Genomic DNA, 55,298 nt, shown 5'->3' with positions numbered 1-55,298 from the left:
GGAAAGGCCCAAACCCAGCCAAGTGCTGGTTCTGGAGGTGCTGGGAGCAGCCAGGGAGGCGGCACCAAATGTACACATCTGAAGGTCTCTTCTGCCCCGGATGAATCCGGGACTCAGGAATTGCTCTGGGCCAGGTGCAGCACCTGGCACTTGGCCTTGTGGGACCTCATGAAGCTGTCAGATGAGGTTGTCTCCCACTTCTCAAGCTTGTCCAGGTTCCTGTGCATGGCCATATCCTGCCATGGTGCCCCTGCCCGTCTCAGCTCCCCCATCCCCTGCAAACGTGCTGAGGGGGAGATTGATCCACTGCCTGTGCCATTGGGGAAGCCACAAAAGAGCCCCAGGGCCAAGGCAGAGCCCTGAGGGACACCCCCCATCTCCAGCCTGCAGCTGCACATGGAGCCACTGCCCACAAGTCCCTGGCTGTGTCCATCTGGCCAATGGCTGGTGCCCAGAGTAGCCCACTCTCCAAAGCCAGGGCTCTGCAGGGGGCACGTCAGGCTGTCAAGTGGGACCATGGCACAGTGGGCACACTGTGGGACTGCGGGAGGGGCCTGGGCACACCAAGGACTAAAAGTGCCCAAGTCCGGGGGCTCCTCCATGCAGTTTCCAGTGGGCTCCGCTGTGGATGGGGCGCTGGGTGTGGCCCTTTGTGACACAGGGCCCTTGATGATGCTGGACATGACGGTGCCCACAGACCATTGTGACATCAGAGGGCCCTTGATGATGCAGGACATGATGGTGCCCACAGACCTTTGTGACATCAGAGGGCCCTTGATGATGCAGGACATGATGGTGCCCACAGACCATTGTGACATCAGAGAGCCCTTGATGATGCAGGACATGATGGTGCCCACAGACCATTGTGACATCAGAGGGCCCTTGATGATGTGGGACATGACAGTGCCCACAGACCATTGTGACATCAGAGGGCCCTTGATGATGCGGGACATGACGGTGCCCACAGACCATTGTGACATCAGAGAGCCCTTGATGATGCAGGACATGACGGTGCCCACAGACCATTGTGACATCAGAGGGCCCCACCATAGCTGGGGGTATATAAGGGGTGCAGAGCCCTGGGTTGCCCAGTCCCGTGAGAGCCACTCTTGCAGAAGGAAGCGGCTCCCGGGATCTGTCCATGCTACAGGACTGCAGAGATGGAAGTGAACAAGATAAACCTCAACTGCTTCCCATCACCCAGCCCCCTGCCCAGCTGGGGGCAAGACCAGGCCCTCAGCGGGCACCTGGTGGGGGCAGTGGGTGCCTCAGCCTGGCCACAGTCAGGCACTGAGGAGGAGGAGAGGCCCTTTGTCATCATGGAAGACGAGAACAAACCTGACACAGATGACAAGTGGGGAGACACTGGGGCTCGAGAGTATCGCCTTTGGGAAGGAGCGACAGGCTGTGAATTGTACCAGTTGGTACAAGTAATGGCAGCGAAGGCAGCGTCGCCACGCAGAGCTGGGAGTCCCCAAGAGTTGCACCAGTGGGAGGGGGCTGTGAGGGCGGCCTGGGGAGACAGGGCACAGCAAGAGCTGTACCAGCTGGCTCAGAGAGAGAGTGAGGACTGGACCTCAGCTGGGGATGATGAAGATTGGGAATACTACCCCCAGACTGAGCATTCCCAAGAATATCAAGGTGAGGCAGAGCCAGAGCTGTCCCAAGGAGAGGTCAGAAGCTCTTCCGAGTGGGAAGACTGTAGCGAGCCAGAGCTCAAAGCCCTCCAAGACGTTTCCACAGAGGAAGACAACAGCAGCGGCGCAGACCTCACCCAGGACAGCCATGAAAGCATGAGCAACTTTAGCTTCAGGCCCACTCCCTTCCTGAGGGAGGACTATAAGGACGACTGGGACGAAGTCAGCGTCCTCGAGCCGTATGAAGCAGAAGGCAGCGCCCAAAGGCTGTCAGCTCCTGAGGCAGACGAGCTACCAGTGCCCCTCCCTCTGGAGGCCTGGGTTGAGAGCCAGGCACCGGAGTCTCTGTGCACCTCGCTTCCCTCCCTGTACAGCGAAGCCTCCGAGGGCCAGCAGGGCTCCGAGGCAGGGCTGCAGAGCCCGGAGCCTGCCCCGCTCAGCCCTCTCGAGGCCTCAGCTCCCCAGCCGGGAGCGCAGGCCCCCAGGCAGCAGCCGGCTGTCCTCAGCAAGCGGCCCGGCCACCTCAGGCGGGCGCTGCGGGCGCTGCGGGCGCTGTTCCGCTGCCGCTGCCTGGCGCCGCAGCCGCAGGAGTAGCGCCCGCGCCTGCCCAGCCCGGGGCTGCAGATGGCGGCCGGCCCGGGGCCCAGGGAGCCCTGGACATGGCCCTGCAGCCTCGGCTGCCCCGGCAGCCCTGGAGCGGCCCAGGGGCATCTCCTCAACACCCACAGTCACCACAGTGGCCAGCCCCACACAGCACGCGTGGGACACGACTGGAGCCAGGGCGCTCAGCAGTGAATCCCACAGAGTGATCAAGGTGGGAAGAGACCCTGACGGTCACCCAGGGCCACTGGCAGTGTGGCAGCACCACCATCGCCGCAAAACCACGTCCCCAAGGGCCACATCTGCTCAACTCTTCAACGCCTCAGAGACAGTGACTCCTCCGCCTCCCTGGGCAGCTTCTTCCAATGCCCCTCTGTCAGAGAAAAATTGCTTCAGATATTGAATCGGAACCTCCCCTGGAAATCAATGGCCATTTCCTCTCACCCTGAAAGGACTCCATGCTGGTCTTTTGGGATTGTATCCCTGAAGAATGGCACAGATGAGAGGTGTTGCTCCATGGATGTGACTGCAGGACTTGGACTCATACCATTATTCCCATTTAAGAAATAGTTTAAGAGTTTAATAAATAGTAGTAGTAAAAAAAAAAAATAGGAATAAGAAGATGAAGAAGAAGTAGTAGTAGTAGATAAGAGGAAGACAAAGGAACAGGATAAAAGTTTAATAAGAATGAGAATAGGAATAAGAAGATGAAGATGAAAAATAGTAATTAATATAAGAATATTAAAACATAAGAATTGTAGTAAGCATAAGAAGCGAATAAGATTAATTAGAATGAGAATAAGAAGAATACTATAAAGAAGATGAAGAAAAAGAAAGAAGAGTAGTAGCATTTAAGAAGAAGGGGAAGAAGAAAGAAGGGAAAGAAGAAGGAATAGTAATAAGAATATTAAATCAAAATATAGATCCGCACATCTTCTAGAATCTCAGAAGGCAGGAGAAGACTTCAAAAAGTATCTACTTCGAACTGATCATCTTCTCAGCTCTCGCTCTCCAAGACCTCTTTCCTATTTCTAGCTCCCTAACTCCTATTTATTGTTCAATAAAATCCATGTCAAATAAAATCTGGTTTTGTTCTCCTGTGGTCTCATTTGTGCCTTCACTGGGGCACAGGCACCTCTCTCTCATGGCATCTTAACCCTAGATAAAACCATGGGCAGGGTCCCTTCCAGCCACAAGCCTTCCAGAATTCAGGGACTCCCTTCTTCCCTCTGCTTCCAGCTGGAGAATGTGCAGCAAAGCCACCTTTCCTTTGCTGTCTGCTCAGGGAGCCCCCCTGCTGCTGGAGCTTGACTCTGCCAAAATGCACAGACCCACCTGGGGGTGCTGCTGTCAGCCCCTATGCTCTGCAGAACCTCTTCTACCCATTTCAGGCTTCAATATTAAACACTACGCAAAAGCAAATGTGTCAGATACTGCAAAGGCCATCTCTTGCAATTTCTCCTTGGCTGACGTTTGTGCAGGTGCTTCATCCTGGTGGAGGGGAGGCTGTTGCTGAGTATTCTTCCTCCTGAGCCCCTCAAGTGACAGGAATTTCAGTTGGGTTCACAACTGTTCACAGCTACCAAATCGGCTGTCACAGACCTGACAAAGTATTGGGGCAGGACACAGCAAGTTTCACACAAAAGACATTATGATCTCACAACACAAGAAGCCACATATGGACAAGGAGGAAGGTTTGTTTTATGCAATTTGCAAAATAAAAAAAAATCAAATTTAAACACTGTAGTGAGCTTTAAAATAACAAGGTTGCAACAGATGCTCATTTAATGAAATAACAGCAAACTTGCACATTTTCAAGTGTCTATTTAATCATAGCACAGGTTCATCCTCACCACCATCTACTACATTACCACAGACATATTGCAACTTCCTGCAAACGTCATCTGATCACTTCCTCCTCAATCCCAATTAATTTGCCATAGCAAAGCACGAGGAAGCTGTGGCTGCTGCTTTGTTTGCTGAAGTTCAAGTGTATCCAACTCTGCCCATGGTTACAGGTGTTGTTTGTCACTGAATTACAGAACCAGGGACTGGGTTAGGGGGACCTTAAAGCCCATCCCGTGCCACCCCTGTCATGGCAGGGACACCTTCCACTGTCCCAGGTTGCTCCAAGCCCCATCCAAACTGGCCTTGGACACTGCCAGGGATCCAGGGGTAGCCACAGCTTCTCTGGACAAAGCATAAGAAAAGTGGTTGTGCTTCTCCACAGATGTAAGTCAACCACAGTGGCAATAAAACCCTGGGCATAAGGATGTACTTAAAAACATCAGAGATGGTCCTTGTGCTTTTAGAGGTAAAAGAAATCAAATGTTATATGAAAACAGTCAGGACTTCAATGCATTCAGAAAGGCCTTTCATGAATGTTAGGCAAGAGGACAGGAATTAGAAAATACTTTCAGCCAAGTAAAACTGGCTCCATTCAGTGAAACGATAGTAACCATTGGCTTTTTGTTGCCTCTGTGCTCTTACAATACTGTCCAGAATGACCATGTTCAGAGAAAGTGAACACGGGGGGGGGGGGGGGGGAAATAATTATTGACAGCAGTTCTACAACCCTCCTTTTACTTTGATGCTCTATTTAAATATTCTGGCTGTTTCAAGGGCTTGGTAAAACTGGCTTTTGTAGACTGAACACAAAAAACAAACAGGAGAAAAATGCAGCATTTTCCCTCTTCAGCCAGAATACAGTCAAAGCACAGTGGTTAAGCAAAAGCAGAGTAAGCTAATTACCAAGTATACAGCTGCTCCTACCTGGCAGAAAGCAAAGGAAAAAACATCCTATCAGTCATCAAATGCAGTTCCTAAATCTGGAAAAGCCTTACAAAAATAAACTTCCATGAAGAAGGGACCAGCTTCAGAGGAAAAAAGAATGATGCAGATAATAAAGATCATTATTTCAGAACAAAAAACTATTTCCAGTTTGAAAGGAAAACATTTTTTTGGCAAGGCAACTACTAAATATGTCATCTAGTTAAAAACAGCTTCTCTTCTTGTGGTTTGTTGGGGCAGAATGAGCAAAGAGATCTTCTACCAGATTCTTTTTTGATATCAAACACTGAAAGGGGGTGGGAAGGAGTCATTTCTAACCCCAATTTAGAACAACTTTATTCCTCTGCATGATCATCAGCACTTCTTATATCCACTGTCAACACATACAGAGGTCCAGATATTGACTAAGAACTCAGGGTAAGTTTTATGTCCTGCTTGAAACAGGCATGATAATCCTGACTCCCCAGTTTTGCAGACACACAGGGATATAAATACACAACTGTTGATGCTTTGCCAGAACTTCCATTTTGCAAAGCCCTTACTTGTGTAGTTTCTCATATATTTTAGAAAACAGCAAATGAGTCTCTAAATTACTAGTAGCAAAACAAGAGAATTTGTAGTAAGCATTGCTTGAAATTTTTATTTTTCAGTTTTGTGGCTAACTTTAAAGTTTCCCTGAGTTCTTTTGGGAGTTCTTTCTTGCACCCATGCATGGCTACTGCTGAAATTATATTACATTGGCCAATACATTTCAGGATATTTAAATTTTAAAATTAAATTTAAAGAGAGGAGCTGTAAACTTCAAATCAGTGAGCTGTTGGGGGAGAAGGGTGTTGTGAGCTTTCTGTGTGTTGGGTGCCAGAGGAAGCAAGTTCTGACCCACCTGTACTCACACGCTAAATGAGCACTGATTGACACAAGAGACACTGCTGCCCACACATTCCCCCACCAAACCCAGGAAGCCAAAACTGCATTTCCTTCAGTTTTCCAAATAGATTTTTTGATTCAAAATTCAAACAGCTTAATTAAAATTATTTTTGAGAAATGCATCAGTTTCACAACCTGATCCCATGAGCTGTTCCATTAGAAGCTGCAAAATATCCTGATCTCAGAAGTCTTTTTCAGCCTAAATTGTTGAGATCAGAAGAAGAAATGCGGCACTCAATATGAGTGATCAGCAAATCTCAAAACTTTATTGATAGGCACATACATTTATATTGGTGTTAATGAGGCCAATACATATTGCAAAAGGCGAGCTCATTATTGGTTAGTTACTTATCAGCTAACTACGCCTACCTTAGCATTCTTGTGGCTACTATGTTGCAGCTGTTCTCATCTTTTCTTCATATTTCTAACTAACGATCCTCTCCCCCATCCTGACGTTTCACCAAGGGCACAGTGCCCTTGCCTTATTTAGACACTGACTGCTGGCTCCTATACCTGTCTCCTTATTCCTTAACTAACGCTATTATAGCAGTGTGACCTTTGTCAGCTAGCTAACTGTCCACAAAATCCTCCACACTTCCCCTGTTTTTCTGTTGCACAAGCATGGTCTGATTAGATGTAGCAAATATCATCCTGAACATGAATGCCATGGAGAAGAAAGAAGAAGGACAAGGCATGCCCAAATCCTTCCATCTTGGAACCCCTGACCCCCACATACAGAATTCCAAACCCCCCTGTACAAGATTCAAAACCCCCCTGTACAGTGCTCCAAAATTTTTCCCTTCACCCTGTGATTGCTACTTAAATTTTGTGACCTGTAATTCTTCATACAAGGTTGGCAATTTGCTCCATGAATTAAGATTGAATTTCCAGGGGTCTTTGCCTTCCTGCCAGGGTCTCTGAGCTCCTGCAAGGGCTTTGAGACATCCAGGGCATCCAGAGAGATGTCCTGGGTTCCAACAGCACGGGAGGCTGGCTCTGTCCAAGGGCCCATTCCACATTTCCTGCACTGCAGAACCACAAGGACTCCTGCCGCTGCCTCTCCTCTGGCTCTGAGAGGAGCTAGAGCTTGCAAATCGTTCCATGCAGAACCAAGTGCAAAGCTTTCTCTCCAAGTGGCGGCATTCATCCTGCCCCCTTTCTCAATTTTCTGGTGCCCAATAATGTCACTTGATGTTTCCCCTCCTTTGGCCTGCTCAGCTGGTCTCTCACCTCAACACTCCTTCCCTGAAACTTGGAGAAACGGGATGTTTCTCAGGGGAGCTGATGGGGACACACACACTGGGGCAGCCCACCAGCATTGCTGTAGTCAACAGGTCATGCAGAATTTCTAGGTCTCTCTTCCAGCTCCCTTGAAGAAGGGAGAATGTTCATCACTACTACTCTGGCATTCCTTTAAGGAAGGAACATCAAGAGAATTTCTTTTCCACACTAATGGCCTTTACCTTTGTTTGAATACTTAGGTGCCAGATATGGCAAAACCCAACCACTTGTACTGCTTTCCTGCCTAAGGTTATAGCAAAAGCAAATCTTGCTTCCTTCCCAGCCTGCATGTTACACCCACACCAGCCACCTGCTGGGAAAACATCTGGAACGAGGCCCACTGCAAGGCAGATACTTTGTAGGCTCCAGATCCCACCTGCACTGGCTCCAGCAGGCAAGGGCAAGCTTTGGTCGCTTCCCAGAAGCAGCCTGGCCATTCCCCCCTGCCTCGCCCCCTCGCCATCCTCCACAGCCCCTGCTGCCAAAGCCTTGCTAGGCAGAGCCATTTGCTGGGCTCGGTAAAAGAGTGACTTGGATTCTTCTTTGGCACAAATACCAAAGCTGTGAGAAGTGAGAGGATCAGGTTCACAGGCGCTCTGCTGTAGCTAAGGACATTACTGGAGGCTCAGAGCCTGGTCCTTTAAAGAGAAACTGAATCTGAACTCCTGGTGCCTTTGTGGTGCATGTGGATATTTCTTTTCTAGAATCAGAGAGGTTAGCAATGTCCTCCAAGGTGCTCAAGTCCATCTGTCCTCCAAAACTAAACAAAGTTATGTTGCTGGGCAACAAAAAGGCCTCAACCCACTACTTTTATCCCAGCAAGTACAGTGAGACAAGAGGACCCCTTTAGATCCAATGCATTGAATTCAGCAAAGCCTCCCCAGCCACTCCCAGCTGAGATGTTCAGGAATCAAAGGAGGAAGCTCCCCCATGATTTCATTGGCAGTAATGGGGACACGCCTCTGGAAGTGCTGCCAGCTGAGCCAGGGGCTGGGCCTGGGGGGGACTCATGTGCCTCCATTGCTCCCTCAGGGCAAATGCCGTGCGTGCAACACCAAGGAAATGTAACGAACACTGCCTCAGGGATTTCATACAGACAAAAAGGCAAAATGGAACAAACGTTGGTTTAATGATAAACACAGATCGTGTCTCAACAAAGACAAAATGTGAAAACTTGAAGCATAGCAAACACCAAACCTCTAACATTTACTAATAAATCTAACACTACTAATACATCTTTAATAATACTAATATATCTTAACTAATAAACAGAGAGATTCCTATTACGTAAACTAATAGAAGAACAAACAATCCTAAAAACTTGAAAAACATCTTATTTCTATCTAGTCCTCCAGACACCTAACTCTTGCTAGCCTGGGGCAAATGCAGGGCTAATTTGGCCTTTTCTTCTTGGGGAGAGGCTGTGCATCCTTGCGTGGGCGATGTCTTCTCCTGTGCTTGTTCCTCTCCTTGATGGTTGCAAACTCCCTGGAAGACAGGAAACAAACCATCCATTGTTAACTTCATACACACCATGAAGCCAAGCGCCGAGATCTCCCTCTTTGGATGAATTTCCATCTTTTCAGGTTGTGACACATTTGTAAAGTGATCAACACCATGAGTCTGATCTTTCTGGTTTCAATTCTTTGAAATGTCTTCCTCCTTTTGCTTCATCCTAGGTTTAATTGGATCAGCAGCATCAAAGCAAGCTTTGATGCATGTGTTCCTGCTTGTACGAACTGTGTCTTGTTGGGGCATGGCAAGGTTTCACTGGGAATGCTGGGTTTGGACGAAGCTGTTTGGGTTCCAAGTGGGCTGTAAGCTTGAGCAGGGCTGCCAGGGGCCATCCTGCAAGTGGCCTCAGCTTGCCCTGTGGTGCCTTTGGAAAGGGTCAGCGTGCTTTAGGCCAAAGGGGCAGCTGGGAGCAGAAGGAGGAGGAGCTTGCGCACCGTTGGCACTGCCCGCACGGAAAGGGGCCTCCCGCCGGCTGGGGCGGCTGGCGCGGTTGGCAGCAGGGACACTCCGCGCTGCCAGCCCGCTTGCGGCTTCTCTTCCCTTTCTCCCCAGTCTCCTTCCTGGGAGGGCTTTTCCTCCTCTTCCGTTTGCCTGCAGTCTGGAAATCAAAGAATCCTTATCAGTGCTTCCTTCCTCTCAGAAAGCTGGAATTCACAGCGTCCACCCCAAAAATCTATTGGCCTAATCACTTTCTTCCAAACCCTGAAGAGCTGAGAAAAGGGCTGGATATGGCAGTGGGCTGCGGCAGGCTGCCAACCCAGCACTTGGAGGAAAATACTCCCCTTTCCTACAGCCCTAAGGGGGTGGGATAAACACGTGGCTATCTCTAGTTCTACATGTCTGATTTCTACCTCTCTGCCTAACATCTATTTATCTCTGGTTTTCCTCCCCACATGTCTAAGGCATGGCTTTTACATTCAGTCACACTAGTGAAGACACATGATTACCCATTTTCTCCTACTCAAAATAATCTTTCTCTCTCCCTCTCTCTGCCTCTCTCTGTGAAGCAAATTGCTCTTTGCTGGTAAGGAAAGTATTAAAGGTGCCATTGCAGCGGCAGCTCCTTCTTGGGGTACATTGGGTTTTACAAAGATCCCTGAAAATCTGCAGCATCTCCATGAAGGCAGCCCAGATGGCTGATGTTATCAGGCAGTGGGGAATGAAAGGTCTGATTGGAACCTGAGGGTGCCAGCCCTTGAGAAACCGATTTGTAGAGAGTCAAAGCCCATTTTGGTGGTGCTGCTGCTTTGTTGGGTCAACGTTATGCTCCAGAATTCCGTGCAGCAGAATTTCATGGCAGCAGCACAACAAAGCCCTTGGCAGCATCTGCTGCGCCTTTCCCAGTGCGTGGGACTGTGATTGGTGTTACCAGTCACAGCTAGAAGATCTGCCTTCTGATTGCCCTCTACAATGGGACCAGGAAGGTCTGCGTGTGACCTGATGTGCATTATATTAAATGGTTCCTCTCGGTGGGAAAGAAGGCGTACTAACTTGCAGAGCAAGCAAAATAATTGTTGTTTAGACACTGCTTTTAGCATGGAGTGTTCTGCCCTTTCAGCTATCCCAACAACATTGGCCAAATCAGTGACTAAATTAAGAAGTTGTTCGAATTTTTTTAAATGCTCTGACAACAGCAGCCAACTCAGCAATTTGGGGGTTCCTTCAACGACTTGAACATCTGACTCCCACTTCTGAGTGTTCGGATCCTTCCAAGTGATAACCAATTTGTGTGATTTTCCGGAGACATCTGTAAAAACTGTGAGGGCTTTAAGAGGAACCTTACCTTTTAGAGAATTTGGGACGAGATGGAATGTTTCTTTTAGTAGCTTGTGTTTTGGATAATGAATAGAGACTTGTCCGGGATAGCTGTCTAAAGCAAACTGAAGGTGTTCATTTGTCTGTAATAGGGATTCTAATTTCTGTAGCTGAAATGCTGGATAAATGTATGTTGGGTCACACACTGCAGGGGTTTGGAGGCGGTTCCTGCCTTTAATGATTAATTGAGCTAAAAGCTCTTGAGGGATTGTGATAGTTTTTTTAGGTTGGTGTGGCAAAAATATCCATTCTATAATTAACAATTGATCTGTAGAAGACGGGTCCCACTGAAAAAGTAGTGCCTGGAAATGTGGGGATTTACCAAGAATAGCAAACTGGGAGGTTAGAGAGCGGTCAACGCGGTGTGCTTTTCGAGATGAGATAGCAGGTGCTACCTTTCGCAGCGCGTCGTGGGCATCGGGAGTTAAGATGCGCTGGGAAGTCAGGTCATGGCTCCCCTTCAGTAGGTTGAACAAAGGGGACAGCTCTTCTCTCGTGAGTCCAAGCAGTGGTTGGATTCAGGTGATGGAGCCACACAACGGCTCTAAGTCCCTTAGCGTTTGAGCCTTATCTTTGATGGAGACACTTTGGTGAATAATGGCTCACCCGCTGATTAGGAATCCAAGGTATTTCCACAGGGAGGTGTACTGGGTTTTTCAGGAGCAATATCAAAACCTGCATCTTCAACTGCTGTCATAGTCTTTCTGATCCCTGTGTTAAGGTAAGTCTTGTCTTGGGAGCAAATTAAATTGTCGTCCATGTAATGTAGAATTATAGCTTCAGGGAAGGCTTTCCTGATTGGAGATATAATCCCAGCAACAAACATTTGACATAAAACATGGGAATTTTTCATTCCCTCTGGCAATGTGACCTAATGATATCTTTTAAAGGGTTCTTGACAGTTGATGATTGGTATGGAAAATGCGAATTTGGGAGTGCAGGACGGAGAGAGAAGTTGAATAAACAGTCTTTGATATAAAGGATTGTGAGCTGCCAGTCCATGGGAAGCATAGAAGGTGAGGAGAGGCTTGGTTGCAAGGAGCCCATGTCTTCTAAAACATCATTTACTTTCCAAAAGTCTTGTAATAACCTCCATCTGTCATTGCCAGGTGTTTTATAAAAAGACAGGGGTCAGGGGCTAGTTGATGGTACAATGTGTCCTTTTAATAATTGTTCTTGCACTAGGGCGTGGAGTGCTTCTAATTTGTCATTTGGAAAGGCCCAATGATCCACCCACACAGGATCATACCCACAGGGAGGGATCATACCTTTTCCCACAGATGGACAACAGCCATATTGAGTGGTTTAGTTTTAATTTCTTTTTAATTCCCAAGGTTTCATTTTTCTCAACATTGTAATACAGCACCTCTATTCAAATCATTATACTCACATTGGTTAATTAAATATTCATTAATTTTTTTCCTCCCGTAATATCAAAATGGGACAAAAGTATAGGAAGAACAACAAGCAATTACAGAAATACAGAATCTTCTCTGAGAATCCCTTGGGAACCATGTTAAAACAATGGGAAGAACATCAGCTTACTAAAGATAAAGACCCACGGCTCAAGATTGTGCATTGCATGTTTGAATGGCCAAAGAAGAAATTAAAACAAGGTCTGCGCTGGCCGAAGCCTGGGTCTACCGGGATGTGGATTTGCAAAGTACTTTACAATTACGTCCAAATTAAATTAACTGCAGACACAATTGAATTGCAGTACGTGGAGGTCTGATTTAAATATCGGAACATTGAAAAGGAAGTAGAAACAGATAAAACCAAATTCTCTCTGTAATGATCAATGATAAAGACACAACAAGGAAAACCAATCAACCAAGGTGGGACCCATTAAATTTCCTCCCTCCTACTGCACCTCCTAACGAACCAGATGCAGTTGCAGCTGAGTCATTGGAGGCTTCAACGAGTCATGTAACTGAGAGGGCTGAAGAAGTTGAAAGCAGCAGTGGGACATCAGAAGAAACGTGTAATCTACCACCTTCCTCCAGGCAAATTACAAATTCAGCCATGCAGGAAGTTCCATCCAATCAAGAAGGTCCAGCCTTCTTCACTTGAAGGAGAACCCTGGTGGTAAAAAAATGTTCTTTCTGCTCCAGCAGTAAAGATAAAACAAAGGTGCCACCCCTCAGAGAGGTCCCAATGGGGGGTGCACAAGGTGGAATAGGACATGGAAATGCACCCCTCACCTCTTCAGAAGTGAGGCATTTTAAAAAGGAAATGGAGATATCATTCAGTGACCCAGTAGGTTTGTCAGAACAATTTGACCAGTTCTTAGGCCCTAGGATTTACCCTTGGGGAGAATTAAATTCAATTATACAAACCCTTTTCTCTCCAGAGAAGAGAAAATTATTTAGACTGCAGGGATAAATATATTGTACAGAGAACCTATAATTTAGGACCAACTGGAGAGAAGAAATTACCATTAACAGATCCAGAATGGAACCCTAACTCAGATGAGGGAAGAAAAAGTATAGCAGAATACAGAGCCCGAATTGTAAGGGGAATAAAAGAGGCAGTCCCCAGAGTTAATAACATGAAGAAAGCCTTTGGTGATGAACAAGAAAAAGATGAGAGCCCAACTGACTGTATAATTCACTTAAAGAATAACATCCAATTATATTCAGAAATAGATTTAGATAGCGAAGGAAGGAAGACAGTGTTCTAGGTCCACTTTGTGTTACATTCTTGGCCTGACATAAAATGGAAATTAGAGAAATTGGATGGATGGCCAGAAAGGAGTTTAGATGAGTTATTAGCTGAAGCACAGTAAGTTTATGCCAGGTGAAATGAAGAGAAAATGAAGACTAAAGCTAAGATGATGGCTGCTGTCCAAATTCCTAAACCAATTAGGCAGGATGGGGAGAATATTCAATTGAAGAAACCTATTTGCTTTTACTGTAAGAAAGAAGACCATATGCCATCCTGCTGTTTTAAGACATTGAGGGACTTAAGAGATTCTCCAAGTGGAGAATCAACCCTCAGAGAATTGAAGGGGTCAGGGGCTCTTCTTCTTGGGGCACAAAATCCATCTTCAAGAGCCCTTGATAAATTCAAGAACAATTAATGGAATTTTTAGTAGACACAGGAACAGAGAGAACTTGTGTAAGTGAAAAACAAAATAGATGTGCCATAAGCAAAGACACTTTCAATATTTGTGCTGTTAAAGGGGAATCCATCCCCATCATTATGAATGTCACTATAAAGGGTAATGGACTAACCAGAAAGGGAGATTTGTTTTTCTACCTCCAGCAGGTAACAACTTACTTGGCCGTGATCTCCAGATACCTTTGAAAGTTGGAGTAGTTCCACAAGAAGGAAGGATGAAGGTCAAATTGGTTACTTTATCCACACCAGATGAACAACTGATTAATCCTACAGTGTAGGCCTGACCAAATAACTGGGATAAAATGAACTTTACACCCACTGTAATGAATATCCTTCCAGATATTAAACCAGCAAAAGTACCCCAGCACCCCCTTACAAAGACCAAAAGGTATGGGCTAAAACCCATAATAACTGAACTGTGACATGATAATATACTAGAGCCATGTACTTCCCCATACAACACCCCATTCTTGCTATTAAAAAGCCTGACAATAGCTACAGGCTAGTTCAAGACCTACGTGAAGTAAATAAAAGAGTGCAAGCTCTGTGCCCGTTAGTACAAAACCCTTACACCTTGTTAAGTTATCACCTACGCACTCTTGGTTCTCAGTGGTCATGCCCTGTAGATTCTCCTTCTAGACACCTGTTTGCCTTCACCTGGGAAGATCCAGAAAATGGAAGGAAACAGCAGCTCACCTGGACCTGGTGGCTGCAAGGGTACATGGAGTCTCCCACACTCTTCGGTCAAGCCTTGGAGAGCCTGTTCATTTCCTTTTCTCCACCCTCAGGAATACAAGTAACACAGTATGTAGATGAGAGAATGTATGTATAACGAGAAACCTCCATGAACTACTCTCTACAACAGTCCTCCCCAGTGTTATTCCTGAAATTATTATATCAACTGTTATTCTCTCACTGTTTTACAGAAGAGAATCTAATGGTTATTGTACTTACTATTTAACAAGTTATTACAAATTTTCAATTCCATTTCTCCACCAGTGAAGAGTATCATTTCCCTGAGAAATGACTTTCCTCTCCAATAACTATGTTTTGTTTTTTTGGTTTTTTTTTTTTTTTTTTTTTTTTTTTTTTTTTTTTTTTTTAATTTCCTTGGGAGAAACAACATGAACAGAACCAAGGCCAGTTCTAGGCAGGACTTTCCTGCATTTAGGTCCCTTCCTGCATCCAGGTACACTCCCATGACAACCAAGGGGTTCGAACCCAGTAAAAAAACCAGAGAGGCTGAAAGGTCTGCACCACCTATCAGAGAGTACCACGGCACTTCAATCTTCCCATTGACCCCTAGGGAAGGGAAGGTGCGCCCTACTCCTCATACTCTCCCTCTGGATCCTGTAGATCCCCCTTGTCAGAGCCTGCGTCTGCTGCCACCAATGCTAACATACAGTGTACCTGACCAAAGGGAACTCCTACCTCATAAAACACTCATTCCAGGCACATACTTATGTAGATCCCTTTTGTTATAATATGATGACACTGAGTAGATACTGACAATCAGGCAAAAAACAGTGGATTGGTAGAAATATTGGAAATGCAAACCAGAAAAGGAATGGAGAGTGTCCTGATCAAGAGATTTGGCTATATGTCAAATTTAATTATATAACGAAAAAGAAGGATTTGTTAAAAAGGAAAACTTATGATGTTGATTTGATTCGAGAAATTGTAATAACTGAAAGGGGGAAACAAAAGGGGGACAATCCATTAGCTACCGATAAAAACTTATTTATTGTTTTAGCAGAACAAATTAGTAAATATCAAAATATAACCAATTGTTGGGTTTGTGGAGGCACATTCAAATCAGAAGCCTGGCCTCAGCAAGGAGTCAGTATTGGACCCCTCAAATTACTTAAACTAAATTATTTCCCCTCCCAAACTCCAAGAGATCCAGACAATTGGCTATTGAGGGACACAGTTCTTGGAGAAGAATGTATCTGGAGAAAAGGAAAAAGATACACTGAGGAAGTTGTAGAAACTACCTGTAAAAGATATTTACTGAGGATCACAAGACGTGGTGGATACAGAGCAAACCAGATACCTTTTGGTCAAAGAAGAAAATCAGAAACAAGAACTGCATATTACATCCCAATGAACAACTTTATCAGTGCTGGGACCCTAAAAGTCAGTCTTATTCAGTATTACCCCAAGTTTCTAAGCATTGGACCTCCACTTTTATCACTCCTTCACAATTTTGGGAGGTCCCCCACAGTTTATACTGGAATTGTGGGCAAAGAGCATATTCTAAATTCCCTTCTCACTGGTGTGGCAATTGTACATTAGGAGCAATACGACCTAGCCCCTTTCTACTATCAGAAGCAGCTGGAAACCAGCTCGGAGTTCCCCTAGATGATAAATTAAAGAGACAAAAAAGATGTGAAATAGGGGGAATGCAACAATGGGGCGAGGAAAAGTGGGCCACCAGAGAGAATTTTAGAAACTTATGGACCTGCCACTTGGGCTCAGGACGGGAGCTGGGGCTATCAAACTCCCATTTACATGCTAAATCGCATTATTAGACTACAAGCCCCGATTCACGTCATATCTAATCAGGCCAAGAGTGCAATTGATCTTTTCAACACCCATCAGAAGCAAATGAAAACAGCTGTATATCAAAACTCTTTAGCCCTAGATTATTTATTAGCCAAAGAGGGTGGAATATGCGGCAAGTTCAATACATCAGACTGTTGTCTGCATATTGATGACCATGGTGAAACTATTACTAAAATTACCCAAAACATCAGAAAGCTTACACGTGTTCCAGTCCGGTTTTCCCTCACTACACCTGAATAGTGTAAAACTATGTTCTCTGGGGAGTGGTGGAAGAAAGCCTTAATTATTTTTGGAGTTTCCTTAGTTAGCCTTCTCTTTCTCCCCTGCTTATTCCCATGTTTCATTCATGTAATTACCTCAGTAGTACAAAGCATTCCCGCTATTCAAAATCTTCAAACGAGCCCACATTCTACCCCACCTGTCAAGAGAATCATGAATCTCAACCCAATCAAAAGAGATATGAAAAAGAGTAAAAAGGCCCAGCAAGTTTAGGTTAATTCTATACAATTAAACACTATCAATGAAAAACTATCCACCTTTGTGTAAATGTAAAAGCCAATTATTAACATAAGGGAAAAAGGGAGACATTGCAATTTATAAAACCCCTTAAATGGCTTCTGCATTAGTGACTGGTTTACATTTGTAACCATTAATTAGCTTTTGCATTTATAACTGTTTAAAGTTACTAGTTTGATCAAATAAAAGTGTTCCAGTTAATGAAGTAAATATTTTTAAATCATTATAAAGTTATACTAGCTATTCAGTACATTCCAATTGAATGTTTAACAGTCCTGTTAATATAGATAGCAAAATAACAACCATATTATTTTTATAATCCTTTGTTCTTAACCTAATTACATTATTTGTAAATTTAATGATCTCTTTTAAGTAGCCTTATACTTTCAAATGTCCCAGTGCAGTTTCCTCTCACCAACAGCATGCAGCATTTTACAGACAATTTCTAACCCACTCCAGGTTGAACTGGTTACTTGATGCCATAGCAATGGTGCATACTAATGAGAGAGCTTCCCATCAAAAACCTCAGAGATATCATCCCACCCCAGTGACAGCACACTCTGGGAAAGAAGATCTTACCTCATCATCTACTAGCACCAATCACCAGAGATTATGGGGGCAGAACTGCAAGTACAGACTGAGGGAACTGAGAACATCAAAGGGGCAGCCTGGCCTGAAGAGCTGTCTTTGCTGTCTTTTACTGTTCCTGGGACTGTGACTTAGCTACAGCAGGGGACCCCACACTGCAGATTTCAGTCAATATCTCTTTTTAGAGACCTTTTTCCAGATTTGAGGGCAGACTAAGCGCATTCACTGCAATGCCCTTGGGTTCTGGCCTTGGGGCCAGACGCCAGTTCGGCTAGAGGTTTCCTCAATCCTTGGGCCTGGGACTTTATCCTTTTTTCTTTCTTTCCTTTCTTCTTTTTCCTTACCTCCCCTTTGTTTTTCCCCTTTAAATAAACACCCTATTTTTGTTCAAATCGCCAAAGCTGTATCTTTTTATCACATTCAGCAAATTTTCAGACTTCTTTGCCAGCTCCTCGGAGCAAAGCATGAAATTACTCCACCAAGGCAAGTATGTGTAGTACTCCCTTGTGTTGGCATCAGTTCCTGTGGCAGAACTTGCCTTCCCACTGGACACTCACCTGCGCCTGAGCCTGTGGAGAAGCCCGGCTCCCTCCCCCTCTGCCCACAGCAACACAGACACTCCCAACCTTTCCCAAGAGCTGCAACACAACCACAGGCACAGCAGCATCCCCAGCAGTGACACCACTGCTCTGCTCCATTCTGCCCTGCCCTGCTCCTCTAGTCACAGCTGCAAGCCTGTATCTCCACAAGAGGCTGTGGCCTGGAGGCGAGGAAGGAAGAAGATCTTTGCTCACAAACAAACTGTGCCACAAACCCCATCCATGGGTCTTCCCACACAGAAGAAACACCTGACCATTCAGAAGCAAATTTAGAGCTTATTCACAGGATGAGAACAAAGAGAAGCTTCCAACACAGCAAAGGGTTTATTTATTATAGTATTTATTCTGACTATTGCTCAAAACAAACTACAAACTACAAACTACAGACTACAAACTAGAAACTACGAGCTATAAACTACAAACTACAAACTACAAACAACAACAAAGGCCTCCTCCAGGGCTAGAATCTCCTGTCAGCCATGAACTGCTGCGTGGCCATGATCAGAGGCGTCAGGGTGGAGGCTGGCTTGGCTGATGTTACAAACGGATGCTGCCCAAAGAGAAAAAGAAGCAATGAACTTCTACTTTCCCCACAGCCTGAAGCAGGCTTTCTCTGGCTACCAGAAAGATACAGAAAGGAGGGCATTCTGTGCACCTCTCTCTCCACATCCAGGACCTGCAGCCGCTTTGCCTGTTACCTGCAGAAGTTCCTGGGCAGACCAGCGCCTGTCCTCGTCCCTCTCCAGGCAGCAGTGCAGAAAGTCTCGCAGCCACGCCGACTGCTGCCTGGGCTTCTGTAGCTTCGGGGGGGCCCCGGTGCTTATCAGCTCTTGAACCTAGAGAAGAAGGAATTGCCACACTCTACCTGTCTCCTTCGCACCCCAAACTGCTCACACAGACCCCACTGGACAAGCTCCACTCTCCAGTGGCACTTTACTCCCTGCCACAGGGTGGCAGATACCTTTCCTACCCCTACTAAAACTACCCGAAGCCAGAGGCAGCCATAGCCAGTCCAGTAGGCAAAGGCTCTTGCCTTGACCCCTGATTTCACTGGATGATGGAAGTAGCAGCAACTCCATCAGCAAAAGCACACTTTGCTTCACACAGCCTCTACAAGTGATATGGAAGACTGACTTTTGTCCAACTCTTCTATTTCCAAGGATTATTCCATAAAATGCAGCTCAGCACTGCTCACTGCTCCCTTAGGCAAAGCTTCTGCCAAGCAAAAGGCATCCTGATTTTTAGGTCCTGTTCATGCACAAAAATGGCAAGGGGATGATATGGCCAAGAAGCACAAGAGAGTGTGCAGCCTGGAACCTATCATTTTCAGGTGTTGGCAAGCTTCCCAGGCAGAAGAATGGGAGCAGATTTTGTTAGGGTGACAGCAGTGTCTGAGAGCAGCTGCAGCGTACCGTGCGGGAGGTTTTCATCAGGTACGGAGGCGCTCCTTCCACCATCTCGATCCCCACGATGCCAAAGGACCAGATGTCCACTTTGGGGCCGTAGGGCTTCCTGGTGAAAATTTCTGGCGCCATCCAGTAAGTAGTCCCAACAGCTGATCTCCGTTTGTTCTGCTCAGCAGTAAGCTGAGCAGCAAGGCCAAAATCAGCTGAGGAGGAAAAACCACTCTGATCAAGCCAGCGTGACTTAGGAAAGCAAACAAAAGGGACATTGTACCAATGTCCAAGAAGGCAGTGTGGAACCCAGCTGTAAAGGGGCCATGCTGCCATTCCTCGGGACTGCAACCAAGGAAATATGGAATTGGCCACTTAGCCAAAGCCCCCAGTTTCAGGCAGTGGATTTTAGTCCCCTGAAGCTATTAGACTGTAACTGCCTTGCTTGGGAAGGGACACACACAACCCAAAGCCACCCCTGAGCCTTTCTTCCCAGCAGCACTTCCCTGCACCTTGTGGCTGTGCTCTGTGCTTGCAGCAGGGCAGCCTGCACTGTCACAGGCCCCACTGCAGGGAACTGGAGCCACCCAAAGGCAGCCCCACACCGCAGCCCGCCACGGCTGAGCCTGGCCAGCAACACCCACCCAACTTGACTGATCCATCCAAGCCCAGGAGAATGTTGTGGCTTTTGATATCTCGGTGGATCACTTGATTGGAGTGCAGGAAATCCAGGCCTTGCAGGCACTGAGAGAGGAAAAAGAAACACGAGCCTAAGTGGACTTCATCCCACAAGCAGGGAAGTGGCACATCTGCAACACTGACTTCCTGGGGGATGGTGAGCCATGGCAGGACAGGCTGCTGGCAAGGGCAGGAGACTGCTGCTCCACCACGAGAACAGCAGTGCCTTTCTAAGAGAGGGTGTGTTTGCTTCTGAAAGAGAAAGGGCAATTGTTCCTCTGGCCAGTGCCCTGCAAACACAGACCGAAGGAGCCCTGCTGCAGTGGCTGTGCTCTCTCCAGCCAGACAGCAGTGGATGCTTTTGCAAACACCACTTTGGGTGCAAGGCTCTCCTTTGAGGCTGAGCTCTGGGAGAGTCCTGTCAGTATCTCTTTGTCTTTGCCCCTTGCTTCACTTTGCGCCACCAGTGCCTTTGCCCTTACAGGGAAGGAATGCAGCACACACAGGCTCCAGGCAAGTGTTTAGAGAGGCAAACACAAACACACTAGAAGAAGGGCAGGGAAACTGGCAGGCACTTCAGATGCTCTTGTTACTGCCAAGGACATAAGAGAAAGGCTTGGAAGATGAAATCTCTCCTCTCCTTATCACCCATTTGGAAGGACCATCCTGACCAAGCCATGAGAAGCACAAGTGCCATCCCTTACCTCCCGAGAGACAGCTGCTATCTCTCCTTCTGCCATGCGAGTCTCCCTTATGATATCATGTAAAGAACCTCCGTCCATGTATTCCATCACCAGCCAGAGTTCCTCGTCCACCAGGTAGCTGAAAGGAGGAAACAACAGCCTGGAGATGAATGCACGCACTTACACAACCTGATGGATTCTTGTTTCTGTGTCTCTCTCAGAGGAAGACAGGAGGAAGTGAGTAGTCATTCACTACGCTCTGCAGGACTTGAACTCTGTGCAGTTTAAAAGACTGCTCGGTATCCACACCAATGCAACAGGCCAAGGGAAATACAATAGACAGTGCTTTGTTAGCACTTCAGACCCATGGAAAAAATCAACCCCCAAACCCAACAAAACAATGTGGAGAGAGGACAGGAACTTGGAGTCTGTTGGCTCAGTAAGATAGGGCCCAGTCCTGTCTTTGAAAGTGCCCTTCACACTAGGTATGCCAGGAAAGATGAATGCAGCCCCAATGCAATCTCCTCCCAAGATGCTGTAAATCAGCCCAGAAACAGGAATTGACAGCTCCATCCTCTTTTGCCAGTGCCCAAAGCAGTGGTAGAACCTCTGGCTTGCAGGATGTGAATGACCTTTCATGGCAGGACAGCAGAACCACTCACCTGTCTACATAGTTCACAAGGTTGGCATTCTTACTGCCACGCATGACCTGGATTTCATTCAGGCACAGCTCACTGCTGCTCTCTTGCAGGAGACTAATTTTCTTGATGGCCACCTAAAACAACATGGAAAGCCATGAACCAAAGAAGTCTGTGGCACAGGTCCACAAGGGGAACATGGAGACAGTGATTATGGGATGACAGTAGCCCCAGCTGGGCTGGGCCAAACTGCCTTGTGACTGGACATCAGACCCCGTGCTTGGGCACCTCCCAGGACAGAGTGACAAATACCCTTTGCCTTGTAAACCTGGGAGAAACACGGTCTAAGCTCTCCACCTCAAAGCTCTAACAACTCACTATGCCCACTGTCTTCCCCCAGGGCCTTCCTTTATCATTCCCATTGTCATTGACACACCTCTTGCAAGCAGGAAGCCATTTTTGTGCTGGTAAAAATGGAACAAAACTGCTGGGAAACCTTGGGCACTTCTAGGGGGCTTGATCATTACTCCAGAAACCACTGGCATTCTCCATTGCACAACTACAAAGCAAACTCTTACAGACATGACTGATAAAATGCTGTTTGTCCTAAAATCATCCTGAGGGTTATTCCCCATAAGAAATACAACCCTACATATTTCACGGAAAAAATGCTGTGATGATGAAAACATCATTAAGGACACCTCCAAAAAACACAATCCTAGCACTTCCTCACTTCTGGAATTTGCATTTTATTCCACTAAAATACTTTACTTCACACCACTAATATTAGCAATTACTGCCTGATTGTAAAAAGAAATAAGCCATGCCTTGATCCTCTAGGGATATATCCCAGGCTCTGAGCAGGGCTTAGGCCCTTGACAGACTCCTTGCACACCTCTCTCTCTAAGCACAGATCCCAAGGGCAGCACTGCAGGTGGCTGCAGAACTACCAGCACCATTCCCATGTATTGGCTAACAGCCAGAAATGAGAATTCAGGAACCCTGCAGCCCCAAAGAGCAGTGCCATGCTCTGAGACACCACCTGGGCACTTAGACCCAGCCCTGTGTCCTCCTCTGAATGATACCACTTGGCCTCCTTGCATCCCCTGGGGCAGCTGAGAAGGACAAAATCTGTCCCCACTGTATTTGGCAGGCAGACACTGCTCTGCACTCCATTTGCCTTTGCAGCAAAGCTCTGCTGGCGAGCCAAAGCTCAGCCACAGCTCACAGCAGAGGGGAGGGCACTCGAGAGCTGCAGAAGCTGCAGCGCTGCTTGAGGCTTACCTCTTCTCCTGTGGCAGTCTCCACTGCCATGCACACAGTGCCAAAACCCCTAGAAACAAAACAGCAGTGGAGAAAGAAATCCTTTAGTCCCTGCAAGTGCAAAACACTGCAGCCCAACAGGAAAAAAGTCCTGGGGAAAACAGTAAATGGAACACCACAGATTCTTCTCTGGGTTTTTTCTCCCTTTTCTCTTTCTCTAGCTGTGCATGTGTCTGATTCTTCCAGGAATTTGCTGGTTGGGTCTCCTTACACCTCTCCTTGGAGTCTGTCTGCCAAACTCAAGCAGACACAGATCCCTTTTCCAGCTTGCAAGGAAAACAGTGTCCATCCACAGCCAGAGCAGGCAAAGCCTTCCATTGCTGCACACAAATGGAGAAGTCCTCAAAACACAGGATCCTTAGGCAGCTGTGTTCTGGGTCCAGAGCCATTGGCAGCTGCTACTCTTCGATGCACCAGATACTCCATTTTTCTGGTGACTTCTTGTACATTTGGCTTCTGTTCTAGGGTGACGTTATGATGCTTGTACCCCCAGTCACCTGTTCTGTTTATGCTGGATGTTATATTCTGTGCCTCCAAGACTGGATCAGACAGCAGGGGCCGGGAGAAGAGGGAGCACAGAGTTTTGTTATCAGCTGCACTCTCCCCCGCAGTCTGCTGGAACACAGAACTCCAGTGTTGTTGTCTGGGCACAGATGGGGCCACACACCACACTCCTTTTGCTTTTTAGTTAGTTTAGCTAGCTAAGACAGTCTGAGTTTTCCCTTTACTGTTTTTCTTTCCCTTTTCTTGGAACCATTTGAACCTGCTCCAGACTGGATCCTGGCAAAACACCGAGAGCTCACACTTTGTAGCCCACCAGGGCCTACTCTGCAGCCTTTCCCAGCACTGGAGGGACAAATAACAGAGTGACAACCCCCAGGAGAGACTTTCTGAACTTGCCATCTCTTCAGAGCAGGAATTGAGTTTTGTCATCCATGATTGTTCATTTTGTATGCTGGGAAGTGCTTTGCCTGTTAAACAAACAACTTTCCACTTCTCTCCAAGGAAATTGTTCCCAAACCGGCTGGGGGCAGTGGCCATGTGGGTTTGCTTTCTGGAGGTTTCCTGCCAAATTCGCCCTAAATCAGGATAGCTTACCCAGAGAAAATGCTGCAAGTCAATCCCATCTACAGTCACCAGAGCTGGCTTTCAAGGGGAACAGCTTGGTGGATTCTTTGCAGCAAAGGCCTAAAGCCCACAGGATCCACGAGGGGTCTGCCATCAGGCAGATGATGCCTTTTCCTCTAGAGTGCATTGGCACTGGGCATTCCCCTGAATCTTTGTCTTTTGCCATCTCAGCCACAAAAGACAGCTGCTGCTTTCATTTCTGCTTTTGGCTTCTAGACTAGGTGGTGGTCATCCTGACCACTGAATCTTGTTTTCAGCAAAATATTGGAAAGAAATGTTACTGAGAGCTGTTCCCTGAAAGCTGTCAACTGCTACCTTGACCTCTGAGGCAATGAGGTTTCTCCTCATTTCATTCCCACGTATTCTGTACTGTTTCAAGACACTCAAAAATTATTTCTCCTACGAAAAGTCGCAAACAGGTGCAAACACACTTGAGGGACAGGAGGTCTGCCAGGTGCTGCTCTTTGCCACAGACAAGACATTGCCAGCATCCAGGTGCCTCTGCTGTGCCTTTGGACCATAGCTATAAATGCTGGCCAGCACTGAGAGATCACCTGGCATCATCTTAACGCAGTGTCTGAACAGCTTTGGAGCCTGCCTGATGTCACTCTGGGGAGATGTGACACCAGCAAAACACACTGCCCCTCTCTTTGAAGAAGGAACTGTGGCTGCACTCACCCTTTGCCAAGAGTTTCCAGTTCTGTGTATTTAGCCTCAGGATCTCCCTCGCTCACCAGCATCTCTGTAAAAATCCCAAGGAAAGATGCTCACTTCAAAAGAGATCCCACCCTGCAGCAGATCACAAAGGCAGCCCCACTCTCTGGGACACTGGGGCCTTTCAACTCAGTCAGTCGGGAAACAACAACACCACCACACCAGCACCACCTCAAAAACAGCAGCAGCAAGACAAGCAGCCCTGCAGCACAGATGGCCTGCACAAAACTAAAAGTCTAAAGTAAAATCTAAGCACACAGAGAAACAGTTAGAGGAGACAGGGATCAGAAAACTCTAACCAAGAGAAGTGATTGTTGTCTATAAACATTAAGGGCAGCAGGAAAAACAAAACCTTCCTGTTCTTGGCAATGAACACTCTGTCACATTCAACACAAGCTTTCATCCTTGCAAACATCAAAGGCATCTTGGGTTCTGGAATCAATTTTTGTCATCAGGTGCGCTCTCCAGAACAGGAAGAATATTGCAAAGTGCTTCCAGCAGAGCCCAGATCTCCAGCTTTAAGCAGGACTTTGCCTAAACAATGCCCTTCAGCCTTTCAGGAGCAGCAGCTCATGTTATAAGCTACTGTGATGGCCTTAGGAATGAGGTCCCTCAGCCTTTAGGACAGGCTGAGTGCTGGAGATGACCTTGGCCGTGCCCACAGCAGCTGGGCCCCGCAGGAGCTCCTTGAGGCCTACTCATTCACGAGGTCACAGCCTCCTGCTCAGCCAGAAACAATCTCTGCTTGGCCTTTTGCCCACAGGGAAGCTCAGGCAAAGCCAAACCAGGCCGAGCTGCTCTCAGAGGCAGGAGCAACACCCCGCTGATCCCTCGCCACCTCAGAGCACAACAACAGGGCCTGTGTGGAGGAGGCCTCAGGACCTGGCACTCAGCTGAGCAGGAGCAGGAGGTGGGACAGCTCACGCCGACACACGCGCACACAAGGCACTGCTCTGGCACACAAGGATCACAAAGGACCTACTCAGCATGGCCAGGTACTTGTCCTCTGTCCTCTCTCGCTGCTGCTCTCTGCTGCCAGACGAGCTGGTCGTGCTCCAGGTGCACGAGCTGTTCGTGCTTGAGCTTCCAGCCTGGGCACTGGAGCCTTCTCCCGAGCCTTCAGCTGCAGCTCGTGCAGGTGCCACGACAGAAGAGGTGGAGCTCTGGGACATGAAATGAATTTGGGTTACAAATGTGCCTGGCAGAGATGCCCCTCCCATCCCATTTCACATGCAAGCCCCTCGGAAGATGCTGCTGGCCACACCCAGGGCTCTTCACCTCTCAGCCTGTGCAGCCCGCTTCAACAGCTCAAGGCACAAAATCCAAAGGCTGCTTTTACATGACGGACAAAATGACACCAAAGACGCTGCTATCCAAAGCAGGCACTTACTGGTGTTGTTTGCTCTGGCTGTGGGCTGACAGCAGGGCCAGGTTCATTGGCACCTTCCTCCTCTTCAGCCTCTTGCTCGGGTACAGAGGCAGCCAGAGCAGGTGCTGACGCTGCCCTTGTGCTCTGTGGACAGACAGCAGCATGAGGGACAGGAAAGAACCTGTCATTCACCACCTTACCTATATTCAGCTACAGGCCCTGCTGCAGCTCAGCTCTTCCTTTAGCTACTGCCTTTAGCTGCTCTGTGGGGAGGGCCAAGTCCCTGCTGGGGACAGTGCCACCTCATATCCTGTAAGCTTGTGAACTGCATCTTTGCACTGCTCTCCTCACAGGGGACAGGGAGCCTGCACAGCCACTGGCCACCAAGGGCCTCACTTGTACCCCAGGAGCATCCAAAGACATCCTAATGCTACCTCTTGTCTCTTGCTAAGACAAATTCACAGCCCCTTTCAGAACAGTAGGAACCTGCTGCCTAAACAATCCAAGTTCCACTCCCCTTTTCCAAGCCCCACTGGCTGGGGGAAGGACTGGAAAGGTTTTGGCCCACAGCATCTTCAGCCAGGCACAGGAGGTGCTGTCTGATCAGAAACTTGCAGCTATGCTTTGCTCCAGCCACAGCACGACCCAGAGCTGCCACTTACTGATGCTGGATGCTCAGGCCCTGCAGTGGCAGCAGGCGCAGTTTGGGGAGCATCTTCCTCTTCTTTGGCCTCTTCTGCAGGAAGACACGCAGCCAGAGGATCCTCCGAGGTTGGTGCTGGGCTCTGCAGACAGACAGCAGCGTGAGGGACAAGTGACCTTCTTTATATTCTAGACCCAGATGCACTAAGGAGAAATCATCTGCAGAGAAATGGGATTCTAAGTTGTTCCAGCTCAAGTAAAATGGGACAATTAGAGGGGACTGCACTTTCTTGTGCAGGAGAAATTCTGTCATGGCTTAAAGCAGCAAGCAACCCCACTTCCAGATGCTTAAAAGCTCTGAAAAGGAACTGGAGAAGACAGCCTGGGCTCCTCTTGCTGCTGCTGCTCTTGCTGCAAAGGGTCTGGACTGTAGTTTCATTCATCCAACCAGGCTGGCACTGGACTGCAACAGGCCCAGCTCACAGCTTGTTCCACAATTGTCAAATGCTACCAAAGCCAGAGGCTCCTTTCCCACTCACCCAAAGACCGGATTCTCTCCAGGCACGGGTGATGTGACCTGCAACACAGAAGGGAAAAACAACCAGATGCTGTAAGAAAACTGCCTGTGCTGGGCAAGCCCACAAAAAGTCAACCCAAAGACAGAGCATTCTGCTTTCACTACATCACTCCAGCTGCAACCCCTGTGTCACATAGCAAGCAAGGCAACAGCACAAAATATTGCCTGGTGTCTACCTTCTGTCCTCTGTGGCCACTCAACCCATAGAAACTTGAGACTCAGCAAGGCCCAGTGGTTCTGTAACAATCATTGCTTCTGCCCCACCCCACCCAGCAGGAGCTACAGCTCCTCCCTTTCCTGTGCTTCAGTTTTCTCAAGAGATTGCATGCAGCAATTGCCATGAGCTCACTGAAAACCTTTCCCCAGAAAAGCTTCAGCCAAGTGCCCCTTAGCCAGGGTGGCAGTTCTATTGTGACACAGCACAGGAACAGCTCCAGGGTTCGGGAGCATACAAGAACTCCTCTGAAATGTCTATCTCAGAGGCCTTTTCCAAGCTGATTCTGTGACTTCATCACAGAACACATGGCTCTTTTAGCGTGCAGGAAGTGTCAAGGTCCACAGGCACATGCTGGGATGAGGGAATATAGACAAGAAGACTTGAACTGAGGGACTTTCCCTCAGTCCTGGAGAGCAGTGCACAGCTTTTACAAGGACTGTTGACAAGCTCTCCCACTCTTCCTGTCCTGGAAGTTGTCTTCCTTGAGCCAGCAAACTGAGGAGACTCTAAACTCCATAGCCACAGGCTGTGCCATGGGAGGAGTGGAATCCCTGCAGGCCACATTACAAATGCTGCCCACTCCCCACTGGCTAGAGACACCCCTCTCTTAGCTGGAGCTGTTGACAGCGGCTTTACCCAACCAAAGGCCTTTTTGTGGCATTTTGGTTTCCATATGCTGCAACATCTACTTACGTGCCAGGTGGGTGAGAAAGTACCCAGAATAAGCCACGGAAAAAGCCGTGCAAACTGCAGCACACACTCCCTCCATGGCTCGAGCAGCGCTGCTCCAGTCTGCAGCAGACAACGCCTGTGGGAAAATCAAAAATACTCTGAGTCCTGCTGGCAGAGACCTCGTCGATCAGCAGGTTCACCTGCAGTGAGCGTGCCACAGAGCTGCTCTGCACACTGAGCCCTTCCAGGCCTTGGCACAGCAACTTTGCCTTGACAACGCCGGGATGCGGCCGCTGACATCACAATAGCAACCGCCCTAGGCTGGATTGTGAATTCATGCATAGAACCAGACCTGCTCTACACCTAATGCCAAAAAAAGCCTGCAAAGTTCTCCTCTGCTACAAAGCAACACAAAAAGCCCTCCTAGTCCATCACCTGTTGCTCAAGGCATGTAAGAGCAGGAACACACTCAGCCCCTAGAGCCCACACTGAGAAGCTGAGCACTGAGAAGGGACCAGGATATGAGGAACCACATTAGTGGTCTTTGGCCACTATTTCTGCTGAGCAAAAATCAGAAGGCTTGTTCCTTTGTGGTAGAAATCAGAAAACAAGGAGAAGAAGCACTGCTTTAATTACATTTAGAGGTTTCTCCTAGGTACAGAGACATGGTCATGGATCTTTCTGTATATATATTTTATTTATATATACACATATATATATCTATATATATGTATGTGTATTATATTATTGAATACTATATATTCAAAACATTTTACATCATAGCTATGGGAAATGGCATTCCCACAGCAGGGAAATGCCATGACAGAAAATGCAAGGAGGATCGTTCTGTCTGACTCACTCTAACAGGGAGGCCTTGGGACCAAAGCACCACCACCATTTTTTCCCCCATTTTTCTCCTTCCACAATATTGCTCAGGAGGCGGGGCTGAAACGGGTGGCACGGAAGTGGCAGCTCTGACACACAGCTGAAACCATCAGGGCCAGGGTGGCATGTGGGACTGTTTTTCCACCGCAACAGAACAAGGCAAGCCAGAGTGGTGACACTGATCCCAAGTGAGTCCAGCCAAGCCAAGTGGAGCCCAGCAGGGTGGTAGGAAGAGGCAGCAAAGTGGCACATCCCATTCCCACACACATGCCCAGCGTGGCAGACTGATGGCAGTGGCAGTGCCAAACAGAGCTCTGCAGGGACAGAGAGACACCCATCACCATCGCCACTGCCACCATCCCTGCTGCAGAGAGGGAGCAGGAAACTGCCACTGCAGGTGCACAGCTGCTCCAGGCAGCACCAGCAGCCCCCATCTACCATCAGAACCATTCTGTAAGCCCTTGCCATCCTGTCTTTGTTCCAGGGGCCCCATGTGACACTTCACCTTTGTTGCTTAAGCCATTACTCCTTTTGCACTATTTTCTTCTTATTGTTGTGCACTGCTTTTTATTTCCTCGCTACATTATAACTCTAATAGTTTTAACCTCTCATTTATTGTTTTCTCCATTGTCCCTTTCCATTGTCATGGAGAAGGAGAGAGAGGAGAGGCTTTACAAGGACTACCTCAAGAAGAGGACATAGAATGGAGGGAAGGCCTTAGAAAGAATAAACAACCCTCATGCTGCCGCTTTTGCAAGGAATAAATGTCCAAGTTTCTTAATATCCAGCCACAAATCTGTGGAGTCTTGACAGCCAAGAAGCACAGGAACCTGGACACCTTGTTGTGAGAGACTAGAGGAGATTGCTGGCTCAACACTTTTCAGGGGCTTGTATGTGGGGAAGGGGGCAGATCAAGGCTTGCTCTGGTGAGGCGATGCCCCACTTGGCACGCCCCACACCCCCAGGCCTGTATCCCAGCCCAGCAGTGGCCACTGATCCCAGCACACCAGAGGCAATGCTCCATACCTGTGTCTGGAGCCCCTAACCCAGCTCCTAAATGGCCAGGTGAGTGGGAGCCCCATGTGGGGGAAGGCCCCAGGAGAGCCAAAGGCTATTTACCTTGGGATATGTGGCCACCACATGTCTTGACCCTACCTCTTCTTGGAATTTCTATCAGCTGAACACCACTGGAACCAGGAGTGATAGCTATGTTGGTTCTTTTCTGTCATTCTCTTTTTCTCTTTCTTCTCCCTTTTCCCTCCTTTCAGATTTTTGAAAATAACTTAAAATGTAACAGGTTTAGTAATCTACATGTAAATTAACTTACTAAGATTACAAGTTGAATGGGCTAAATTAATGCTTCATAGAATGTTTTATGTTGATTGAATCCTGCTCTAAATTATTTTTGCCTTTCAAGTTCTCTGATTTTCAAATGTTGCCAGTGAAGGGTTTTGATGTTGTTCCGAACTCTTGAGAACATCTCGTCAGTATTTCTCCTGCTTTTCTAACTTAGAGTACATGAACAAGTTTAAATTCTTTTAAAGTATCTCATACAGCAACGTTTTTGGAGGCTTGCATTTTAATTGGCACAGCAAGCAGGGTACTCTTGAGGTGATATGGGCCTTTTATACAGCATTAACTGTTCATGACATAATAAAGGAGAAATAAATTTTCAGTCAAAGCTGCTCTTTTCTGGCAGAAAAGTAATAGAATCCCACGCAGAAACTGATCTGAACTGCTCTCCAGTGACGCACTTGCTAAAAGCTTATATAGAAAGCTTGTCCAGCCCTAAAGAGAGATGGGAATGGAGAGAAACTAGCACCATCCACAGTTACTTGTGGAGAAACATGAAATTTGGTAGAAGAAAATTAAAAACTCCAAGTAAAGGACCATGCCTGGTATCCATATGCATGGAGGTTTGACTCAGAGCTGTATGGTGCCCATCAGCTGGAAAAGGAGCTGCATCAGCTGCAAATTGCTGAGCCTGAAACAATAGCCAGCCTCAGACCAGAGTAGGAATTGAATGCCAGGATGAAGCCAGCCCCCAAACCATGAGAAACCAGTGAAACACGCTCTTCCAAAGCCAAAGAGCTTTAGAGTTGCAATTTAACACTGCTGGGGAAGGTCTGGAAGCAGTGTTTTCCATAGTCCAGGAACAGCCAGGCCTTCCTGACTGCAAGGTCAGCCCCACAGCCCTTGGGAGGGCTTTACTGCCTTAAAGTCCAACCCCGCCCCTCACCCTTAACTCTCCCCACCCCTATAAAATACAGAGGCAGGATGCCCCGAAGATGATGTCACCTTCCTCTGCTCCCTGGAGGAGAGGTTCAGCTCTGCAAAGCCAATCTTCTTCCCTCCTCATCCCAAGGCCTGCTCACTGATAAAGAAGGAATTCACTTACCAGGATGCAGTGTCTGCAGTGATACCTCATTCTGCAACAGAAGTGGTTGAACTACACGGGAAAATAAGCAATGATCGCAAAGAAAGGGAAATGGAGAATGTTTTGCGAATTTGGATTTGGGGGAATGAAATAGAACTTTTGGAGAAGGAAGCACATGGTGAAAAGCGCTGGTCTTTTGCTCAGGGAACAACTTGTGGTATGAAAAGTTTGGACCCCTTGCAGAGGGGGGAACCCCATACCATGCATGAGAAACAGCTGATGCCTGTTGACCTTCTTCTGTGTTATTGTAAGTTATTTCAACATACAAGGATCAAAACTGAGAAAACAAAATCTTGGCACCACCTCCAAAAAGTTATGGTTGTTGATAGAAGGTGGTGGATTAAAATATCCCTAGAGGCTCTCTGGAAAGAAAATGGGGATTAAATGGGGACTCAGTTTCCCTGGATTCTTAATGAAGCTTTGCAAACTGCTCCTGCCCTGCCTCCTTCTGGCAGCCCTGGCTATTGAGCCTTCTCTGCCACCAAAGGCTGGAAGCCAAAATGCTGCTGCTAGAGCATAACCCTTAGGAGAAAATGATTTTATCATCGTGCAAGTTTGTTGTTTTGGTCTCACTAATAAGCCTGAATGTTCAAGAATGTCCTCACTAGTCAGGAGACTGGATGTACATCCAGACCCGGAATGGAGAGCCACTTAACCAGAAGTGGAAAGGACTTTTGATCCCATGGCTGTGAGATTTACAGCTGGACACTCCTAAATTATGTGATTAAAGTCAGCTCTGGACACATGGAATTGTATTGGACAGTCCAGTAAATGTAACTCTGCTGCAAATAAAGCTGCAATGGACATTTCTAAAGTGAAAAACATTAAATGGTTTCTCTTTCTGCCCATTTCCAGAGCAGTGTCCCTGGTATGGCAGCAAGGCTGTTTGTTCCTGAATTAGTCAACCATCCTGGCAGGACCGTGTACCTAATGACTACAATAGCAAGTATGGCATTGAGTGCCAGAGGGGTAAGAGACCAAGAAAGAAAAGAGAGCCATGTCTGTAGGAGTGTGCACCCTAATGGCAGAGTGGCAAAACTAGCCTTTGTCCCCCAGAAAAGGAAAGAAGGCCAGAAGTTTCTCTCAAGGATTAGGTGAAAAGCCACCTCATGGGACCTCAGGGACTTCACCAAATACTTGAGGACATCTAATTGGATAGAAGCCAAAAAGTGCCACTTGATCCATCAGGGAGAAAAAGAAGAGAAGAAAAGAGCTAAGTGCTTTTGTGAAGTGTTTTTACCAGGAGCGGACTGCTGCACCTGGCTCGAGTTTTTCTCTTTGTTATTATGCCTTTTATTAAACCTTTTTGTTTCTAACACTGCAGCAGAAGTCATCCTGCTAATTTTATGCCCCCAGAGTAATAGATAAGTTGTCCTTGGGTGTATTATCTTTCTTTTGAGGGCTTATGAGACCTGGCTAAGAAAAAGAAACATAATAGAGCAGAGCTGGGCAGCAGTTGGGGGTACTACAGTGCACTCACAGCCACCTGCCAACGCAGCTGGCCAAAACTAAAACAAGCAAACAGAAGTAAAACCAAACAGACCAACCCTCAAATAATTTTTAAAAATTAAAAAAAAAAAACCAACAACCAAAAACCCAAACACTACAGGTGCTTGGCCTAAAGGCCTGGTTACTGATAACATAAGAAAACAACTATTAAAGATGACACCTGGGACACCAGCTGGCCAGAGCCAATTCCCAGCTATCCCATAACTTGCCTTTCTGTGCAAGCACAGAAGTTTCAGTTGCCCACCTTTCAGAGAGAGGAGCCTGCCAGACCAGGTTGAACATTCAGCAATGTCTACTTCAATGATCTCAAGCTTTCAATCCAAGCCCAAGCTTATGAAATGTGATTCTTCCTTTAATTTCCTAGATTCAAAACTGATTCTTCAGATCTACGCATGAGACAGTTCTCCAGATCTACTGAGGACATGGAATGGTTTGGAAAGCAAACTAAGGAACAAGGCACAGACCCAAATTTTATAGGACCAGGGAGAAAATGATAAGAGCAAAAAGGGCAATTGTGTTTTTATTCCATCCTTATTAGCTATAACTTGCAATTGCTGTGGGGTAATTAAGAGTTTATTCAGGTTGACAACTTGAGTCAAAAGTTTATTTCATTCCTGAAGCTGCAGACTTGAAATGCTTCAAGTTCTTCCATCCCAGGGGAATCCTGTATGCAAAATATTTGAAAACACATTTTTATCAGAAAGAAAAAGAGATTTAAGCATTGTTGCAAGTGTTTTATATATTCATAGAAATATCAAACTACTAGGTTAATTCCTGAGACTATTTTTATCTTTTGCTCTTGTGCTTATTGTTGTCTTATTCCATATTCTCTTACTGCTTGTAACCCACACTAATCCTATCTCAATGCATGCAATAATAAAGCAAAGAATTACCTAAGGGATGAAAAGAAGGCATTCCTCACTATCTTGCATAAGGATGAAAACGGAACATTTCAAAGACTTCAACAACTCATTTCTCTGAATAGGAGCAAAGAAATAAAAGGCAGCAAGCTTTAACCACTCCACAAATTCCAGCTCAAGTAAGAAGCTCACAAAGGGCACTAAGGCAGGGAGACGTGGACACGTGCACACCATCACCTCATCTGACAAAAATGAACCTGTTTCACAGCACCAGGCAGTTCATAGAGCCAAACTCCTTCCCCAGCCCCATGGGAAAGCAGTGTCAAGGCACAGGAACCGGGAAGTGTCCCAGGGTGCAGAGATAATGCTGCCAGCATTTGAGCCTGCAGCACTGGCTCAGACACACTGAAGTTCAGCTGTTGCTGTGCAGCAGTTTCTTCACACTGCTAAGTTTCATGGGGGTGGCTGTATTTTTCACAACAGCCACTTCAGTACAGGACGGGTGTAGTGAAAAGCACCGCAAGCTCCTTTGCCCTCGGTGGATGTTTGCCATGGAAGAGCAGACTCAAGCTGGCTCTTCTAAATCCCAGGGTCCTTGCTCCCTTCAGTGTACTCAGCACGACCTTCAACTCCATGGTGCTGTGCAACTGGAGCAGCAGGACAGGGACCTTTGCAGCCTGAGCTGCCCTTGTTCCTCTCTGCCCGTGCACAGACGACGGCGTGGAAGAGAACGGCAGCAGGGCCCTGCGTGTCCCCGGGCTCAGGATTTGTGCTGCTTCAGCTCCACAGAGAGAGCCACGAGTCACGTGAAAAAGCCAAAGTGTTTATTAAGGGAAGGCAAAGCAAAGGGGTGAACTGGGAGGGAAAAACGTGGATGGGCAGGGTGTGGGGGCTGGAGGGAGGGAGCTGCCAACAGATAGGGAGAAGGCAGGAGCTCCTGGAGCTTGCCACAGGATCAGCTGTGACCAGCAAGAGCTGCTGGGCCTGCAGCTGCAGCTGGTCCCCTCTGCTCTGCAGGTGCTCCCATCTTCAGTGGGAACTGGGGGTGGCCAAAGGACACTGATTCTTCCCATCCTGCAGGCGCAGTTCGGCAGATCTTGCGTCGAATGTCAGCTGGACAAATTGCTTTATAAAGGAGGGGCACTCGTATTCGCTCAGGGCTTGAAGGGCTGGAAAAGAAAGGAACAGTGCCACGGTCAGAGGCCTGATTGCTGGAATCCAAGCAAAGCCTCCTGCCAGGGCCTTCCCACCCAGCTTTGCCATGGCCAGGAGGGAGCGGCAGACAAGGGCTTTGGCCGGAAGGCGCTGGCCTCGCATCCCACACGTGTCCCTGAAAGCTCTCCGGGCTCTGGCCCCACTGTCCCTGGTCCACACAGAGAGCAGAGCCCTGGGCAGCCCGGGCAAGGATTGTAGCTCTGGGGCCAGGATGTGCAGCTGCCCCCGGCGGTCCCCGCTGGCACACGGCTGCCATCACTCACCCTCAGCGAGGACCTGGAGCTCCTCCTTCTGCCCCATCAGGAGCACTCCGGCCACCCCTGGCAACACAGAGGCTGTGGCGGCCCCAGGCGGCACAGCTGCCCGACACGGGCGCTGCCAGCCCCGGGGCCGCACGCCCTCCTCCCCGGCAGGGCTCAGCCCGGGCCCTGCCGCTCGCTGCCGCCCGAGGGAGGGCACGGCTGCGGGAGGGCGGCGGCAGCGCCGAGGGCGGGCGGGGCTGCAGCGGCCCGGGCGCGGCTCCCGCTGCCGGGGCAGGGCCGGGCCGGGAGGCGGGGAGGGACGCCGCTCACCGATGATCCTGACGGCCGCCTCTCGCAGGGGCCTCTGCGGGCTCTGCAGGCGCGGCAGGGCCCAGCGCAGCTGCTCGGCCGCTCGGCTCTCGTCCTGCAGCAGCTGCGGGGAGCGAAGGCTCGGCGCGGGCTCTGCCCCTCGGCCGGGCGCTCCCTGCGCCCAGCACCGGCCGAGCCGGCCCGCACGGCCCAGGGCAGGGAGCGGCGTGCGGGGCGCGGGCTGGCGGCCCCGGGGGCGGCGCTGGGCAGGGACACAGCTGCCAGCCCCGCACACTGAGCTCCGGGGCCAGGGGGCTTCTCCAGCCCGTGGCTGGCGCTTCCAGGCTCTCCTTACCAGGTGCTCGGCGAACTTCATCCGCTGCTCCTTCCTCAGCAGCTCCTCCATGTCCCTCCTCCTCAGGAACCGGGCCGCACAAAGCAGTGTTTCCAAAGAGGCCTGGAGAGCAGCACACAGCCAGAGGTGGAACCAGAGCCCAGGGCACAGGACCCGTGTCCCTGTGCCAAGGCCATGCAAGGCTGCAGCCTGCCAGCTGCCAGGGCTGGAGGCAGCCGAACCTCTTGCCAGGGATGCAGCAGCATCACACAAAGCCTCACCTTGGCCACACGCCGGTTCTCATTGTGCCAGCAGAAGAAGAGAGGAAGCAGGCTGCGGCTCACAATTCTTGTCAAAGGCTTTTTGCCCTCTTCCACTACCAGCTCCATCACCTTGCTGAAGAGCTGAATGGAGAGCAGCTGCACATGGCTGCTTTCCTGGAACAAAGGAAAAGACCTTAGCACCAACTACTCCAGGCCCAGCAGGGCAGAGGCCTCAAACTGCACAAGACACAAAATTTCTAGGCAGCCTCAAGTGCTCCTGGCTGGGGGCACAGAGCCTTACATTCTCAAAGTGTGGCAGGAGTGGTTCAGCCAGCTTCAGGGCGGTGATGCCGGGTATCTTGAGGTCTTTCTCCTGGAGCATATATGTAAGCACAGAGAGGATCATCCCGACCATCTCTGCATCGGGATCAGCCAGCTGCTCCAGAAGGTGCTGATACAGGCCGCGTATTCCTCCACTCTGTGTGCAAGACGAGGCTGTGCTGTGAAGCTGAGGACAGCTGCAGCAGCAGCAGCTGCTTGGGGCACTCAGGCAGCTGAAGCGGGAGGCAGGAGAGCTGGGAGCAGCTGCCTCTGGTGCCAAAGGCCAGCCAAGCCCAAAGGTCTGTGTTCCCCAGCCCCACGCTGCCAGCGCGGCTTCAGCCACTGCCCCCTTCTCACCAGCGAGGGCTCCTTGCTGAGCACCACGAGGCCTCTGAGCTCCAGGCGCAGCCTGTCCCTGCACTCCCTGGGCAGGTGCCTGGATACGACCGACAGGGCACTGTGACCGTGTTTGCTCAAGTCCAGACACTCCAGGAGCTGAAATGCACAGGGCAGTGACGAGGGACCCGGCCAGCAGGAGCCCGGAGCCGCACAGGGCCGGGCCCAGGCAGCAGCAGCAGTGGGCACGGGCAGCGTCCCAGGGGCTGCAGCTACCAGAGGGCAGAGAGCTGGGAGGCAGCTCAGCCAGGCAGCGCTGGCCATCAGGCTCACCTCCACAAAGAACGCCAGGGCAGGCAGATGCCAGCGTGGCTGCTTCCCGATGAGCAGGCTGAGCAGGTGCAAGGCGATGCGGGAACACAAGGGGGCCTCTGTGGTGGCAAAAACTTGCAAGAGCAGAGCCACAAACAGCTGGGCCGAATGAAGGACTACTGCGTCGTGCCACTCAGGCATGTGGGCAATCTTCCACAGCGCCACAGTTGCCTGCAAAGGAGAGAGCAGCCCGAAGCAGTGCTCAGTGCCCAGCTGTGCATGTGGCAGGGCCCAAGGGGAGATGCAGGGCGAGCAGCTGGCCTGCTGGCCCTGAGCCTGCCCCTAGCCCAGCTTTCAGCCCAGCAGCTGAGGCAGGGAGCTGCAGGGCAGGGAGAGCATGGAGAGGCAACCCAGAGGGTGAGCAAAGGCCAGTTGCAGAAACTCACAGCCAGGGCAAAGACGGCCTCGTTATCCCCACTGTAGAAGAACATGCTGTACAGTGGCCTGTCCTCTATCACAGAGAACAATGCTGGAAGCACTTTCTGCACTGCGGGTCTTGACGTGCCGATGCTTCTCCACATCAGTACAGCAGCCCTTGGGAGCAGAGCTGCACGTCAGTACCGTGCCCTGTGCAGCCACATGGGGCCGGGTGACAGAGCCCCGATGCCCTGAGGGGCAGGGGGGGAGCATGGCAGCAGCTCAGGAAACAGAGGGGCCCGAGGGTCCTGGAGTTCTCTGCCTGTCTCTCTGGCAGACCCCACTGGACAGGCTGTGCAGGGTGAGGGGTCCTATGGGCCGGTGAGCACCGAGCTCTTGAGGCCCTTGTGCCCCGTACCTGTCACAGGATGGGGCACAGCGCAGGAGGCTCATCACCACATTAGCAGAGTGTTCTTCATCCACCCTCGGTGGATGCTTTCCATGGAAGAGCATACTCAGACTGGCTTTTCTAAATCCCCAGGTCCTTGTTCCCTTCAGCGTGCTCAGCACGACCTTCAACTCCATGGTGCTGTGCAACTGGAGCAGCAGGACAGGGACTTTTGCAGTCTGAGCTGCCCTTGTTCCTCTCTGCCCGTGCACAGGCGACAGCGTGGAAGAGAACAACAGCAGGGCCCTGCGTGTCCCCGGGCTCAGGATTTGTGCTGCTTCAGCTCCACGGAGGGAGCCACAAATCAAGTGAAAAAGTCAAACTGTTTAATAAGAGAAGGCAAAGTGAAGGGGTGAGCTGGGAGGCAAAAAAGGGGATGGGCAGGGCCTGGGGGCTGGAGGGAGGGAGCTGCAAACAGGGAGCAAGAAGGCAGGAGCTCCTGGAGCTTGCCACAGGCTCAGCTGTGAGCAGCAAGAGCTGGGTCTGGAGCTGCAGCTGGTCCCCTCTGCTCTGCAGGTGCTCCCATCTTCAGTGGGAACTGAGGGTGGCCAAAGGACACCGGTTCTTCTGAGCCTGCAGATGAAGTTCGGCAGATCTTGTGCTGAACATCAGCTGGACAAATTGCTTTATGAAGGAGGGGCACTCGTATTCGCTCAGGGCTTGAAGGGCTCGAAAAGGGAGGAACAGAGAATAAAAAAGTCTTGACTAGAATTGATTTGTTTGTTGTTTGCTTTTTAAAATTTTCTGGTCTCTTGATAGCTTAAGAGTTTCAGTCTACCTATTTTTTAAATTTCTTTGTTTCGGTTATTTGTTTTTCTGATCTATGGAAATCTATAATATTATCTCAGCTTTTTTTTTATTTTTTTTGTTTTGTTTTGTTTTGTTTTGTTTTGTTTTGTTTTGTTTGTTTGTAATCTACATCATGACTGCCATGGTAAGTTACTTACCAGACAACAAAAACTTTATGCACTTTGTGTTTGCACTGCTGGAACCTGTGTCAGCTGTGTCATGCTCTTTGTGTGCCCATAAGGTGTGACAAGGAGCAGCTGTAGTGGATGTCAAAGGAGTGCAAGGAGGGGTGGAGGAATCAATTTGCATTTATTAGGAAGAAGGGAAACAGAAGTGCTGAGATGGCTTTACACTACTTCTGCGATGGATTTCTGGCATATTGTAATACAATTATCTACAAGCAGGAAATCAGCAGGCTGCTAAAAAATGACAGCAGAGGGCTGAATACCCCTAGTGCTGAAGGGCAAGGGATTTAATTTGTCCCTATGTTGGCAGGGATCTCATTCTGTGATAAGGTAAAGAAACAAATTGCAAGTAAAATAAATCTGTGCACATCCGTGTTGAGACACTCTGACTGGCGAGGTGTCTGGATGTTGTGTGCATAAGAATCTCTACCCAAATACCAAATTCTAATTGACTTTCACAAGTGAATTCATACTGGATTTCACAAAGGCAGTTGTCAATGCTCTGCAGTTGAGCAGCTTCTTGAATTAGGAGAAACTCGCTCACTATTCTGAGCAGACTGCATTCTGAAAGAGCAGGTGAAAGAGCTAAAAATCCCATTAAATATGACTTAGCAGACAAAGGATTTCTAAAAATTGCATTGTAAATAGAAGCATATTTTTCTGATTTTACTTTCATTGTTCTGTAAAATTAGCATGACTTTTATGAATAAAAGAATTTCTGTTTATTGAACAAAACAAATTCTTTTCTTCTTTACAAATGGCTGCATAAATTAAATACTATTTCTGTATTTCAGAAAGCTGTGGGAGAGCTGTGGAGAGTTCTGTTTAAATCACCCCAAGTGATTTCTAAATCACTTCTAAATTGTTTAAATCATCTCCAGCCTATAAGATAGGAAACTCTTTTTGTTAGAGAAGCAGCTAACCCATGTCTCTTCATACTTGAAATATCTGATGCTTTGAATAATACCTGACATTGGAATGCTGATTTTGCATTTGGGACCCAGATCATCTACCAGTCTTTAGGGATATTGGGACCTGACACCCATCTCGACAGCTTGCTTTATGCAGTAACCAGCTGCAAGCAACAAAGAACATCAGCTGTGAGAGTCACTTCTAAAACTTCCTGTCTCCAAAGTTAAATTATTTAAACAAATACTATCGGTTTTTAATAAGATGTAAAATGTATAAGGAAGCTTTCAGAATGGCTTATTGAGATATAAATGGACTGTGATTGACTGGAAATGAAACTAGGTGCTGTGATGGTACCTTTTTGCTATGGAAGTGTGAGCCTGCTGTTACTCAGGAATGACAGACTTCATTGTCAGGAAAACAAGAGGTTCCATAGAGCAAGGAGTTTCCAACAGTGCAAACCAGCACCAATCATTTTGCAAATCAGGACAGCCTTCAATCACGTTTCTTTCCAAGTTTCATATTGGATGCTCTCGTGACTGTTTTCTTTTCACGGGCTCATCTGGAAAATGTGGAGATCCTGAGCTGTTTACACCGACTAATCCCTCAGGCTAGGAAATAGAGCAGAAAACAATGCATGTGACAGACTCCTTAATCCTTTTATGATATCCATCTTTAATAGGCATCCTGATGGCACACAAGAAACCTGACTGCAGAGTGGTCGTGCATACAGAGCACATGTCACTAGTTGCTCAAAAGTGGGCCTGTGGGTATTTCAGGCTGAGTGGGTGGGTGTTTTCTATATCACATGCATGTGACAGCTCTCTTCATGTAGTAGGTGAATGCAGTAACTGATGTTCCACCACTAACATTTGTTTAATGCAATCAAAGAAAAGGTTTTTTTCTTTACATTATTTGTTTATATATATCCAACTCTGTATCATAATGGATTCTGAAAGCCATAGTGACTTTTTCATCTGCTGGGTTTTTGTTGTTTTTTGGTTTGTTTTTTTTAAAGAGGTCTAATAGCACAGTTAACACAGTTGAATTATTTCTCCATGTAAGAAATTTCACTCCATTTTCCGCTTTCCACATTTATTTAGTTTATTTTCATCAGGTGCCAGCTTGCTGTCCAGAAAACCAATCTCATTCCATATTAGTTTGTGATGAGGCCACAGGGCAAAACAAAGCAAAAAGAATAGGAAAAAAGAGGCCAAGAAAAGAGAAGCCCTTGACCTCCTTCCTTTATGTGGCAGCCTCGTTTGGCTGAAATATAAGTGTTGTAGTATAGATGAAAGTAATTCCTCTAATACGAGAAGTATAAATTTATTTCTAGCTCCTCTCAGTGTGGAATTTGTGTGCTAGATTTGGATAGTTAACACTTTGTGACAGGAGTCATGATTCAGCAGAAAATATTTTCTAGTTGAAAAACTCGCGTGACCGATAGCTGGTGAAAACCCAACACAAGCAGAAAGTTTGTTTGGCCACCCTGTCTTAAGAGCCTCACTCCTGAGTGAAATTGGCAAAATGAAGCCAAGATCTTTCCAAAGGCTCGGGCCTGTTTATTGAAAGTCAAGACAAGCGCAGAGGAGAGCCCAGGGTGAGCCTGGGACCTGGGCAGCAAGTCCGAGTTCCAAGCTAACAATGCTGCGTGCTGCACAGGGTGTTTCCTTGAGTACGGGCTGGGCAGAAAGACCCAGGTGCTCAGCACCCGGGGCTTTTAAAGTCTCTTAAAGGATTGGTGCGCTCTCAATCCACCTGTTGCATGCTCCTTGTCTTGGTTGTTGGTTACTCCATAAGATGGTGCATCTCTGGCCAATCATTCCAGAGTTCTGAGGCTTCATTGGCTGGCTGCTCTTGCAATCATGTTTCATATTAATGTAATCATCTCCTGAGGCAGTTTTCTAGCAAATTCCCTCACCCAGATCTCACCACCCTCCCTCTACTGGGCATGCATTCCTATTTCAGCACATTTAATTCCGTAACTTATTACTCTATAACTTATTACCTAAATTAAGTATAACAATTGATTGCATTAATTAACAATTCATGACCCCACCTACAAAAGCTAACTTTATTTATAACCCTACTGCCAAGAACTTGGAGCTCTGCTCCTGTGCCTTTCTTGGCAGGGCTCCTGGGGCAGCTGGTTACTGTGCCAACACTACCTGTTCTTCTGTATCAGGTACAGGAGTGATGAGAGAAAAAAAGAAAACACAGTGTAAAGCAGAGCTCCTGAAGAAGGGACAGCCACAATGTGTCCTTTTGTTGTTCAGAAGCTTCTCACCCTCAGGGAAGGGAGCAAAACTGTCGAAAGTCGGCTTGTGATGGAAACCACATCAAAACCTACCACTTTAAACCTGAACTGGAAATCCGATCATCCTCTTGTGGTATTCACATATTCTGTGGACAGAAAGAGACTTCATTCTCTGCCAGGATTTTCCTGAGAGCTGTGAGAAAGCTCAGAGAAAACAATTCTTCTCTTAATCTCTGCACCTGTTGTTGTGCACATGTGGAATGTGTTCTGGAGGTTGTTTACCAAAAGGTAGTTTCCTAATTGGACTCTGGTGCTGGTGTTGGATTCCTTGCCCAATTGGATCCAGTGTGTTGGACTGGCTGGGAATGGAGATGGGTTTTTCCTAGTAGTATAGTGTAGTAGTGTCATATAATATAGCATAGCTTAATAAAGCAATTGTTCAGTCTGTACTATACTATAATATAGTATAGCTTGATAAAGCAATTGCTCAGCCTTCTGCAATCATGGAGTCAATGCACATTATTCCCCCTCTTTGAGGGCACCCTGCCACACAGTAATCCTATAAGGATTGATCAATGGCCTTTAACAGAGAAAAAATTAAATATCCTTAAGAGATTGGTAATGGAGCAATTACAGGTCCAAGATCACATCACACCCATGAATAGTCCCGGGAATTCACCAATATTCCTCATCCACAAGAAGACATCGGGCTCCTGGAGGTTGCTTCATGACCTGAGGAAGATGAATGCAGTGACTGAAGACATGGGACCTCTTCAGCCTGGACTTCTTTCTTTAAAAATGTCACATTAAAAATGTGACTTTATGGTCTCATTTTTCAATGGGACCCTTCTGAGAGATATCCTTTGTTGAGAATAGAATGGGTTTTTCTTCCCTACAGGTTTCCAAAGACTAGTTTTACAGTGTTAGGGATGGTAGCACAAATTGTCATTAAGGCCAGAACAATACTGTTCAGTTTAGCAAGTCAAAATTTGCAGTTATCTATTTACCACTGAAAAAAATATTCTCTTGATTGGGCAATGCAAAATTCTGATGATTTATAATACGCATTGTTAAATTTTCCAGGTATTTGTTCTGTTCCTTACGTGGTTCACAAATTATTGCAAGCAAAATTGAGTTTTAGAGAGGAACCTATGTTAAGTGAGGAACCTTTAAATGCAATAACTTTCTTCCCTGATGGATCTGGGAAAAGTCATACATCAGTTGTAATTTGGTTGAACCAAACATCTAAAACCTGGGAATCAGATTTTCAAATAATAGAAGGATCTCCTTAGATTGTTGAGCTTGCTGCTGTGATTCATGCTTTTCAGCTCTTCCCACAACCTTTTACTTTAATCAGAGATTGTGTTGCTAATGTGGTTAAAAGATTAGAAGGATCAGTTCTAAAGGATGTTAGTAATGACACTTTATATTGTTGGCTTTCCTGTCTGTATACATCATTGCAATATAGAACTAATCCATATTTTGTTTCTCACATTGGGGCTCATTCTTCACTTTCTGGATTTTTAGTGGAAGAAAATGTGAGAGCAGACAAACTGGGAATGGTTATTTCAAACACTTTGCAAACATTTTTGAACAAGCAAAACTGAGTCATGTCTTTTTTCACTTGTGCAAATGTTTCAAATTTCTAAAAGTCAGTCTAAAGCTATCATCAGTACTTGCCCTGACTGCCAGCTTGTGAGCCTTCTGTTTCTACAGGAGCGGTCAACACGCAGTGTTTGCAGAGCCTGCAGTTGTGGCTATCACTAAATACCCTTCCTTTGGTAAATTTAAAATACTCATGTTTCAGTGGGCACGTTCTCTGGTGCAGTTTTTGCTTCTCTTCACACAGGTGAAACAGGTAATTGTGCTTGTCAACATTTTTTGCAAGCTTTTGCTTCATTGGGTGTGCCCCAAAAAGTAAAAGTCAGCAATGGTCCTGCATATATATCTCAAAAATTTGCCACATTTTTAAAGGATTGGGCTGTTTGTCACCATTCTCCCACAAGTCAAGCAATTGTTGAGAGGACACATCAGACATTAGAACAGATTCTTGATCAAGAATGAGGGGGGGAGTAGAGATCACACCACAGATGAGGTTGAACAAAGCTTTATATATTTTTAATTTCTTGAACTGCTCTGTTGCAGAACCTGATCCACCAATTTTTAGGCATTTTTCAAATAATACACACGCAAAATGAAAAGAAAATCCCCCTGTTTTAATTAGAAACCCTGGGACAGGACAAATTGAAGGTCCTTTCTGATTAACCACTTGGGGCAAAGGGTATGCTTCTGTCTCTACAGGTGCAGGAATTAAGTGGGTCCTAGTGAAAAGCATCAAACCATATCACACCCCAGAAGGTGTTGATGAGTCCAAGACTGTAGAAGCAAGTACGCAGACGTGAGCTGAACAGAGGGATCACGGGTCACACCTGACGTTACTTGTTCATTGCTGGGACCTGCAAACTCTGATTTTATGCTGTTTATAAATGTGTCAATTGTTGGTTTTGTAGAGCTTTTTTTGGCAAAAGTGTGGTTTTTGTTTTGTGACGTTATAGATTCCCTCTATTGGGTTTTCAAAGGTGAAGTTTTTATTAAAGGTCAAAAGCAACGTTTTTAAATTGAGGAAGATATGGGAGGATCTTTTGCCAAAAATTAGCTGATGAAAAGAATGCAGCAAAATTGAATGATACACTGATGTTGGTTGGTTTTAACTGTTTAACAATTTAACAAACTAATGCCAATATCACTGCAATAACACAGTGATATTAAACAGATGTTAACATCTGTTTAATATCACTGTTAAACAGATGTTAAGATTGTTGGGCATGCTACCCTTTGAAATAGAGCAGCTGTTGATTTTTTCTTTTTCCTGGCACATGGACATGGTTGTGAGGAATTTGTGGATTGTGTTGCGTGAACCTGTCTGATCATTCTGAATCCATCCACAAAAACATACAAAAGCTGAAAGATTTGACAGGTCCAACTAAAGAAGATGCTGGATCCTGGTTAGATGATTTGTTCCTAGGATGGAGCTTTGCACCTTGACAAAGGGAACTTTGTAAAATAGGTCTATATGTGTTGGATGTTTTGGCAGTGATACTGTAGTAATACCTTGCATACCTCAGTGTGTGCCACAAATGATGGACAAAACTATCAAAGAAGTGTTTAGCATACAAGAGACATAGGTAGGAAATGGATTCACAGAAAGTTCTCAAAATCTCACAGAGATGGTGGATGAAGGTATAGACATAGAAGAAGGTTTTGAATTAAGACCTTGGAACAGGTGAGACTTCTTCTGACAATGACTTGTAATTGCTATCAGACATGACTTATGCCCTTTGAACTGACTGGACTTTCACAACATTAAAATTGCTGTGTTGTAAAATAGCAAGGCTTAAGGTGAGCAAAAAGGATGCTTTAAGCAAGTAAAAAGCAGATATACTATAGTAAAGCTATGAAACGCAAGGCAGTTAATAAATGACACGGTTATGAAGGGTTTTTTAGTCAGAAGGTTTTGGGAAAGCTGCAAAAGGCAGGGCTCAAAGACATAAGAACTGCGATTAGAGCTAAGCAGCAGCCATGAGATAAGTCAGCAGCAAAATTACATAAGACGTAAAAAAGTGAGGGTAAATAGAACAATGGTCTTTGTATTAAAACTTGGCTAGAATAACTCCCTAAGCTACAGAAAAGTATATCTAGTGAGATATTAGGAACTTCTGAGCTTAATAATGGAGCTCTGTGCATTGTATTTTAAGGCTTACAAGTGGGTATTGTATTCCAAGAAAGCAAGCATTGTTTTAACCGAAGGTACCTGTGCTTCTAGGGGTTGGATAGAACTACTGTCAATATGCTTTTGCTTTGTGGGATTGGTCAAAAAAGTTTACTTTTTTAAGGTAAGGTAACATTAAGTTCTTTGTGTGCTGCCGGGGATGTGAGATGCTGGCATCTTTCCATTGTCATAACCATGTAATGAGAGTGGAAACCAAACAGCTGGAAAACAAACAGCTCGAGGCGCGTTCCTCAGCATTCCCGTCCCGTTCATGGATTGACACAGACCCCTGGCCAGCAATGCTCTCCTCTCAGGAAATGTGGAGGGACATGGAGTTATTCAGCTTTGTGAAGAACAGGCCCCAGGAAGACTTTAGCTCCACTTCCCAAAACTTCAGGGTGGCTTTGAAGAAAGTGGGAGACAGCTTTTTTAACAGGACCAGTTACAATAGGATGTGGTCTAATATTTTAAGGAATAGATTGTAAACAAATCAAGTTCTTATATGAACTGTCCATGAGGTAGGTAGACTTCAGGATGCTTGTCTGTGGTTTCCAGTGTCCACTGAAGTGTATTTTAGGCAGCTGAATATCATAGGGTTATTATACTTTTATATTATTTACTGAAGAGTCAAAGATGCACCTTCACAACAACCCCTTTTCCCCCTTTTTTCTTTGTATAATAAATAAAAATAAGGACAAAACATGGGTTTTGAGCTCTGCCTGAGTCTCTTTTTCACTATGAGAACCTGAGAAAAACCTCTTCTGGATGAGGCTTTTTTCATTTCTCTCAATGGAAAAAGAGAATCTAGGTTTAATAATATATTTTTCTTTACCAGCCAAGTTCATGGCTTGATCAGGGTCATGAGCTTGGTTGGGGGAGGTTTTTTGTATTTATACTTTAAAAACAAACTTTTACTAATATCTAGTGCACGAAAACTTTAGACATGAATAACAGTGCAAGCAATCCACCCTTCTCCCCTTGTTAAAAGTTATATATTTAGTTAGTGATTTAATAGATGACTTTTAACTTTTAAAATGTGTCTTGGTTTGAAATGACAGATGTCTGCTGAGGAAGGCAGAAACCTCCACTGAAATGGAAAATGTGAAACCCCTCCTTACAAATTGTTGTAGTTTTGAAATTAAGGGGGCCTCTCAGGCAAAGATGCGGGAGCAGGAATAACAGTTCTTTATTAGAGAAGAAAATAAAAGTCAAATAAACAATGCAGTAATACAAAACAACACTGCCAGAGTCAGAATACAACTTGACACCTGTCAGCAATGGAGAGAGACTGAAGACTGACTCAGTGATAGAATCCAATTTTATTGTGGGATACAAACACTTTTATATTATATACTACTTCAGGGAGACTAGTAATGTGTACTACAATGATTAGGTTAAAATTACATACACAAACTTATGCATATAACAACATCTCTTGCTTGCAGAGTTTAATGGGATTTTCTTTTTCTGGTAAACCTCTTTGATTTAATCTTCTTGCAATCTAAGTCTAACTTTCAAAGTTCCATTTGCTTTTGCCAAGGCATCCTGTTATCAAATCTCTTATGTTAACCCGGTCCAAAATCCATCATCTGCCTTGTGTCCTCCAACACTCCAACAGACACCCTGTTGGTCAGGGGGTTTGTGACAGTCCAATTGGAATGGTGGCTGCCGTCCTCCTGGAGTGTCAGGTGTGGTTCTGTTGAAGCAGTGATCCTGTAGAAAGGTGTAGTCATCCTCTGAAGATCCAGTGGTGGTGTGGATGGGCCTGGTCTTCCTCTGGGAATCCAGTGGAAAAGGCAGCTGCTCTTCTGGGAATCCAGTGGAAAAGGCTGTCCTGGTGTCCAAAATCTCAGATGATATCCAGTTAGGAATGCTTGGCTCCTCCCTCTGGGCAGAGCTTCTCACAATGTGGGATGATGTAGTTTTATCAGTCATGCTGTGGCACTCAATGGCCCATTAACAGCAGATGTGTCCCCAGAGGGAGGATTGGTCATGGAAGAGATAAAGAAAACTGCCCAATTAAGAGAAGATAACAGAGCCACACCTCTAACAGATGGCAAATGGAATACACACATTTCCTTGCAATCTAGGACAAAATGATGACAAGTGGTAGAACTTCAGTGAAAGAACTTTGCAGCAGTAATTTGGTTATGACAAATTGATATTTTTTTTAAAAATTAGTATCTTAGTGGATATCCCTTGGATCTTAACCATCCTTCTTGAAACAAGGCAATAATAATTAGTAGGAGTACTAGGAAAACACATATTAATAGACACACTAAGACTTCCTTGATGCACAGCAGTTATTGCCTGAAGAAGAAATAGCACATTTTCCCAATCATAGGCCTATTGATTTTGGTCCTAACAATCGCAAACAGTCATAATGAGTATTGTACTATGAACTCTAAGGCATATTTTACAAACAGTTGTACATTTTTCTAACTTTTGAAAAGCTTTGTAGGGCAATGTTGGCTTTCTGTTGGACTTGGTGAGAAAGTGGCCCTCTCTCAGCTGCTGTGAAATGGCCGTGGCATGTGGCCAGCAGCATCTTTTCAGGATGGCTTGCTTGCTATTGCTGACATGGCCCCACACCCTGGCAGGTTTCTTTCCACTGTATTTTGTTGGTTGGGCACCCGCAGGTGCTTTTCCCACACTCTGCTTCTGGCTTTGGTGTCTGCAGCTCTTCTCAGATCCGACCTTGGAGGCAGGCTTGGGGGCAGGGCCACTCCCGATGCAGACACGCTGGGCTCCATGGAGGGGTGACTTTGGAGCCAGCCCACTCGGTTTCCATGATGATGGGAATTGCGGCGGCCCCGGTGCGAATGGTGGGGGGCGATCTCAGCGGCCACGTGGCACGGTGTAATGGCTGCAGAATTCCCCTGTAACCCGGGAGGGCTCGGAGCGGCTGCATGGCATGGTGTCCCCGGGGGGGAGCAGAAGCATTCCCCACATGGTCTGCTCCCCCAGGGCAGGGCGGCGTGGTGTGCCCGCCCGGGTCGGCTGCCGGGGCTGTGGCGGCCGCCATCTCTCCACGTGTCTGGATTGTGCAATCGGCGCCACCGGCCCTCTGGATGACATCGGTGTCCTTGGCTCCGGCAGCCCCCGGATGGTCTCCGTTTTCCGGGATTCCCCCACTCCCTGGGGCTGTGCTGGTTCCCACAGCCACTCCACATTGGTCAGCCACAGTCCCAGTAGCAGAGCACGTTTTCACAGCAGCCGGGGCCTGCCGGCTCCCGTGGCAATGCCAGCTCACACACAGGGTGGAAAGAAGAGGCGGCTGCTCTGCTGCCCTTCCCCCCTTGCCTTCCATAATCCAGTTCTTTAATAAGTCCAGAACAAGTGTCCATGGTTTTATAATACCAATGGCTGCATCATCGCCAAATGAGACTGCCTCAAATATATTTTGTCCAGCCCTCTCCCAAAAGGGCAAATCTAAAGCATCCCCTTTTGATACGTGCACCTCATGGTTTTCGCACCATGTGAATAAAGCTTGTAGAGCTCGCTCATCATGGTTTATTTCTCTTCTTTGAAGGAAGAAAATCAGTACCTTTGTTACAGAGTTTTCTGGTCCTGACATCCAAGCTCCCATGGTCTCCTAAGTGATTCCAGTCCACAAATACAGGGCTAGAAACCTCGCAGCACTTTATGCTACTTAGCAAAGTCCCAGGTTTTCAGCATATCAGCTCTGTCACCATTCCCAGCTCCCAGGCTGTATTTCTCCAGTTCCAAACACCAATTTGGGCCTGTTGCTCTTGTAATCTGGTTCCCACACCATTTCCCAGCTCTTACACAGCTTGTAATCCGGTTGTACACCGATTTCCAGTTCTAACGCCGTGTGTCTCCTTTGCTCTGTGCTTCTGAGTTCTTATCACTTTGGGGTTCACCATGTGTTAGGTCACGTCTGGGGGTTGTGGGTGCAGGAGACAGAGAGCACTCAGCCCCGAGGTTTGTGTGGCACAGAGAGGGTTTATTTCCCAGCCTAGCCCTTATACAGAGCATTTGAAAGACCCGGTCTGCATATTCTCATTGGTCTGAACTCCACACCCCCTCGGCATCTGGCCACTGAAATGCTTGCAGCTTCCTAAGAGATCTGACTGGGGGAAGCCCCTGGCAGTCAATCCCGGGGCTTGGCAGCAAGCTCATCTCTGACATTTGGGAGCACCAGCCAATGGGTGCCTTCTTTCTCTTCAGTTCTGTTAGGTCTCGGTTTGGTTTCAGTTATGTCAGGTTGAGACTAAAGGCATAAAAAGTGTGCCATGTTTACAATAAAGGGATCTCCTTTGGATGCATGAGGGGGTCTGTGTCACTTTGTTCCCCACTGCTGCATCCAAATCTGCCTTTTGGGAGTGCTAATTCACTAAACAGTCACTATACACAAACAAGGCATGGGCTGTAATTCTCAAAAAACTTCAAATTGTCTCAAGCCGTTTTGTTTTGTTTTGTTTGTTTGACAGAACACCTACTTTATGTGTGAGGTAGAGAGTTCTATCTTACAGACTGCCTTAAAATAAGAGATACTGGAACCCCACCAAATCAGATCAATCAAAGCACTCCTAATCTATTAGTAAGAATTAACAAAGTCTGAACTTATATTTTCTGTCTCAAGACTTTGTATGTACATCCATCCACACAATACCACTGTGATTAACTACACTGACACACAGGTTTGCATAAAGATTATTTTCCCAAATACATTGGAGTATGGTAGAGCAAAAGAAAACCTTGATTGCAGTGTCTAAAGACATTGCATCTGGTTAAATATTCCCTTTCTGTTCACAGCTTTAAATTAAAATTTACACCTTTATAACTAAAGGTACTATAAATAAAGGCACTAGAGGCTCCCATGAACTCCATAGATCTTTGAGAGGTGTTTGAAGGCTAGGTCTGTAGACACAAAAGTGCTTAATCAGCAGGTTTTAAGTTGCAGAGTTTTCTGGCTATTTGCCACCTGTCACTTCTGTTTACAGTGTCTATAAAATCATTTTCATGCTGAAAATCATTAACAACTACCTTCCATATTTATTCATGGTTAAGCACTCATGCCAGCTCATATTGAAGTCAAGAGCAGGTTTCTGAAAATAGCACGAATAGGATTAAACCTAGAAGGTCTGCCACTGCTATCACTGAAATATTAATTTGCATGTTTTCTTAATTTTCAACCAAAATATGACCATGGCTTTTAATGTTGGGTTTTTGCAGCGAGTATGCAGATGCAATAATCACAGAACTGAGGTCATTTGATATTACAGAAAGGTTAAAAACTAGGCATGGGATGGTAATAATGAAAATTTTTGACTAACAAAAACTGGTTTGTCCTGCAGCCTTGAACTCATGTCCTTATACACTTCCCAAAAGAAAACCTAATCACTGAAGATGCATCATCATCCCAAAAACATGTTGAAATTAGGCTCATGATTCCCTCAGAAAGCTAGGAGGTAATATTTTGCTGCAGCCAAAAGGTTATTAGAAAAAAGAATGAAAGCTGTTGGTGCTAGGTGGTGTTAGTTCTGGTTTGCATTTGTTCCAGTTAATTTCTTGGGTGTTGCTGTGAGCTGGAAAAGGGGCAGGGTTGAACACCAGAATAAAAGAGAGGTAGGAGAAGAGGAGAGGGGACAGAAAAGTAGGCTGTCAGGAGAGAACGTAAGTTGCCTAGCACCCAGCCAAAGGGGAAGGGGACAGGGATCACCCAAGGCTGTGAAAAGCAATCAAAAGCAGCATTGTGTTGGTGTGTGCGTATGTTCAGCTCCCAGGAGACAGAGATACACAGCCGGCTCAGTTGAATCCTTATTAAGAAGAAGGTTCTCGTTTGCTTTAATGACTTTGTCTCCACTTAATGGTAACTAAGAGTTTGTTTATTTCTAACACCTCTCTCCGAGCAGCTCAGAGCAGCATTGCACAGTGCTTGCTGTGCTCCAGAGAGCACAAAGCAGGCTGGCCTGGTGGGCCTGAATATTTCTGCAGAACACTCTGCATTTCACACCTTTGCTGTGGCTCAGGGCAGAACTGCAGGCCTGCAGGCGCTTCTTGGCAGAGCTGTGGGAGGCACTGGCTCCTGCAGATGGGAGCTGCCAAGCTGTCAGTGCCTCAGGCTGGCCTGGCTTGCCCTGGCAGAAGTGCCGTGCCTGAAGGACGCTGCCCTGTGCTCCAGCCTGCCCAGCAGCCCGGCTCCCTGCGCCGCTGCCCAGAGTGCTGCACACACTGCTGCCCTTTGCCAGGAGTCACAGGGCAGCCGGCAGAAGAGTAGGAATCCTCAGCCAGGCCACCGGCCCTGGGCTGCCCCTGGCCTTTCTCTGCTCCTGGGCAGACTCCAGACGGCCAATGCCTCCAGTCTGGGCTGTGCCCAGCACGGCTACGCTTCCCCTCGGGAGCAGCCAGCTGCCAGCTGGGCTCTGAGAGCGGAGGATTCGCCCGCTGCCAGGAAGAGGCACCCAGGGCCCGGCTGCTGCCTCCTGCAGCTCCAAGGGCCTCCTTCCAGCCAGTGGGTTACATTCCAAAAGCAAAAAAAGCAAAACCCTAACCCGAACCTTAATCCTAGTCCTAACCCTCGTCCTAACTCTAGTCCTAACCCTAACCCTGACCCTGACCCTAACCCTAACCCCAACCCTAACCCTAACCCCAACTCTAACCCTAACCCTAACCCTTGTCCGAACCTACAATCCTGCCCTGTGCCGGTTGAGAAGTAAATGGTCCTGATGTGATTCAGTTTCTTTGGTCCTTCCTCTTCTTCACTGAAACAATCAGTGGCACCAGGCTGGACACAGGCTCAGCAAATCTTACAAATGGATGCTGCCCAAAGGAAAAAAGAAAATCAACAAAAATCAATGAACCATGACTTTCCGAGCTCAGTGCTTCACAGGATTCCTCTGGCTCCTAGAAAGATCCAGAAAGATGGACCATCTGCACCTCCATCTTTATGTGCAGGACCTTGCCATCACAGGCAAACCTGGCCCAGACTCCCACTCATCCATTTAACCAGGTGTCTTCATCTTGCTGGGATTTTTGCCCTGCCAGTGCTCTAGAAATGGTGCTTTCTGTCCTTGGAGTTTCTTCTTTTCAGGAAACTCCAAAGCCTCACATTGGTCCCTCTCTTTGAACAACAGGCACTGTGCTGATTCCCACAGGGAGACAGAGCAGTGTCTACCTTTCCATGCCCTGCCCTGCCCCTCCTGTGCTGGATGGCCACCTTCCTTCCCAGCAGGGACAGCCCAGTGGCACTGGCTGCTGCACTTCCCTCTCTGCCACACACAACCTGGCAGTAACCCTGGGGCAGTTCCTGTCTGCTTGAGCGTGCCAGGCAGCAGATGGGGGCTGGGACAAGTCCCTCTCAGCATCTGCCTGTTTGCGTGCCAGAAGCCTCGAAGGGTGGGGTGGGGGCACAAACCAGGGCCCCTCAGAGGCTTCACAGTGAGCCCCCCACAGCCCCTCCTGCCCACAGCCAAATGTCTGACCACTCAGCCAGCCTGGCTTCCTCGGGCTTCTGCACCACCTTTGCATGTCTCTGTACCCTGCATTGCTCTACTTCAATTCTTTTGCCATTGGATAAAATGGAGCACACCACCAAATTACAAAACAGGGCAACAGAAGCAGTCAGAGGACAGAGCACATCTCTTCTGAGGACAAGCTGAGACACCTGGAGTTATTCAGCCTAGAGGAGAACAGGCCCCAGGGAGACTTCATTGCTATGTTCCAGTATTTCAAAGGGGATTCTCAGGAAGTAGGGGGCACCTTTTTTAACAGTTGCAATAGGACATGAGATAATATTTATAATATATAATGGGATTGAGTCAGATTAGGTCTAAGGAAGATCTTGTTTACTTGGAGCATGATGCAACCCTGACACAGGTTGCCCTTAGAGATGGCAGGTGCCCCATCCCTGGGCAGGGATGGGGAAAACATTCCATGGTAGGTGGGAAGGGGCTCTGAGCAACCTGATCTCTTTAAAGATGTCCCTGCTCATGGCAGGACACTTGCACCTGATGACCTTTACAGGGCCCTGCCAGCCCAGCCCAGTCTAGGACTCCTCGCCATTTTCATTTGAAGAGCACCAAGAGTGGAGGTGAGGAGGAAGGGGGCTCATCTGATGCCCTTGGACTTCCGTGGAGGAGGAGCCCATCCCTCGCAGGCCTGTTTCACACTGCGGCCCCTTTGCATTTTACCTGCAGGAGCTCCTTGGCAGACCAGCGCTGCTCCTTGTCTGTCTACAGGCAGCAGCTCAGGAAGTCACACAGCCAAGGTGAAAACAGGTTGGGCCTGCAGCAGCTTTGGTATCCTCGTCTGGCTATCATGAGTCGAGGCTGGGGAAAAGGAAACAGGGAAGCTCCACCTGCTGCTTTCACATCTGTAACAGCTCTCCCAGATCCCATTGTTTAACCCCTGTTCTTCAGTGGCAGTTACTGCCCTGGCAGAGACCCAGAGATGCCTTTCCACTTCACCAACCAAACACCCAAACCCCGATGCAGCCACAGCTTTTCCAACATTCAGCAGATCTTGCCTTGGCAGCTGATTTCATTGACTGACCTACTCAGTGGGAACTACATCAACAAAAGCATGTTTTGTTTCTCTGAGGATTCACACACACCTGACAGGCAATTTGAAGTGGAAGTTTGCTCTATCTATACTATTTACCAAGGATTATTACATGAAAATAATCTCTGCAGTGCTTGTTTGGTCCTTAAGCACAGCTGCCATAAAACAAAAATCATCAAGGTTTTTTTTCTCCTCTTTTAAAAAAATGCAGAAGCAGAATCCATCTAAAATAGACAGCAATAACATGGAAAGAGGCCTTGGAGTCTCCATGAAAGTGCCTGCCCACCACAGTAACAGCTCTGTGCTGGTGGCACTGAAACAGATGGTGACCAAAGAGACTTTGTGACTTTCTTGTTCAACCCAGAGGAAAATTTCCTTCACTTTTCCCACGCCACCAGAGGTCACAAAGAGGGTCTTTTATCCTGTCCCTCTGCAGCTGAGCTCAGCACTGGACACAGTGGGGAGCTGGAGTCCTCACTGCCATTAGAATTGTGCAGCCCAGGGATGGCCCTGCTCCTGTGCTGCAGAAACACAGCACCGGCACCAGACTGCCCACGGTGGATCCAGCCCAGGCACCTGGCTGCAAGCTCACCAACTTGTTAAAGCACCAAGAAACAGCCAAGGGTTGGCATACAATTCCAACTGCAGTCAGAGCAAAACACATCCTAAACCTCTCCAGGCCACCCACAATGTACAGACGATTTGAAAGCCTGAAAAGTTTTGAAGACCTGCAGGATTTTGGAAAAGACACTACAGAATGGAGGAAAATTGATGTGCTTTGTGTTAATAAAGAGAAAAGCAAGCAGAACTGCTTGGGCATTGCTTTGGTGTTTTTTTTCTCATTTCTTTCTTTTTCTATTTCATTTTCTCTTTCTTTTTCTTTTACTTTTTCCTTTTCTTCTTCTCTTTCTCTTTCTCTTTCTCTTTCTCTTTCTCTTTCTCTTTCTCTTTCTCTTTCTCTTTCTCTTTCTCTTTCTCTTTCTTTCT

At 47.2% G+C, this 55,298-nt stretch overlaps 1 protein-coding gene and 1 long non-coding RNA gene across 3 annotated transcripts; one reads left to right on the top strand and one right to left on the bottom strand.

Moving 5' to 3' along the window:
* Positions 1–18,275: 18,275 nt before the first annotated feature.
* On the bottom strand, positions 18,276–28,912 carry LOC135293051 (serine/threonine-protein kinase PAK 3-like). 2 transcript variants are annotated; one of them, XM_064407054.1, is made up of 13 exons: positions 28,010–28,912; positions 27,062–27,099; positions 26,543–26,665; positions 25,902–26,024; positions 25,494–25,674; positions 24,476–24,539; positions 22,631–22,679; positions 21,371–21,483; positions 20,730–20,847; positions 19,992–20,091; positions 19,366–19,562; positions 18,652–18,789; positions 18,276–18,503 (listed from the first exon to the last, which is right to left on the bottom strand). In XM_064407054.1, the coding sequence occupies exons 1-13, from the start codon at positions 28,083–28,085 to the stop codon at positions 18,414–18,416; spliced, it is 1,410 nt and encodes a 469-aa protein (XP_064263124.1). In that variant the 5' UTR covers positions 28,086–28,912; the 3' UTR covers positions 18,276–18,413. The 2 variants fall into 2 exon arrangements, with proteins under 2 accessions (XP_064263124.1, XP_064263122.1); XM_064407052.1 differs by lacking the exon at positions 28,010–28,912 and having other exon boundaries at positions 27,062–27,449.
* On the top strand, positions 28,308–30,554 carry LOC135293052 (uncharacterized). The gene is made up of 2 exons (XR_010355200.1): positions 28,308–28,643; positions 29,528–30,554. It is a non-coding gene; the product is annotated as an uncharacterized LOC135293052 (long non-coding RNA).
* The last annotated feature ends 24,744 nt before the right edge of the window (positions 30,555–55,298 follow it).

This window comes from Passer domesticus, unplaced genomic scaffold (genome assembly GCF_036417665.1).
Source record: "Passer domesticus isolate bPasDom1 unplaced genomic scaffold, bPasDom1.hap1 HAP1_SCAFFOLD_66, whole genome shotgun sequence".
Classification (NCBI taxonomy): domain Eukaryota; kingdom Metazoa; phylum Chordata; class Aves; order Passeriformes; family Passeridae; genus Passer; species Passer domesticus.
This window is presented reverse-complemented; position numbering and strand designations above follow the sequence as displayed.

What these genes read in the sequence shown, in the direction of transcription:
- LOC135293051 (XM_064407052.1), bottom strand. Translation starts at nt 27,190, where the DNA reads ATGCTCTGTCTTTGGGTTGACTTTTTGTGGGCTTGCCCAGCACAGGCA. An exon ending in GGAGAGAATCCGGTCTTTGG is followed by an intron (nt 26,666 to 27,061) that starts GTGAGTGGGAAA and finishes GTCTGTCTGCAG; the next exon opens with AGCCCAGCACCAACCTCGGA. An exon ending in AGCCAGAGCAAACAACACCA is followed by an intron (nt 25,675 to 25,901) that starts GTAAGTGCCTGC and finishes TTCATGTCCCAG; the next exon opens with AGCTCCACCTCTTCTGTCGT.